The sequence below is a fragment of the Antechinus flavipes genome, chromosome 3 (genome assembly GCF_016432865.1).
Source record: "Antechinus flavipes isolate AdamAnt ecotype Samford, QLD, Australia chromosome 3, AdamAnt_v2, whole genome shotgun sequence".
Lineage (NCBI taxonomy): Eukaryota > Metazoa > Chordata > Mammalia > Dasyuromorphia > Dasyuridae > Antechinus > Antechinus flavipes.
Genome location: NC_067400.1, coordinates 346,225,753 through 346,297,841, shown reverse-complemented (window position 1 = coordinate 346,297,841; position 72,089 = coordinate 346,225,753).

Genomic DNA, 72,089 nt, shown 5'->3' with positions numbered 1-72,089 from the left:
TCAAGAAAACCATTCTCATTGGGGAGAAAAGGGTGTTCCACCCAGTTCAGAAAGACTCTGAGAAAACTGATGAGAGGGTCTTAATAACAACAAATCAGCTACTGACTTCCTCAGTCCTGCCTTATTAGAGCCACAAATCAGTGAGGCAGCTTCCAGTCCCAGCTCAGAAGGCAAACTCTGGTAAACAAGGCTGTTTCCTGAACAGCGCAGGCAAAACTATCCCCTACAAACACAAGCAGCCCCTGTGCTCAAATCCCAGGCTCAGAGCTGCACAGGAAGCTTGTGACAATGTCATCTTTACCCTAAGAGCAGAGTTCCATCTTAAAAGTTAAAAAAAAAAGAAAATAACAAAAGAAAAAGAAAGAAAATGGACAAGAAACAGAAAAGAAAAAAAAAAAAAAACTTTGACCATAGAAAGCAAATATGATGATGGGGCAGACGAAAACATAAACTCACATGAGAACAGAATGTCCACAGAAGAAATCTCAAGGAGAGAGATATATTAGTCTCAAGCTGAGAGAAACTTCTTGGAAATGCACAAAAAAGACTTCAAAATGCAAATAAGAGAGGTAGAAGAAAAAAATGAAAAAAGAAATGAGAAGTATGTAAGAGAGAGTCAACAGTTTGGAAAAGGAAGGAAAAAAATGTCTGAAGAAAACAACTTCTTAAATAGTAGAATAAACCAGATGGAAAAAGAGATACAAAAGATAACTGAAGAAAATCTCACATTAAAAACTAGAACAGGGTGAATGGAAGCTAATGACTTTGTGAGAAGCAAGAATCGGTCAAACAAACTAAAAAGAAAGAAAAAAATAAGAAAATATGAAATACTTCATTGACAAAATAGCCGACCTGGAAAATATATCCAGAACAGACAATTTAAAAATTATTTGCCTACTGAAAGCCATGCCCCCCCCCAAAAAAAACCTGGATAGTATTCTATAAGAAATTATTAAAAGACCTTCCCTAATATTCTAGAAACTGGGGGGGGAGATAATGATTGAGAGAGTCCATACATCATCTCTAGAAAGAGATGTTACAAGGAAAACCCCAAGAAACATTTTGTGAAACTTCAAAATTATAATGTCAAAGAAAAGTACTGCAAACTTCTAGACCAAAAAATTCAAATATCATGGAGCAAGAGTTAAGATTACTCAAGATTTGGCAGGTTCTACAATAAAGGATCCGATGTCCTGGAATACCATGTTCCAGAAGGCAAAGGACCTAGGGTAACAACTAAGAATGAACTACACAATGAGATTTAGCATCATATTTAGGAGGAGAAGATGGAGCTTCAGGGAAGTAAGAGACATTCAATCTTTTCTACTGAAAAAGCTGGAACTGAACAGAAAATTTAATCTACAAATACAGGACTCAAGAGAACCATAGAAAGATAAAAGGGGAAAAAAATCTATATTTAAAAGTTAAACTGTTTACATCCCTAGATGGGAAAACAATATCTGTAACTTTTGAGAACTTTATGTGACACTGGGGCAGATAGAAAGGGCATCACATGGACTGAGGGTGTGGTTGTGCATGGACTCTGATATAATGACATCAAGGAAAAAGTCATTAGGGGTTAGAAAAATCTTTATATGGGGGAAAAAGAGGAAAGCCACAATTAGTTCACACAAAGCAACTCAAAAGACCTATTAAAATCTAGGGGGGAAAGGGAGGGAGATAAGCACTAGTTGAAGCTTGATTTCATCAATTTTGGCTCTAAGAAGGAATAACTTAATCATTTAGTTGGGTAAAGAAATTTATTTAATCCTATAGAAAATAGGAGGGAAAAGAGGAAAAGAAAAGGAGAAACAAGATAGAAGGGAGAGCAGAAACATCTGGGGAAAAAAGTAAGAGAAGGGGGTAGAAATGATAGGAGATAAAGTAGTGGGTGGAGAGGAGAAAACACACACACACACACACACACACACACACACACACACACACCCCATGGACATGATGGAACCAGAGAACTAAAGTGTATACAGGGAAGAAAATAGAATGGAGGGAATTACAGAACTAGTAATCATAACTGTTAATATGAATGGGATGAACTTTCCTATTAAACAGAAACAAATAGCAGAAGGAATTAAAAATAGAATCCTACAATATGTTGTTTACAAGAAACATAGAGAGATACATATAGAGTAAAGTGAAAGGTTGGAACAGGATTTATTATGTTTCAGCTGAAATAAAAAATAAGCAGGTATCAATTCTGATGTCAGGTAAAGCAAAAATGAAACTATATCTTATAAAAAGAGATAAAGAGATAAAGTATATCTTGATAAATGGTACAGTAAATAATGAAATAGTAATGATACTAAATGTATATGCACCAAGTAGTAGAGCAGGCACATTCCTAGAGAAGCGTTTAAGCCAGTCACAGAAAAAGTATACAGCAAAACTATTCTAGTGGGGGACTTCAACTTTCCCCTCTCCAAATCAGATAAATATAATTACAAAATAAACAAGAAAGAAACTAGGGAAACTAATAGGATCCTAGAAAACCTAGAAAACCTGCTGAAGATAATTGAATAGAGACAGAAAAAAATACAATTTCTTCTTGGCAGAACATGGCACCTACACAAAAATTGACCATGTATTAGAGCATAAATATCTAACAATTAAATGCAAATAAAAGGGCAGAAATAGTAAATGCTTTTCAGACTGCAATGTAATAAAAATTATATTCCAATAAATGAACAGCAAAAGATAGACTAAAAACTAATAGGAAATTAAATAATCTAATTCTAAAGAATTAATGGTCAAACAACAAATCACAGAAACAATACATAATTTCATTAAAGAAAAAGACAATAATGAGGCAGCATACCAAAACCTATGGGATGCAGCAACAGCAATCCTTAAGGTAATTTTTTACATCTCTAAATAGCTACATAAATAAAATAGAAAAAAGAGGAGATCAATTAATTAGGCATGCAACTAAAAAAGCTAGAAAAAGGACAAATTAAAACCCCTCAATTAAATGCCAAATTAGAAATTTTGAAACGCAAAGGAGAAATTAATAAAATAGAACCTAGGAAAACTATTAAATCAATAAACAAAAGTAAGATTGATTTCATGAAAAAAATAGATAAATCTTTGCTTAATTTCATCATAAAAAGAAAAAACCCAACAAATTGCCTGCTTCACAAATGAAAGGGGTGAATTCACCACCAAGAAAAAAGAAATTAAAGCAATAATCAGGAGCTATTTTGACTAAGTCTATGGCAGGAATTCTGACAATTTAACTCAAATGGATGAATATTTACCAAAATATAAATTATCCTGATTAACAGAAGAGGAACTAAAATACTTAAATAGTCCCATTTTAGAAAAAAAGAATTGAACATGTCATTAAATGAGCTCTCTAAAAAATCTCCAAGGCCAAATGGATTCATACATGAATTCTTCCAAATACATAAAGAACAATTAATTCCAATAATATGTGAACTATTTGCAAAAATAAGTAAAGAAGGAATATTGCCAAATTACTTCAATGACATAAATGTGACACCGATACTTAAATCAAGAAGGGCCAAAACAGAGAAAGAAAATCATAGACCAATCTCACTAATGAATATTGATGCAAAAATTTTAAATAAAATATTAACAAAGAAATTACAGCAACTTATTAGCAGAATAATATATTATGACCAAGTAGGATTTATACCAAGAATGAGGGACTGGTTCAATATTAGGAAGGCAATTACCTTAAATGACCATATCAATAACAAAATCAATAGAAATCACATGATAATCTCAATAGATACAGAGAAAGCTTTTAACAAAATACAGCAACCATTCCTATTAAAAACACTAGAGAGCATAGGGATAAAGAGAACTCTCCTTAAAATAGTAAGTAGTAGCTACCTAAAACCTACAGCTAGCATTATTTGTAATGGAGAGATGCGGGATACATTCCCAATAAGATTAGGAGTGAAACAAGGATGCCCATTAACACCACTATTATTCAACATTGAACTAGCAATGTTGGTTTTAGCAATAAGAAAATAAAACTATCACTCTTGGCAGATATGATTCTATACTTAGAAAATCCAAGAAAATCATCCAAAAACTACTGGAAACAATTCACAGCTTTATCAAACTATTAGGACATAAAATTAACTCATCAAATCAGCATCAGCATTCCTATGTATTACTGACAAAACCCAACAACAAGAGATGGGATGAGAAATTCTACATAAAATTACTGTTGAAAAATAAAATAGTTGAGGGTCTACCTGCCAAGACAAATCCAAGAACTATATGAATATAATTACAAAATACTTCTCACACAAATAAAATCAAATCTAAACAATTGGAAAATTTCAATTGTTCTTGTCTAGGCTGAGCTAATAGAATAAAATTACAATTCTGCCTAAATTAGTCTATTTATTCAGTGCCATGACAATCAAACTTCCACAACATTATTTTATAAAACTAGAAAAAATAATAAGATCAAGAATATCAAGGGGATTAATGAAAAAAAAAATACTAAGGGTCCTGGCTTAGTAGTATCAAACCTAAAAATATATTATAAAGCTGAAATAATCAAAAATATTTAATGCTAGCTTAGAAATAGAACAGTGGATCAGTGGCATAGGTTAGATACACAAGGCATAATAATCAAAACCTATAGCAATCTATTATTTGATAAATCCCCAAATTCCAGATTCTGGAAAACTGAAAAATAACATGTCAGAAACTGCATCATAGGCATCTTACATGCCATACCAAAATAAGGTCAAAATGGGTACATGATTTGCACATAAAGGATGATATCATAAACAAATTAGGAAAACAAGAGATAATTTACCTATCAGATCTTTGGAGAAGTGAGGAATTTATAGCCAAAGAAGAACTAGAGAACATTATAAAACATAAAATGGATAACCTTGATTACATTAAATTTAAAGGTTTTTGCACAAACAAAATCAATAGAATAAAGATTAAAAAGGAAGTACAAAACTGGGAAAAAATCTTTACAGCCAGTATTTCTTTTTTTCTCTTTTTTTAAATTAAAGCTTTTTATTTACAAAATATATGCATGGGTAATTTTTCAACAATGACCTTTGCAAAACCTTTTGTCCCAAATTTTCCCTTCCTTACCCCCATTAACTCCTCTAGATGGCAGGTAACCCAATACATATTAAATATGTTAAAATATATGTTAAATCCAATATATATATATATATATATATATACAATTATCTTGTTACACAAGAAAAAAATGGATAAAGAAGGGGGAAAAATTGAGAAAGAGAACAAAATGCAAGTAAACAACAACAGAAAGTGAAAATGCTATATTGTGGTCCACAGTTCCCACAGTCCTCTCTCTGGGTATAGATGGCTCTCTTCATCACAAGATTATTGGAACTGATCTGAATCATCTCATTGTTAGAAAAAGCCACTTTCATCAGAATTGATCAACGTATAATTGTTGATTGAATATCATATAATGTTGCCATGTACAATGATCTCCTGGTTCTGACCCGTTCACTTAATATCAGTTCATGTAAGTCTCCCCAGACTTAAAATCCTAAAATCTCTAAAATCCTCCTGTTAATCATTTCCATAATCCATACCAGTCATATCATAATTTATTCAGCCATTTTCCAATTGCTGGACATCCACTCAGTTATAGCCAATATTTCTGAAAAAGGTCTCATATATAAAATATATAAAACTGTCAAATTTGTAAGAATACAAGCCATTCCCCAATTGATAAATGGTCAAAGGATATGCACAGATAATTTTCAGATAATGAAATTAAAGCCATTTATAGTTATATGGGAAAATTCTCTAAATCACTATCGATTTGAGAAATGCAAATTAAAATAACTGAGGTATCACCTTATATCTCTCAGATTAGCTAATATGACAGGATAAATGTTGGAAGGAAGATGGGAAAACTGAGCCACTAATGCATTCTTGGTTGAGTTGTGAAATGATCCAAATCATTCTGGAGAGTGATCTGAAACTATGCCCAAAGGGCTATCAAATGTGAATACCCTTTGATCCAGCAGTGCCATTACAAGGTATGGATCCCAAAGAAATCATAAAGGAAGGAAAAGGACCCACATGTGCAAAAATGCTTATAACAGCTCTTTTTGTGGTAGCAAAGAATTGGAAAAGGAGTAAATGCCCAGCAATTGGGCAATGGCTAAATAAGTTGTGGTATATGAAGGTAATGGGATATTATCATAATTTTTAAAATGATGAATAAACTGATTATAGAAAAGCCTGGAAAGATTTATGTGAACTGATGCTGAGAGAAACAAGCAGAACCACAAATTTGTTGTATATAATACCACCAAGAATGTGCAAAGATCAACTATGAAAGACTTGGTTCTTCTCAGAAGTTCAGTGATCCAAAACAATTCCATGAAACTTTAGACTGAAAATGCCATCTGCATCCAGAAAAAGATTTAAGGAGACTGAATGTAAATCTACAATGCTATGTTCCTTTTTTTTTTTTTTTCTGTTTTTTTTATCTCTTCCATAGCTTTTGCTCTGACTTTTCTCTCCCAAAATGATTCACAAAGTAATGTATTTGTTTTTTTTTTATCTTTAGAAATCTGAAATTTAATAAGAGATAAAATATAGATACAATTTACTTAGAGGGTAAAGTTAGAGATAATTGAAGAGGGATGATTGCAGCCACTAGAGAAAGACCCAGGGAAGCCCCATTGTATAAGGTGGAACTTGAGCTGCACAAAGCTTAAAGACTTAGCAAAACATTTCTTTTTTCTTTTTTTTTTAATTTTTATTTAATAATTACTTTATATTGACAGAATCCATGCCAGGGTAATTTTTTTTTTTACAACATTATCCTTTGCACTCGTTTCTTTCTTTCTTTTTTTTTAATTTTTATTTAATAATTACTTTATATTGACAGAATCCATGCCAGGGTAATTTTTTTTTTTACAACATTATCCTTTGCACTCGTTTCTTTCTTTCTTTTTTTTTAATTTTTATTTAATGATTACTTTATATTGACAACATTATCCCTTGCACTCGTTTCTTTTCCGATTTTTTTCCCTTCCCTCCCTCCACCCCCTCCCCTAGATGGCAAGCAGTCCTTTATATGTTGGATATGTTGCAGTATATCCTAGATACAATATATGTTGGCAGAACCGAACAGTTCTCTTGTTGCATAGGGAGAATTGGATTCAGAAGGTATAAATAACCCGGGAAGAAAAACAAAAATGCAGATAGTTCACATTCGTTTCCCAGTGTTCTTTCTTTGGGTGTAGCTGCTTTTGTCCATCATTTATCAATTGAAACTTAATTAGGTCTCTTTGTCAAAGAAATCCACTTCCATCAAAATATGTCCTCATACAATATCGTTGTCGAAGTGTATAAAGATCTCCTGGTTCTGCTCATTTCACTTAGCATCAGTTCATGTAAGTCTCGCCACTCCTCTCTGTATTCATCCTGCTGGTCATTTCTTACAGAACAATAATATTCCATAACATTCATATACCACAATTTACCCAGCCATTCTCCAATTGATGGGCATCCATTCATTTTCCAGTTTCTAGCCACTACAAATAGGGCTGCTACAAACATTTTGGCACATACAGGTCCCTTTCCCTTCTTTAGTATCTCTTTGGGGTATAAGCCCAATAGAAACACTGCTGGATCAAAGGGTATGCACAGTTTGATAACTTTTTGGGTATAATTCCAGATTGCTCTCCAGAATGGTTGGATTCGTTCACAACTCCACCAACAATGCATTAGTGTCCCCGTTTTCCCGCATCCCCTCCAACATTCACCATTATTTTTTCCTGTCATCTTAGCCAATCTGACAGGTGTGTAGTGGTATCTCAGAGTTGTCTTAATTTGCATTTCTCTGATCAATAATGATTTGGAACACTCTTTCATACGAGTGGTAATAGTTTCAATTTCATCCTCTGAAAATTGTCTGTTCATATCCTTTGACCATTTATCAACTGGAGAATGGCTTGATTACTTATAAATTTGAGTCAGTTCTCTATATATTTTGGAAATGAGGCCTTTATCAGAACCTTTAACTGTGAAGATGTTTTCCCAGTTTGTTGCTTCCCTTCTAATCTTGTTTGCATTAGTTTTGTTTGTACAAAGGCTTTTTAATTTGATATAATCAAAATTTTCTATTTTGTGATCAATAATGGTCTCTAGTTCATCTTTGGTCACAAATTTCTTTCTCCTCCACAAGTCTGAGAGATAAACTATTCTGTGTTCCTCTAATTTATTTATAATCTCGTTCTTTATGCCAAGGTCATGGACCCATTTTGATCTTATCTTGGTATATGGTGTTAAGTGTGGGTCCATGCCTAATTTCTGCCATACTAATTTCCAATTATCCCAGCAGTTTTTATCAAATAATGAATTCTTTTCCCAGAAGTTAGGGGCTTTGGGTTTGTCAAACACTAGATTGCTATAGTTGACTATTCTGTCTTGTGAACCTAACCTTTTCCACTGATCCACTAATCTATTTCTTAGCCAATACCAAATGGTTTTGGTGACTGCTGCTTTATAATATTATTTTAGATCAGGTACAGCTAGGCCACCTTCATTTGATTTTTTTTTCATTAATTCCCTTGAGATTCTTGACTTTTTATTGTTCCATATGAATTTTGTTGTTATTTTTTCTAGGTCATTAAAATATTTTCTTGGAAGTCTGATTGGTATAGCACTAAATAAGTAGATTAGTTTAGGGAGTATTGTCATCTTTATTATGTTCGCTCGGCCGATCCAAGAGCACTTAATATTTTTCCAATTATTTAAGTCTTACTTTATTTGTGTGGAGACTTTTTTATAATTTTGCTCATATAATTCCTGACTTTCCTTTGGTAGATAGATTCCCAAATATTTTATGGTATCAACAGTTATTCTGAATGGAATTTCTCTTTGTATCTCTTGCTGTTGGGTTTTGTTGGTGATGTATAAAAATGCTGAGGATTTATGGGGATTTATTTTGTAGCCAGCTACTTTGCTAAAATTATGAATTAATTCTAATAGCTTTTTAGTAGTATCTCTGGGGTTCTCTAGGTATATCATCATATCATCTGCAAAGAGTGATAGTTTGGTTTCCTCATTGCCTACTCTAATTCCTTTAATATCTTTCTCGACCCTTATTGCCGAGGCTAGTGTTTCTAATACGATATTAAATAATAATGGTGATATTAACTCCATTGCTTCACTCCTTGCTTCACTCCAGATCTTACTGGAAAAGGTTCCAGTTTTTCCCCATTGCATATGATGCTTACTGATGGTTTTAAATATATGCTCCTGACTATTTTAAGGAAAAGTCCATTTATTCTTATCCTCTCAAGTGTTTTTATTAGGAATGGATGTTGGATTTTATCAAATGCTTTTTCTGCATCTATTGAGATGATCATATGGTTTTTGTTTGGTTGGTTATTGATATAGTCAATTATGCTAATAGTTTTCCTAATATTGAACCAGCCCTGCATTCCTGGTATAAATCCTACTTGATCATAATGTATTATCCTGGGGATGATTTTCTGTAATCTTTTTGCTAATATTTTATTTAAGATTTTAGCATCAATATTCATTAGGGAGATTGGTCTATAATTTTCTTTCTCTGTTTTCATCTACCTGGTTTAGGTATCAGTACCATGTCTGTGTCATAAAAGGAGTTTGGTAGGACTCCTTCAATCCCTATTTTTTCAAATAGTTTATATAACATTGGAGTTAATTGTTCTTTAAATGTTTGGTAGAATTCACATGTAAATCCATCTGGTCCTGGGGATTTTTTCTTAGGGAGTTGATTGATAGTTTGTTCTATTTCTTTTTCTGAGATGGGACTGTTTAGGATATTTACTTCTTCCTCTGTTAGTTTGGGCAAGCTATATTTTTGGAGGTATTTTTCTATTTCATTTAAGTTGTCGAATTTATTGGCATAAAGTTGGGCAAAGTAACTCCTAATTATTGCTCTAATTTCCTCTTCATTAGTGGTGAGTTCTCACTTTTCATTTTTAAGACTAACAATTTGATTTTCCTCTTTCCTTTTTTTTTTAAATCAGATTTACTAAGGGTTTGTCTATTTTGTTGGTTTTTTCATAGAACCAACTCTTAGTTTTATTAATTAATTCAATAGTTTTTTTACTTTCAATTTTATTGATCTCTCCTTTTATTTTTAGAATTTCAAGTTTAGTGTTTGACTGGGGGTTTTTAATTTGTTCCTTTTCTAGCATTTTTAGTTGCAAACCCAATTCATTGACCTTCTCTTTCTCTATTTTATGCAAATAGGCCGCTAGAGATATGAAATTTCCCCTTATTACTGCTTTGGCTGCATCCCATACATTTTGGTATGATGTCTCATTATTATCGTTTTCTTGGGTGAAGTTATTAATTATGTCTATGATTTGCTGTTTCACCCAATCATTCTTTAGTATGAGATTATTTAGTTTCCAATTATTTTTTGGTCTACTTCCCCCTGGTTTTTTGTTGAATGTAATTTTCATTGCATCGTGGTCTGAAAAGGATGCATTTACTATTTCTGCCTTATTGCATTTGAGTTTGAGGTTTTTATGTCCTAATATATGGTCAATTTTTGTATAGGTTCCATGAACTGCTGAAAAGAAAGTGTATTCCTTTCTGTCTCCATTACATTTTCTCCAGAGATCTATCATATCTAACTTTTCTAGTATTCTATTTACCTCTTTGACTTCTTTCTTATTTATTTTGTGGTTTGATTTATCTAATTCTGAGAGTGCAAGGTTAAGATCTCCCACTATTATAGTTTTACTGTCTATTTCTTCTTGCAGCTCTCTTAATTTCTCTTTTAAGAATTTAGATGCTACACCGCTTGGTGCATATATGTTTAATATAGATATTGCTTCATTATCCATGCTACCCTTTAGCAAGATATAGTGCCCTTCCTTATCTCTTTTAATTAGATCAATTTTTGCTTTAGCTTGATCTGAGATCAGGATGGCTACCCCTGCTTTTTTGACTTCACCTGAAGCATAGTAGATTTTGCTCCTACCTTTTACCTTTAACCTGCATGTATCTCCCCGCTTCAGGTGTGTTTCCTGTAAACAACATATTGTAGGATTCTGGCTTTTAATCCATTCTGCTAACCGCTTCCTCTTCATGGGGGAGTTTACCCCGTTCACATTTATGGTTAGAATGACCAATTCTGTATTACTTGCCATCTTGTTAACCCCGGTTTATGCTTTTCTCTCTTCTTTCTCCTTTCTCCCTTTCCTAGTATTAAGCTTGTGAGCACCACTTGCTTCTCACAGTTCTCCCTTTTTAGTGTCCCTCCCCCTGCCTTAGAGTTCCTCCCCCTATGTTATCCCTTTCCCTCCCAGTCCGTATTCCCTTCTGCTTAGCTTATTCCTTCCCTTTTCACTTTTCCCTTCTCACTTTTCAATGAGGTGGGAAAAGTTTCACCATAGATTGAATATGTCTTAAGATTTTTCACTTAAAGCCAATTCTGAAGGCAGTAAGATACCCACTATATTCATCCCCCTCCATTCTTTCTCTCAGATATAATAGGTTTCCTTTGCCTCTTCCTGAGATGTACTACCCCCACTTTACCCTTTTTCTGTTACAATGTCCTTTCCACATCTAGTTTCTAGAACAAGGTATACATGTATTCTTTATACATCTTTATAGCCGAAATATAGTTCCCAAGATTAATCTTTACCTTTTTAGATTTCTCTTGAGTTCTATATTTGTAGATCAAACTTTTTGTTAAGTTCTGGCTTTTTCATCAGAAATAGATGAAATTCACTTACTTCGTTGAATGTCCATCTTCTTCCCTGGAAAAAGATGCTCATTCTCGCTGGGTAAGTTATTTTTGGTTGCATACCAAGTTCCTTAGCCTTTCGGAATATCATATTCCAGGCCCTTCGATCTTTTAATGTGGATGCTGCCAGATCCTGGGTGATCCTTATTGTGGCTCCTTGATACTTGAATTGGGTTTTTCTAGCCACTTGCAATATTTTTTCCTTCATCTGAGGGTTCTGGCATTTGGCCACTATATTCCTTGGTGTTTTGATTTTAGGATCCCTTTCAGTGGGTGATTGATGAATCCTTTCAATGTTTATTTTTTCCTCTGTTTCTATGACTTCTGGACAGTTCTCTTTGATAATTTCCGTGTCCAGGCTCTTTTTTTCATCATGTTTTTCTGGAAGTCCAATGATTCTCAGATTGTCTCTCCTGGATCTGCTTTCCAGGTCTGTTGTCTTCCCCAGAAGGTATTTCACATTCTTTTCCATTGTTTGATTTTTTTGGATTTGCTTGACTGATTCTTCTTGTCTCCTCGAGTCATTCAATTCCAATTGTTCAATTCTGATTTTCAGTGAAGTATTTTCTTCACTCACTTTTTAAAAATCTTTTTCTAATTTTCCCATTGAGTTCTTTTGTTCTGTGCAATTTTTTTCCATTTTGCCAATTTTGTTTTCCAGTTCACCAATCCTATTTTTCAAGGATTTTACTTCTTTATCCACTCTCTCTTTAACTGACTTCTCCAGGCTCTTTTGCCAAGCCTCCCTCTCCTTTTCCCATTTTTCTTCTAGCTCCCTTGTGAGAGCCTTTTTAATTACTTCTATGAGGTTCATCTGTGCTGAGGAACAGATGATCTCCTCCTTTGGGGATTGAACTGGGGACTGTCTGTTTTTAGTCTCCTCAGGATTTAGAGTCTGCTCTCTATCTGTGTAGAAGCTGTCAAGGGTTAAAGTCCTCTTCAGTTTCTTGCTCATTCTGTCTAATAATCAAAGACAAACTAGCAAAGAAAAACAGAAAAAACTGGAGTCTTTCTTTGGGGGAGGGGCTGGGTGGTGTTACCGAGCTTCCTCTACAGACTGCGGGGGGGCAGCAGTGAGGCACTAGCCCTACTGTGCTGCTCCTGCGCTCTGAGATCCCAGAGCGTGCTGAGTCACTGGGGGGGGAGGGGGCGGCCAGGTCCCGAGAGACTCCAGCTGTTTGGGGTTGTATTCTTCACCCCCAGTGTTTTTAGCTTCTCTGCTGGGCTGCTGACTTGCTGCCAGAGCAAAGTATGCAAACCTGTAGCGAAGCTCTACCACAGAGACGGCCGCGATCACTCCCCACCCCCTCTCCAGTCTGCTCCCGTGCTCTCACTGCCGCTGCCTGCAACCTGCACCCGATCTAAAACCGTCCCAGCCCTCCAGTAATGACAGACCTTTCTTGGCGAATCTCAAGGATGGCTTCTCTTGGTAACTATTTGTGGGTTTTTTTTCAGTCAAGCATTAATTCAGAGGCTTGTAATGAAATGGATAGTGAGAGAAAGCGTGGAGCTACACAGCTGTGTGCCTCCTCTCTGCCATCTTAACCGGAAGTCTTCCACAAAGTAATGTGTTTAAAAAAATAAATAAATGTACTACAATAAAAAAGAAACCTACTCCTAAATACAATTTTTTAAAAAAAATAGTATGTATCACAGGGCATTCTCCATTATAAGTAATAATTATGCTTATCTTTGCACAGCTTTCAAGATTAGATGGGAACAGGTACTTTCATATTTATTAACGTATTTCTTTGCGCCTCAAAGCATTCTTTCATAATGGATGCTATGGGTACAGTTATCTTCATTTTAAAGAAGAGAAAAATCATGATTGGTGAAATTCAGTATTATTTTTTCCTGTCATCTTAGTCAATCTGAGCAGTGTGTAGTAGTAATTCAAAGTTGGTTTAATTCTCAGTTTTCTGATCAATAGTGATTTATAGCATTTTTTCATATGACTAGAAATCATTTTAATTTTGTCATATTGTTTGTTCATGTCCTTTGACCATTTAGAAATTGGAGAATGGCTTGAATTCTTAAAAATTTGAGGCAATTCTTTATAGATTTTTAGAAATGAGGCCTCTATCAGAAACTTTGAATGTAAAAATATTTTGCCAGTTTATTACTTCTCTTCTAATCTTGTTTGCATTAGTTTGCACAAAACTTTTTAAGTTAATATAATCAAATTTATCAATTTTTTTGTTCAATAATGAATTCCAGTTCTTCTTTTGTCATAAATTCCTTCCTTCTACATAGATCTGAGTGGTGAACTGTCCTTTTTTTCTTTTAATTTGCTTATAAAATCACTCTTTATGTCTAAATCATGAAACCATTTAAACTTTATCTTGGTATACAATGCTAGGTGTGGGTCAGTGTCTAGTTTCTGCCATACTAGATTCCATTTTTTCCAGCAGTTTTTATCAAATATTGAGTTTTTATCCCAAAAGCTGGGGTTTTGGGGTTTATTAAACACCAAATTAATATAGTCATTGACTATGTTTGAATCTAACCAATTACACTGATTGGCCCTCTATTTCTTAGCCAGTACCAAATGTATTGTAATATAGTTTTAGATCTAGTACAGCTAGGCTGGACTTCATTTGCTTTTCTTTTCATTATATCTCTTGAAATTCTGGGGAAGACTTTTGGCAATCTCTTTGGTAGTATTTTATTAATCTTGATCTTTTGTTCTTCCAGATGAACTTTGTATTATTTTTTTTTATAGATCTATAAAATATTTTCTTGGGAGTTTTATTGGTATGGCAATGAATAAGTAGATTAATTTAGGTAGTATTGTCATTTTTATAATATTTGCTTGGTCTACCCATGAGAACTTTATTTTTTTTCCAATTCATTAGATCTGACTTTATTTGTGTGGAAAGCATTTTGCAGTTGTGTTCTGTAGTTCCTGACTTTGTCTTGGCAGGTAAACTCCCAAATATTTCATAAATAATCATGAATAATTTTAAATGGAATTTTTCTGTGTATCTCTTGCTATTAGATTTTATTGGTAATAAAAAGAAATGCTGATGATTTCTGTGGATTTATTTTGTATCCTTCAATTTTGCTGAAGTTGTGAATAGTTTCTAGTAGTTTTATAGTTGATTCTCTAGAGTTGTCTAAGGATACCATCATATCATCTACAATGAGTAATATGGTTTCCTCATTACCTACTCTAATTCCTTTCACCTCCTTTTCTTTTATTATTGCCAAAGCTAACATTTCTAACAATATTGAATAGGAATAGTCATAGTGGGCAACCTTGTTTCATTCCTGATCTTATTGGGAATGGTTTTAGTTTATTCCCATTACATATGATGCTTGCTGATGGTTTTAAATAAATGCTACTGACTACTTTAAGGAAAAGTCTATTTATTCCTATATTCTCTAGTGTTTTTAATAGACATAGGTGTTGGATTTTATCAAATACTTTTTCTGCATCTATTGAGATAATCATATAATTTTTGTTACTTTGGTTATTGATATAGCCTGCTAATAGTTTTCCTAATATTGAACCAGCCCTGCATTCCTGGTATAAATCCTACTTGGTTATAATATATTATTCTGGGGATGACTTTCTATAATGTCTTTGGTAGTATTTTATTAAATATTTTATTTTTTAACTGAATTTAATTTAATATTTAATATTCATTGGGGAAATTGGTCTATCATTTTCTTTCTCTGTTTTTGTCCTACCTGGTTTATGTATCAGCATCACATCTGTGCCATAAAAAAGAATTTGATAGGACTCCTTTTTTCCCTATTTTTTTCAAATAGTTTGCATAATATTGGAATTAATTGTTTTTTTAAATGTTTGGTAGAATTCACAAGTACATCCATCTAACCTTGAAGATTTTTTCTTAATGAATTGATTAATAGCTTGTTCTATTTCTTTTTCTAAAATGGGGCTATTTAAGTAATTTATTTCTTGTTCTGTAACCAGGGAAACATATGTTTTTGTAGCTATTCCTCCCTTTTACTTTGATTATCATATTTATTGACATACAGTTGGGCAAAATAACTCCTAATTATTGTTCTAATTTCCTCTTCATTGATGGAAAGTTCTCCCTTTTAATTTTTGAGACTAAGAATTTAACCTTCTTTCCTTTTTCTAATCAAATTAACTAAAGGTTTATCTATGGTTTATCTATTTTTTAATAAAAGCAACTCTTATTTTTGTTTATTAATTCAATAGTTTTCTTATTTTAAGTTTTATTAATTCCCCCCTTTATATTCAGAATTTCAAATTTGATATTTAAATGGGAGGGTTAATTTCTTATTTTTCTAGCTTTTTTAGTTGCAAACACAATTCATTGATCTCTTTCTCAATTTTATGCAAATAAACACCTAGAGATACAAAATTTCCCCTAATAACTGCCTTGACTGGAACCCACAAAATTTGATGAAATTATTGATTATGTCTATGATTTGTTGTTTCATCCATTCTTGCTTTAGATTAGATTATTTAGTTTCCAATTAAATTTTAGTCTATTTTTACCTGTTTCTTTATTACATACAATTTTATTGCATCATGATCTGAGAAAAATGTATTTTCTTTCTTTCTGCATTTGTTTTTTGAGATCTTTATGCCCTAATAATGGTCAATTTTTGTTCTATGCACTGCCAAGAAAAAAAAAAACATATTTTTTACTCTTTATTCAATTTTCTTCAAAGATCTATCATTCTTAACTTTTATAGGATTCTATTTACCTCCTAAACTTCTTTTTATTTCTTTTGTGATTCAATTTATCTAGTTCTGAGGAAGCAAGATTGAGATCCCCCAGTAGTATAGTTTTACTATCTAATTTTTCTCTCACCTCTCTTAACTTCTTCTCTAGAAATTTGGATGCTATACCACTTGGTGCATATATGTTTAGAATTGATATTATTTCTTTATCTATGGTATCTTTAAGTAAGATGTGATTTACTTCCTTATCTCTTTTAATTAGTATTATTTTTGATTTTGTGATCAAGACATCTATGATCAAGACTGCTACTCCTGCATTTTTACCTCAGCTGAAGAATAATAGATTCTGCTCCAGCCTTTTACCTTTTACTCTAAATATATCACTCTGATTAAAGTGAGTTCATTGTAAACAACAAATTGCAGGATTCTGATTTTTAATTCAGTCTGTTATCTGTTTCCTTTTTTTTTGGGGGGGGGAGAGTTCATGCCATTCACATTCCCAGATAAAATGACTAATTCTGTATTTCCTGCCATTTTGTTTATTCCCAGTTATATTTTTCTCTTCTCTTTCCCCCTTTCTCTCCTCCCAAGTATTTTGTCATTGATATCTCCCTCCCTCAAACAGCTCTCCCCTTTTGCATGCCCACCCTTTTCTTATAGCTTTCCCCTTCCCCTTCCATTCTCTCTTCTATTAACTTTCTGCCTTTTCCCCTTTCCCCTTCTACTTCCCTGTAGAGTAAAACAAGCTTCTCTGTAAAGCTAAATATGTTTGATAATCTATCTTTGAGCCAAATCTGATGAGAGTAAGATTCACACAATGCTCATCCCACTTCTCTCTTTCTCTCAATTGCAATAGGTCTTTTTTTTGCCTCCCCAAGAAGTATAATTTATCCCATTTTAATTCTATTTTCTTCTTCTTCCAGTAGAATCACCATTCCTCCTCTAATTTATTTTTTAAGTCACCACTATAAAATCAAATTACACCTGCACCCTCTAGGTAAACCAATAACAGAGATACAGATCTCATGAGTTAAACATATCATCTTCCCATCTAGGGATGCATGCTTTTTAACTTTTAAAAAAAAGTTATTTTTTTCTTTCTTTTTTTATCTTTTTATGCTACTTTAGTTCTGTATTTGAAAATCAAATCTTCTATTCAGCTCTGTTTTTTTTTTTTTTTTCATCAGAAATAGATGAAATTGGCCTGTTTCATTCATTGTCTATCTTTTTTTTTTTTCTGGATAATTGATTCATGGCTACAATTCACGTTCTTTTGCTTTTCAGAATATCAGATTCCATGCCCTTTCATCCTTTAAAATGGAAACTGCTTGGTCATGGGTCATCCTGATTGTAACTCCTCATTTTTTGAATTATTTTCTTCTGACTGCTTGCAATATTTTATCCTTGATTTGATAATTCTGAAATTTAGCTATGATGTTCCTTGGAGTTTTTCATTTTGGGGTCTCTGTCAGGAGGTGATTGGTGAATTCTTTCAATGGCTATGTTATCCTCTCGTTTTAGGACATCTGGGTCATTTTCCTCGATGATTTCTTGAAAGATGATGTCTAGGTTCTTTGTTTCACCTTGCTTTTCAGGAAGGCCAATAATTCTTAGAATGTCTCACTTAGATCTATTTTCCAGTTAAGTTGTTTTTCCCATGGGGTATTTTACATTTTCTTCTATTTTTTTCAGTTTTTTTTTTGTTGTTTTGATTGACTGATTCTTGATATCCCATTGAGTTAATAATACCTATTTATTCAATTCTAATTTTTAGTGAATAATTTTCTTCAGTCAGCTTTTTATCTCCTTTTGCATTTGTCCAACTGAAATTTTAAATGAAGTATGCTGTTTATTGAATTTCTTTTCCATTTCAATGATTTTGTTTTTCAATAAATTTGTTTCTTTTTCATATCTAGTTTATTGGTAGTTATATGCTTTTCCCATTTCATCAAGTCTATTTTTTTATGGAGTTTTCTTCAGATAATTTCTGGTTTTCCTCTTTTATGCTCTTTTGCAAAGATCTCATCTCCTTTTCCCATTTTTCTTCTAACTTTCTTTTAAGATCTTTTTTGAATTCTTTCAAGAGAGCCTTGTGAAATGGGGACCAACTCATTACCCTTTGGAGCTTTCTCTGGAGTTGATTTGCCTTTAAGATGCTCAGGGTTTGAGGTCTGTTCTTTTTTTTTTCATAAAAGTTGTTAATGTTCAGATTTCTTTTTGCTTTTAGTGCTTATTTTTTTAAAGTTTGAGATTTATTGTTAAGACAAAGGGATGTCAGTTGCTTTAGTTTGCCCTGGGCAGTTCTGCTGACTGACTCCGGTGCTGGGTAAGTGTGGTCCCTTGTTCTTCCTGGATGAGTGGCTTACAAGTTCCCATTTGTATCTGTTTTTGGATGTCTTACAATAAATATGTTTAACCAGCAGCTTGAACCACAACAAAATAGCCTAAGAGCCTCACAGTAGATTCCTTGGTGGGTAGATGGCAGCAACTCCTTGGCTCCCTGTCCCTGTTCTCTGCCCTGGAATCCTTGTGCTGTATGTAGTCTGAGCTTCTCAACTTCTCCCCTTGCCTGATTGAAACAGAACTTTTATGAAGTTCTTCCAAAGTATTTTCTTTTGTAATTTTGTTGTACTACAAATATTTGTGAATTCTGTCACTCCAATACCTGTTCAGAGGCTTAATCTGCTGTTAATGTGAGGGAAGCTTGGAGAAGATCACATAGAGAAGTGCTTGCTCTCCTTGCTCTGCCCTTTGTCTCTCTTCTTCCCTTATAGAATCTTTAAGTGAAAATCCTTAGTAAAAGCTGATGGAAACTGCAGTGATTAATGCTAAATATTAAATTTGGGAGTCATCTGCATAGAGGGAAGAATTAAGTGAAATTGCTAAGCATGGTAGTTGAGAGGGAGAAAAGAAGAAGACACAGAATAATCTTGTAAAATTCCCACACCCAGGGAACAGGATATAAATGATGATTTAGTAAAGGCCAATGAAAAAATGACCTGACAGGTAGGAGGAGAAAGAGGAAAAAGCAGTATCCTAGAAATCAAGAAGGACTAGAAAATATAAGAGGAGATGATTAAAGGTGTCCAAAGCTATTAAAGGGTGAAGGAAGATGGAGACTGAGAACAAATCATTTTATTTACCATGGTATTCCTGAAGAGTAAAGTTTGATTTGAAGGGGGAAAGTCAAAAAACAGATTGTAAATGGTTCAGGAGTTGATAATTGATGAATGAATTCCATATCATAGATTACATAGGACTTGGAGGTCAAATCAAAGTAGAAGGCTATAGATAAACTGAACAGAAGAACTGTCACATGTGATAAGGAGACTTGAAAGTGAGACAGTTACTTTCACATAGCTAATAGGAATAGAACTCATCCCAAAATGTGACTTGGGTAGATCAGTGATACACAATGATCAGTAATAATAATAGTGAGACGTAAAGTATTCAAAGAAGAGGCAAATTATTTTTGATGAATCAGCCAGATAATACAGCAACATCTGATTTCTTAAGTATTAATTTCAGAAGTGAAGATGTTTAAATTGAGGAAAGCTGGCAATGTAACATTGTTTTTACAATCTCTTATGAAATAAATATTTACTCTGTGAAAGATGTAGGTGATGGAAATTAAAATGCAACCAAAAGCCACTATGTTTTGGGTATAGTTTGAGAATATAAAGGGGAAAAAACACAAGATTCATTACCCTCAAGGAGTTTTCATTCTTTTAAATGAAAGAATACATAATTCTATTAATCTCAAGAAACTGGATGAAAGCCTATATATCAAAAATAATAGAAAAAGGAAAAAAGTTAACAATTCCAGTTGATTCCTCTATTATCATGATACATCTGGATGAGAGATAAAGCAGATCAGTCTGGTACTTATAGGTTAGGTTTACAATCATCTGTCTAATTGCCTAAAATTTCCCCTTTTCTTCTCGGTATTTGGTTATTGGTTTATGGATTAGTTGAATGTGGCATGAAGCAAAATCTTAAAGATAGTATATGCCCTTAAGATTAATAAAAAATGTCCCTTCTTTAAAGATATTAAGCCCCATTTCATTTTCTATTGAAAGAAAAAGGAGGGGAAAAAGGGAGATATTAGACCAAAAAAGGAGCATCACAAACACTCCCTGGAAAGTTCTTCAGAAATGCTGTGCTTTCTTTTTAAGGGTGAAGTAGAACAGTCTTGCTAGGGGCACTTGTACTGGTGTTTTTGACAAATGGGAGCCTGACAACATATGGACTCGGCTGACAAGTACAAAATAGCATTCAGTGGGCAGGAGTGGAGAGGAGGGAAGCAATCTTTATGTGTTACTGTCTGTGTTGTGCCAGAACTTAAACAACTTAAAAAATGTATACAGGAATTAAGAATGTGGTAATCCTTTAGAAGAATCTGCTGCTATTCCAAAGACAGACTATTTTTGAAAGTCTTTTTTTTGGTCCACAGTATGGGTTTGTGTTGGAGAAGTCTCCCCAGAAAGCATAACTCAGCACATTTTGACAGGAAACACTTTCCTTCCGTTATAAACATCTAAATAATCCTTTGTGAATGTCTGAAGTTATTGAAATCTCCTATGTGGCAGTAACATATTCCTTCTTGGAGCATATAGGCATGTTTTCTGAAGGTTTATTGAAAAATGAAACTCTCAAATAAAATGTATTTCAGATCATTTAACTTTTCTATCTTCCTTTATGATCCAATGAATTTTATTCATTTTAGCAACTCTTTCTGAACCTAAGTACTTTAGGACAAAGATTAAAATATTGAATATATGAATCAGGGTTAATAAAAAATAAATTCTGCTCTCCTTTTTGCTTATTGCAGCTACCATCACTTAAATGAAATGATACAGTTGTGAAGCAGTATGTGGGCAAACTAGCTACTAACTGATTTTTATTTTTTTAGTGTCTACACAAATCAGACCCAGATGGTTCAGTTGTTATCTAAATTAAGGTTGATCAAACTGACATTTCTCTACAGGGAATCCTTTCTTGAGACATTAAACCTGGAGCCTGTAACAGTATTTCTGTAGCTGTATCCCACAGCGTAATCAACGGGAAAGATTAGTGGTAAGCTCTGGACAATAGCAATATCTCCCAGATAGATTTCAACTTAGATTGGTTGGGTTAGCAGCTAGACTGTAAATATAAAGAAGAAATACCTCTAAAATGCACTACAGACAATTTAATTTCCTGAGCCATGGTGAAAAAGTGGACTGGAAACTGTGCAGACAGAAGCTATAAAAACCAAAAAGAAAAAAAAAAAAGCAAAGCAAAACAGTGCTTGCTCATTAGACTGATGATAGAGTATAAGGGAGGCTGCTTAGCATTTTTTTTTGGGGGGGTCTTTGAAGCACTCAGGAGCATTTATGTCTTTTGTTTTTTTAAAATAATAGTAGGTAGCTATAATCTATTTCCTTGATTTTATCCTATTCTAATTTAATGTTTAGAGAAGTTTTTTTTTTTCTTTCTTAATCCTCTAAAACTCCTGTTTTCTCACTAGTGGCTATTTAATCTTTTTTCCTTTTCAATATTGATTCTAACATTTTTCTAATAATGTTAAAAAGTGATCAGCAGTAATTTCTGGATCCAATCCTGGAACCACTGAAATGTCATCTTGATTATGGTTCTTGGGACAACAACAACCATATATTTTACAGACAGATACTTTAACTCAGTGGAAGAAAAATTGCATCTAGGAAACAAAACATCGACTTTTACTAATTTTCTTTGATTTTTGTCTTTTTGCCATCTACTTCTTTCTTTGTGATAGAAAATGTTATCAGGTTCTTGTTACTATCACATTTTGTCTTATGAGATATATCTTGAGTTTTTTCTTTGTTATCATGAGAGTAGTTTGTTCTAAGGCTGTGGTAAACTGTGATCAGTCTGACACAGGTTGCAAGGAAGGATCAGGGCATCAGAAACAGGACTTCAGGGGACAGCATCCTTAAAAAAAAGGTTCTTAACATGGAATTTGTGAACTTTAAAATGTATTTTAATAATTATATGTCTATATAATTGATTTATTTATAATGCTATTTTGTTTTATGCATTTCTGTAGAGTCCATAACACATGAACATTGTCCTAAACTATAGAATACATTGAACTATAAGCCACTGGGAATTAGGGGATGCCTACTCTGTCAAGTAGGCAACTAGATCATAAAGTTTCCTATCTTTCCTGCATACCATTTTTTTTTTTTTTGCTGGAGATATGGTTTCTAGCATTCCATCCTAATGATCCCTTAGAAAACACCTCTACTCTCTGACTTTTCAGGTCTGGTGGATTTTTCAGTATATTTTGTTCATATTTGCCACCACTCAAGCATCATTTCTGTAAATTATAAAAAGGAGACAAGAGACAGTCTTTGATGCTCATTAAACCTGAAGCTGAGGCGGAACAGCAACACTACCATGAATCTTTGTCCTGAGCTTGACAACTGTATTTTTACAAGTTAAGTAAAACTACTTCTTTACAATCATCTTGCTTCATTGGGATCATTGATTTACTTCATTTCAATACCATTAGGACACAGATTTACCTAATAATTGTCAACCTTCAGCTCACTTGTGGTATGTTGAACTGATCTGTTTCCTCTGAGGTCTGAAGAAATTATTTGCCTAGAAATTATATTCTTTGGCATGTTATGCTGATGTTGCATAAAAATATTGTTCTTTTAGCCCAGAAGTTTACATTTTGCACCTGGTATGTTAAGTGCCATGAAGAACATTAAGAAATATAAGATTTGCTTCCTGCCCTCATGGACTTTGAAACTTAAATGATAGACAAATTATGCATGCCTGTAATAAATAGAGAGCAATATAATGCTTAAACTTATCATTAACTACAAAAATATAATTGATAAATTACAAATTGATAAGTGATAATCATCTATCAAAATGCATGATACAAATAATGATCACCATGCCAACATAAAATAGAGAATTCAGTATAAATTGTAATAGTTGAGGAGGGTTTCATCAAGAAAGATCCCGTTGCTCTGTGTCTTTAATGATGCAGGAAGAAAGTAGGGGGCAGATGAGGATAAGGTAGGGGAAAAAAAGAATTACACAATGGAAAGAGCCCTGGACTGAGAATTTAAAGTCAGTGGATAGAATTCTGACATTTTATAGCTTCTGATTTTGTGAAAGTCATTCAATCAGTCAAAAAATATATTGAGCACCAGGTCTGTAATCTTAGTATTATCTTCAGCTTTTCATTTTCCTCCCTATTTGTTCAAACAGTTGCCAAATCTTATTGTTTCTGTTTCTATGATATCTTCCCTTTTTGTTCTTTCTTTCTACCACCCCAATTAAGGCTTTTATCATCAACTGCTTAGATCATTGTAATAACTTTCTAATTAGTTTCTGGGCTCTCTTCCTTGTATCCTGCATGTAACTGCCAATTTGATTTTCCTAAAGCATTGGTCTAACTATGTCATCTCCTTATTCAATAAACTATAGTGGTCCTTTGCTATGTCTATATAGAGTATAAACTTGGTGTCTGACATTTAAAGCTCTTTACAAATTATTCCCAATACCACTCCAGAATTTGTATATATTACTTTTTTCCCCCAGAAATACTGATGCCTAGTATTTTAAATTCCCCTCCTTTTCCTTCCCTTCTTCTCTTGTTTTATCTATAAAACAGAGATCATAATAGCATCTATTTTCCAGAGTTTTTTTTTTAATGAAAATAAAATGGATTAATATTTGCTTAGTGTAATGCCTGGACATACTAGGACCTTAAATATTTATTAACTAACTCAGTCTCCTTTAAGACAGCTTGTGTCATTTTCTGTATCACACTTTTGCAGATTCTTTTAAGTGCTAGTGTTACCATACACGGTTCTCCTTTATTTGTTTTATGTATTTTGTATATTTCCATAAATGTACTTCCATTAAATTGTAAACTTTTTCAGAGCAAGGACTGTTTTGTTTTTGTCTTTGCTTATCCAATGCCTAGTACAATGCCTAGTACACCATAGTAATTGCTTAACAGGCTTTTAAAAATTAATAAATATCTTTTCAACTTAATACAATTTTAAGGTACCTCATTATAATAATTCTTATAATTAATAATAAGTAATAATAAGTAATGGTAAATACTTTTATTTAGAAAAGGCAAGCTGTTATTTTATTTGTTAACCCAGTCTTAGAGATCATTGGTATAAGGCTCTCTTCATTGGTGGAGATGAATGTCCTGCCCTATGTGAGTGGTGAGGGGAGCTTGGAAATTCAGGGATTTCCAATCTCTTCTTTTTAGTCTTCATGGAGCTTTTTCCTGAATTTCTTACTCTCTTAGCTATAGGTGCTTCTGGCTTCCAGATTCAAGAGAAAAGATGGTAGAGGTCAAATCCACTTCTGAATTCTGAAGGAAAAGACTCCTCCCAAAAGCCAGCATGATAAAATTTGGTAATCTCTATCATATCCCTTTCGCCAGCTTACTACATTAACAACTTTAGAGAAGTTCTTCATGGGAGAGATCTCTTACTCACTCCAAATAGACAAATATTTTCACTCTGTGTCATCTGGTATATTGGGTAAATTATTATATTTTATTATATTGGGTAAATTACAAAAATGTATTTGGGTAATATATATGGTAATATAATGTATATATATATATATATATATATATATATATTATATATATATATGTGTGTGTGTGTGTGTATATATATGGGTAATTTACTTGATAATTGATGTTTCATAAGTTCATTCATTGTATAATTGGTATTTGATGGGAAAGGAGTGAAGTCCTTGATATAAAGCTTGAAGTCCTGCCCCCCCATTAAGAAGCAGCTATATTAAAAAAAAACCTGAACATTATATTTCATAAATAAATAATATTTCAGGGAGCAGATAGAATTATTTAACCCAGAACCCTTTTCTCCTTTAGGAGGGTAAAGAGGCTAAGTTTTTGTTGGCCCTAATCTAATCATCTGCTTCAACTTCTGGCAGGAATTAAGTCTCTCTTGGAGAAGGGTGAAAGAGAAAAAGCTAGAGATGTCTATTCTGCTTCCTTTTTAACGATACATTGATAATCCTATGCTATACATAGAGAACAACTGCTACAACCTGTACAAGCCTTACTATAGATTGGCTTATGATGACTACTTGAATTTTTTAAGTCATGGAAGAGATCTGAGAAGTATACAAGTTCCATGAATACATAGATAAAGATAATAATGGTGCCTCTGTGCTGGCATCATTTCTTTCTAGCTGTTCTGTGATTTATTCCTCAAATTCTCCAATTTTCTTAATTCCCTAGAAAATTCAGCAGTGATTTTCCCAGCTATAATTTAACATTTGAAACAATATTTTCCTTTTATCTCTCACTTGATCTAAAAAAGTGTCCATATGTCATTGATACGGAAAAGGCTCCTTGTCTTTGGGTCATAGAATCGAAAAATGAATGTTGGTTCATCAGAATAGTATACAAAATACCCAAATCAAAAACTGTGATACTTGTGACTTCTCAATGAAATAATGAACGATTTCTTGACTTCCCATTAAGTGGAGCTCATTCAGGATTAGCTACCCTCAGTAGATTATACATTAGAGAGAAAAATGTCAAACATCAGAGTAAAAAAAGATGCAAAGCCCTCCCACACAAGCATCCACAATGCTCTAATGAGGCAGCTTCTCTGTCACATTTGCAACTAGCAGATGACCTAAGAATAAGTCAGAAAAACCTTATATCCTAGGGACTTATCTTAATTCTAAATAGAGAAAAAAGTAGGTCATTTTGTAGTAACAAAAACTATTTTAGTTCTACTGAAGAAAATTAGTTATATTCCAGAAGCAAATGGTTTATGGAAAAATTGGCCTGCTTCATCTAGCATGTAAATCATTAAAATTACTTTGAATTAGAGCTCATAGAACCACAGACTATTAAGGGTGAAAGGAACCTTAGGAATAATCTAATTTAATATTCTCATTTTAGAAATGAGAAAATAAAGCCTAGCAAAGTAAAAATGGTTTATTATGATGTAGCTAATAATTGGAGAGAGACAGGACTAGAACTCAAATCTCCTGACTCAATGTCTAATTCATTTTACATGCTGTTTTTGAGTTGTTTTGGTCATCTCTAACTCTTCATGACCCTGTTTGGAGTTCCTTGGTAAAATACTAGAGTGATCTGTCATTTCCTTCAGCTGATTTTGATGAGGAAACAGGTAAACAGTATTAGGTGATTTACTAGGGTCACACAACCCATAAGTGTTTGAGGCCAGATTTGAACTTGAAGCCAGATTTGAAGTCATGAAGACATTTTATTGAATATAAGCCCAGTGCTTTTGGTCCATTAGTTGTACAATTCATTCTAACATGCAACCTTAAATTTCTAAATGAAGATGTAATTATATTTTATTAATGCAATATCTTTGTCTTTCATAAATCTTGTACTTCACAACAGAAAGGATGACTCTACAAATAATTATGTTTATTAAAGGAAGTATCAAGATTCTATTCAAAACAAACAATTACATTTTGTACAAATTACAATTTATTTATTTGCTGATTGCTAATTCTACCTTTGAGTGTTTTTTGGGATTTATTTTAATAAATTATATATCAGTAAGTTGGATAAAGGGAAGTTTAAAAGTATAGGACAAGAGATATGAATATTGATATACCTTCCAATCTTGTTTTCATTGCTATAAATATTAATATATTTCAAATAAAAAAAAAGATATAGAAAAAGTACTTTTTGGTATGCCAGCTTGTAAGTGCTGATTATAGGTATTCACTTTCCTGACCTCCTACCACCCTCTAGATTTATGGAACAGAATTACAAATTACCAGATGTTTCAGGGTCATATTTCACAGTGTGATATCATGGAAATATTGTTAGAGGAGATGTTACACATGAAAGTTTAAATGACTAAAAAGATATCCTTACTGAGGCAAGAAAGTTATTTTCAGAATTTCATAGATCTATTTTTTTCAAATTTTTCTAATTTTTTCAAAATTAGACTCACAAGTAGAGATCAAAGAATTCTAGTCATCTGGGAACTAATTTTAAAGTTGTTCATATCCAATACATATACATTTTCAGATACTAAGAATTGTTAATATCAGGTTTTACTTTTTTATCCCTTATAAAAGGAAAGCTAACATCACTTTCATTTCAATGGATACCTCATGTAATATATCATGTAGCACAAGGCTCATAAAATATCCAGTTCAAATCCTGTTAGTTTTTAAGTTAGATTTCACTATTGTATTAACAAATTGTAATGAAGCAATTGTGACATGTTAGATTCTATATTTGAGGATCTATTCATTGTGGATGAAACAAAGTAATTCTAAAGCAGTGAAGTCTTTTTTTTTCATATATGTTGGTAGATATTCACTCTCATGGCTAATAAAATTATATTTCTCTATGAGTATCCCAAAAGGAGTATTTCCCTCAAAGAGAAAAACAATTGGAAAATTTGCAAGCTCCCTCTTTGTACTTATATTATGAAGAATAATTATTTTCCACCAATTTGTTTTTTTCAATTTTATTTCCCATCTTAAATGTTTTACTTTAGCTGAGTGGTATATTTAATATGAGTAAATTCAGCCTGTCAACTACTAAATGCCTATAATAGACCAGTCCCTGAACTGATCAATCAACTATACTACATTAATTTGTATCTCTTAGGTACTTTTTTTTTACATAATATTTTACCTATCTTGAATGTTTACCTTTGTTTATCCTCTTTACTTAATTTCTGCTACTCTTAAGGTCCAATTCAAATTTCACATTCTCAAAACATTTTTTTGGTCATTCTAGTCAATGTCAATATTTTCCTCTTCTGAGTATCAACTTTACTTGTTCTATTACTCTTCTGGGCCCATCTCACAGAATATATTGCTACATTAATGACTTTTTGTTTATTTGTTTCCCCCATAAGAATTTAACTTCTTTGTGGAATACTTTGATCCTCACTGTCTAAAGACCAGATATATTACATTTGCCTCTCTTTCAGAGTATTCTAGCATCTTTAAGGTCATTTAGAGTAGGCTTTCTGCTAATGGTTTCAGCCCCCCTTGATTTTGCTTTCCAGATTGTAGGGGATACTAACTTGTACTCTATTTCCATTCAAACATTTAACAATTGTATTAGCTTTTACACAGAAATGTGTACTTCAAATTTATGATCATAAATATATAACCATACTGCTCACTATATGGTGCTAAATTCATCCTCATTCTTCCCCTCCCATATGACCGTAATCTCTGGGGAAGGGAAAAGGACTAAGTTTATAGTTCTTTCAGTACTTATAAATCACAATCCCAAATTTTATTTTGAGCCTGGGATAGGCTCAAGCCCCAGATACAACATGTTATCAGGAATCCCTATAAGACTAACTGTAAAATCCAAACTGGAATCCTGCCTCCAAAGTTGCCACGGCTCATACTTCATCTACTGGGAATTTCCATCAGTACCTAAGAAACACAGAATAGAAAAAACACACCAGGAAACTGCCCAGTTTTTTCTCAGGGCTATTTCTCAAAGCCAATGGTAAAAGAGATAAAGGAACCTTCTGGTTTCATGGGACAATTTCACAGAAACATTGCTGTATGTGAACTGTGTTTGGCTACTGCCCTTTGGAGGAATCAGGAAAGAATATGCAAGAAAGAGAGATATGATTGTTTTTTGACAGTTTTTAAAGGTTATCTTATTCCAGGGGAAATAAAGGTTTCTATTTGTACCCCAATGGCAGGGGAATAGAGAGAAACAAGGTGTCTCTATATTAGGCAACCTGGGAATTCTCCAAATACCTGAGGTCTAAATTCCTAAGCACTTATATAATTTAAAGCAGAAAACTGTAGTTCAAGCAAAAAAAAAAAGTTACTTTAGATAAAAGAAATTGAAACCGGTAGCTAGACAATTCATTTACCAATTATATTTTCCTCCTTCTTCATTCCTTATTTCTGTGTTCCCTAGCTTTTGCTAAGTTTTAGCTAAAATCTCACATTCTATAAGAACTCTTTTCTGATCCCGATTAATTCTGTGTTCTCTCTGTTGATTATCTATAATTTATCCTACATATAGGTTGTTTAGACATGGTTGCTTTTATATTTTCTCCTTTATTAAATTGTAAGGTCCTTGAGAACAACAACTGTTTTTTTTACCTCCCTTAGTTCTTAGCACGGTGCCTGACATGCAGTATATGATTAAAAAGTGTTTATTGACAAACTGACAAAGAAATAATGTAGCTTTGATTTGTTACCTTTTAGCCATGACATTTATGATGGGCACATTTTTATAGTATTTTGACCCTTTGGAATAATGATTATATAACTGAAAATCTACCATCATCATTACTATTTATTTCTAAAATAAACCTCAATTTCAAATAGCTAGAGAAATGGTTTTTGAACATTATCTTTTTTTTTAGAAGTGATATGAAATAGAAACCCATACATATGTTACTTCTATTGCAATTAGAATAATCTCTTCCTTTATGATAATCACTTAATGTCTCTTGATGGCAGGTCACAAATTAAAAAAAAAAAATAAAGATGGCTGAACCAATTGGTCTCCATTTTCTTCAGGGGAGGAGAAAACAGAGAGGGACAATCAAATGAAATACTGTAAGTCATAATTTATGGAGTAATAAATGACCGAATTGTGAAATAAGCATCAGGAATGAATATAAAGATGTCATGAAGCATAATGTCCCAAATAGCTAAAATCCCTTTTCATGGACAAATCCACACAGACACATTTCCTTTTTGTCTTAAAAAATTCATCTGAGGAAAGGGAAAGAAAGAGATTAAAAACAAAAGAATTTTTAGGTTGCCCACATTATGTCTTTCAATGATGCTATTAGGAAAATTAATGAAACCCATTTTCTTTACTCTAGGGCTCTAGGAAAGCCATTAGATTTAAATGAACATATAACATTACATCAATCTAATTTCAAGGAAAAGATTCAGCAAGCCAATGAGAGTTCATAGTTTCAAACTACTTGGAAGAATTTCACCTTAATGGAAGTAATGGAAGTTTCATGAGTTATAGTGTGAGGCAAATTATAATGATAAAGAAACAATAACTAGAGAGAGGCAACTTCAACAATTTGTAGCACCTCTCAGCTCAGAACAATGTAGACAATCAACAATACAATTTGCCTGTCTTTCGTATTCCTTCTATTGCTTATCTTCATGTTTCTCTGAAGCTTAATGAGATACTCACTTAGAAGAGTCTTTTGAAGTGTCTTGAAATACTTAGACTTGGCTCAGTATTCTGAGGTTTCAAGATCAAAATTATACTCTGTGTTTCCCACTAGAAACATTTTCAAATTTAATTGGATTTGGAAAGATCCTGGACAAAAATTGGAATCTGATAAATTTTGCTGTCCTCTATCCACCCACCCTCTTCCGCACATAAATGGTCAGACATTTATTTGAAAGCTTATCATCAAATTGCCTTGTGGTTGAGATGACACCATGTGGGTTTTGCCAAAGTTTTTTTTTTTTTGACAATTATGTCTTTCTTTGCTTGGATATGATGAGCTGTGAATAGATACAGCGTATATAGTACAAGATAAATCAGTATACACAATGAAACACATGAGGTCCCATATTGTATTTTGGATAAAGGAAGGAAAACAGTTCTTTTTTAACCAAAAATTTTTTTCTCAGACATTACCTTGCATTTAAGAATTTAAGATAATGCTTAAGGGATCAGAACTAAAGTTACTTTCTTTTTGTTCCTCACTCACTATCTTCTATTTTCCATCTCTGTGACTTTCATTAAGTATCCTCCTGCCTGGAATGAACTCTCTTTTTTTACCTCTGTTCCTAGATTATATTTCTTCTTTTAAAATGCACTATCTTCTTCATGAACTCTTTTCTGATTTCACCATCAGTGAATATTTTCCCTCTGAAAGACCTGAAATTTAACTTGGATGTATATGTAAAATTTATTATGACCTAAATTTATACATACACATGTACATCTATTTATTCCTTTTTTCTTTTTTTTCCTGATGAGGTATTTGGGGTTAATTGATACCCAAGGCCACACAGCTATTAAGTATCAAGTGTCTGAAGCCAGATTCAAACTTAGATACTCCTGTCTCCAGGGCTGGTGTGCTATCTCCTGCAACACTTAGCTGCCCCTGTGTATCTGTTTCTCATCTCCCCTTACATTAGAATGTAAACTCATTGTAAATAGATATTATTTCATTCTTTAAATCTGTTACATTAGCACTTAACCCAATTCCTGGCACACATAAGACATTTAGTAATTACCCTTCAACTGATTGATTGACTTACCCCCCCCCTCATTTTAGCAAGGCAGAAACTGAAATCCAGAGAGATGGAATGATTTATTCAAAGTCACATGGGTAATGGAAGTAGAGAAACTGAGATGTATTTTAACTTTAAACATATGCTCTTTTTACCAAACCACATCACCTATAAAAATTCCTTCTATTTTATTTGTTTATTTATTCACCATATACAATAACCTTCCTTCTCTAGCTGTTTTACTTGGGTCAGATTTTTGAATAGCCAATATGATTTGGCTGTGTATTAAAAGGGGAAGGAAAGAGAGTAAGCATTTATGTTACACTTACTCTGTGCCAGGTGCTGTGCTAAGTATGTATATTAGAGAAGTTAAAATAAAAGGTTGATATTTGCTGGGAGAGGTGTTAGCTTCTGGAAATTATGGCACTAAATACCATTGCATAAAAATGAAGATAGCAAAATTAGGGGTCCTTCAATCCAGGAATTTTCCTTATACTGCCATGTCTCAAATTTACTTTTAGAATATTTGGGTTGTCACAACCCATTGACGCTCTGATCATCATTTTAAAAAAAATGTCTACATAAAGATAACACTTTAAGCTCTTAGTTATTAAGACAACAAGATTATTGACACCGAAACACACAATGTTATAGAAATAAGGGACTTTAGAGATCAGATATTTTACAAATGGCGAACTGTTCTCTATGACAGATAGTTGAGGGTATAAAGGTAAAGATGACAGCATCTGAGATTCTTAGAGTTAGAAGAAATCTAAGAGGCCATCTTACACAATAAAAATTATTTCTAAAAATCCCTGGACAAATGGTTATTCAGCCTTCACTTATAAGTGGTATTGAGGGAGGGAACATTTTTACATATCTGACATGTCTTTTATGTTCTAATTGCTGACAAGTCAGGCAGTGCAGTGGGTAGAGTGCTGCACCTAAATTCAGGGGAAAAAAGATCTTAGTTCAAAACTAGATTGAGACACCAACTAATTGTGGATTAGGCAATCCACTTAAACTCTATACACCTCGGTTGGGAACAGGGTGGTGAAATGGATTTAAACATTGGACTTGGAATTAGATGGAAGACCATCTTTCTGAGACCATCTCTTGCCAAAGAGATTTACTAGCTATGTGACTCTGAGTGAATCATACCATCTTGTTTGTTTCTTTCATCTTCTTTAAAATGAGCTAGAAAAGGAAATGACAAATCACTCCATTATTTTTTGCCAAGAAAACTCTTGGCTTATAGAGTACAACTTGACTAAAAATGACTGAAGAACAACAACTGCTTGTAAGTTTTTCCTTACATCCTAATAAAACCTACTTCTTTGAAATTTTCTCCCAAGAATGACTTCTAATTCTGCCCTATAGGGCAAAATTGAGTGAGGCAAATTCTTTATCTACAATATAGCCTTTCACATATTTGAAGATAGCTAATATATCCACCATTCCTTCACACAGTCTTTACATTCTAAGAAAAAGAGTTCCTAATCCTTTGACCAATGCTAACATAGCATGTTTTCTGCTCCTTTTGTCTGTTTATTCAGCCTTCTCTAGAACTATGGTCCCTTTTCAATGAGCATTCAAAGATATATCTCCTAGTCTGACAGTGAAAGACTACAATAAAATTATCTCCTTCATTCTGGACATTATCCTTTTCTTAAAGAAATATCACATTAATTTTTTTTTTTGGCTATCAAATGATAATGTTGACTTAAAAGGAGTTTGAAGTCTTCTCTAACTTCTAATTTTTTTTTTTTGATGTAGAATAACAGATCTGTGAAGTTCATGTTTTGAACTAATGTAGAACTTTATATTTCTTCCTTTAAAAATCTTACTATATCTGTGCTTTCATATTAGCTTACAGAGATATTTTAAAATATTCATTCTGTCATTTTTTGTAGTAAGTATCTCATTCAGTTTAATATCATTTGTATATTTGGTAATGATGTTTTCTATGCATTTATTCTAATAATTTACAAAAATCTTAATACATAAGTCAAGCACAGATAACTCCACCAAAATAGATGCTGAAAAGTGTGATATTTGTAAGAGGAAGAAGGAGATATATAATTTTGGGATCTTGCATAGAAATTCAGTTAAATATTAAAATGTTCAAGGCACAGTTCTAAGTTCATTCAAGATATACACAGAAAAAATAAATATTGTAATATTTTAAAGGGGGTAGAGCATTGTGGGGTAATCCAAGAAGTCTTCATGGAGGAAGAGGCACCCAAATTGAAATAATTTCCATAGTTTCCAAAGAGAAAAATGAGGAGAAAGCATATTGCAAACATGGGCAAGAATAGGACATAGGATTTCATAAAGTAGGGCTAAGAATATTAATTCTAGGGAACAGCTAGTAACTCACTTTGACTGGATTAAGAACATGTGAAGGAAATAATATAAAATAAAATTGGAAAGGTAGATTGGTGCCAGATTGTGTAGGAACTAAATCCTAAACTAATGCAATGAAAAGGGACAAAACAGTAGTTTTTGAGTAGGAGATGACATATTCCAACTTGTAGAAGATTAAGATGATTATTTTGGAAACTGTATGGAAGAATGATAGGAGAGGGAAAGGGCTGGAACCCCAATAAACAGGCTATTATAATTGTTTAGACAAAAGAATATAAGTGTGTGAACTTGGATAATGGCTGTATAAGTGGAAAAAAATTAGTACATATTATGAACTACAGTGGGCAGCATGAGGGTACTGAATACACAAAGTGCAAAAAGCCACAAAAGAGTTGCTTAAAGACTTCTTAAGACAAAATTCACCTATTTTATAATTTTATCATGGGAAGGTACTGCTTTGCAGTCTTTAATGTTCTGATCTGGGATATTTTAAAAATAATCTCACCAAATGAGTTAAATTCTAGTTGTTCTCTTTCATAGAGGTTTCAATTAGGGAGCTATTTTCAGCATAGCTCAGCTGCTACTGTGTAGATTTCCTGTACGTATTTGGGGCTTTTTTGCGTGTGTGAATATCATCCCTAACATCAAAGTTTTTTCTTAGGAAATCTGTCCTGAAATTATTCAAGCAACCATTCTATCTCATACTCTTTTTTTTTTTTTCACTTAAGTTTCCAGTTCTCAGGAAAGTAGTTTGTCTTTATCCTAATTAATGGAAAACTTACTGAGATTTTGACACTGTTGATTTAGAGTTGATAATATACCACTGCCACCTGTCTTAATTTTCTGTGTCAAACAAGGGCATTAAATGGTATGATATAAAAGGGGACACAATGATTACAAAGAGTCATCAGGGGTTCATCAAAAACAGTTCCTGTCAAAAGAGCCTTATTTCTTCTGTTAAAAGGTTTATACTCTATTAGAAAAGACAATGTCTTATACTTAGTTCAGTCAATATTAGTCAGCATTGTGATCTGACAATCAGAAAAATTAATGTGATCTTTTTTTAATTTATATTTTTAAATAATTATAACTTTTTATTGACAGAGCCCATGCCAGGATAATTTTTTACAACATTATCCCTTGCACTCACTTTTGTTCTAACTTTTTCCCTCCCTCTCTCCACTCCTCCCCCAGATGGCAAGCAGTCCTGTATATGTTAAATATGTCACAATATATCCTAGATACAATATATGTGTGCAGAACTGAACAGTTCTCTTGTTGCACAGGAAGAATTGGATTCAGAAGGTAAAAACTTGGGAAGAAAAATCAAAATGCAAACAGTTTACATTCATTTCCCAGTGTTCTTTCTTTGGGTGTAGCTGCTTCTGTAGATTGTTGATCAATTGAAACTGAGTTAGATCCTCTCTTTGTCAAAAAAAAAAAAATTCACTTCCATCAGAATACATCCTCATACAGTATCGTTGTTGAAGTGTATAATGATTTCCTGGTTCTGTTCATTTCACATAGCATCAGTTCATGTAAGTCATTCCGAGCTTCTCTGTATTTATGCTGCTGGTCATTTCTTACAGAACAATAATATTCCATAATATTCATATACCACAATTTACCCAACCATTCTCCAATTGATGGACATAAATTCATTTTCCAGTTTCTAGCCACTACAAACAGGGCTGCCACAAACATTTTGGCACATACGGGGCCCTTTCCATTCTTAAGTATCTCTTTGGGGTATAAGCCCAGTAGTAACACTGCTGAATCAAAGGGTATGCACAGTTTGATAACTTTTGGGGCAAAGTTCCAGATTGCTCTCCAGAATGTTTGGATTCATTCACAACTTCACCAACAATGCATCAGTGTCCCAGTTTTTCTGCATCCCCTCCAATATTTATCATTATTTTTTCCTGTCATGTTAGCCAATTTGATAGGTGTGTAGTGGTATCTCAGAATTGTCTTAATTTGCATTTCTCTGATTAATAATGACTTGGAGCATCTTTTCATTTGACTATAAATAATTTCAATTTCTCATCTGAAAATTGTCTGTTCATATCCTTTGACCATTTATCAATTGGAGAATGGCTTGGTTTCTTATAAATTAGAGTCAATTCTCTATATATTTTGGAAATGAGGCCTTTATCACAATCTTTGACTGTGAAAATGTTTTCCCATTTTGTTGCTTCTTTTCTAATCTTGTTTGCATTTGTTTTGTTTGTACAAAGGCTTTTAAATTTGATGTAACCAAAATTTTATATTTTGCGATCAATAATGATCTCTAGTTCATCTTTGGTCACAAATTTCTTCCTCTTCCACAACTTTGAGAGATAAACTATCCTATGAACCTTTAATTTATTTATAATCTCAATCTTTATACCTAAATCATGGACCCATTTTGATCTTATCTTGGTATGTAGTGTTAAGTGTGGGTCCATGCCTAATTTCTGCCATACTAAGTTCCAGTTATCCCAGCAGTTTTTGTCAAATAATGAATTCCTATCCCAAAAGTTAGGATCTTTGGGTTTGTTAAACACTAGATTGTTATAGTAGACTATTTTGTCTTGTGAACTTAACCTATTCCACTCATCAACTAATCTATTTCTTAGCCAATACCAAATGGTTTTGGTGACAGTTGCTTTATAATATAGTTTTAGATCAGGTACAGCTAGGCCACCTTCATTTGATTTTTTTCATTAATTTCCTTGGAATTCTCGAGCTTTTGTTCTTCCACATGAATTTTGTTATTTTTTCTAGATTATTAAAATATTTTCTTGGGATTCTGATTTGTATAGCACTACATAAATAGATTAGTTTAGGGAGTATTGTCATCTTTATTATATTCGCTTGGCCTATCCAAGAGCACTTAATATTTTTCCAATATTTAAGTCTGATTTTATTTGTGTGGAAAGTTTTTTGTAATTTTGCTCATATAATTCCTGACTTTCTTTTGGTAGATATATTTCCAAATATTTTATGCCATCGAGAGTTATTTTGAATGGAATTTCTCTTTGTATCTCTTGCTGTTGGATTTTGTTGGTGATGTATAAAAATGCTGAGGATTTATGTGGATTTGTTTTGTATCCTGCAACTTTGTTAAAGTTATGAATTATTTCTAATAGCTTTTTAGTAGAATCCTTGGGTTCTCTAAGTATACCATTGTAGCATCTGCAATGAGTGATAGTTTGGTTTCCTCATTACCTACTCTAATTCCTTTAATCTCTTTCTCGACTCTTATTGCTGAGGCTAGCATTTCAAATACAATACTGAATAATAATGGTGATAGTGGGCAAACTTGTTTCACTCCTGGTCTTACTGGGAAAGGTTCCAGTTTTTCCCCATTGCATATGATGCTTATTGACGGTTTTAAATATATGCTCCTGACTATTTTAAGTAAAAGTCCATTTATTCCTATCCTCTCAAGTATTTTTTATTAGGAATGGATGTTGGATTTTATCAAATCCTTTTTCTGCATCTATTGAGATGATCACATGGTTTTTGTCAGTTTGCTTATTGATATAGTCAATTATGTTAATAGTTTTCCTAATATTGAACCAGCCTTGCATTCCTGGCATAAATAATACTTGGTCATAGTGTATAATCCTGGGAATGATTTTCTGTAATCTTTTTGCTAATATTTTATTTAAGATTTTAGCATCTATATTCATTAGGGAGATTGGTCTATAATTTTCTTTCTCTGTTTTCCATCTACCTGGTTTAGGTATCAGTAGCATGTCTGTGTCTTAAAAGGAATTTGGTAGGACTCCTTCAATCCATATTTTTCCAAATAGTTTATATAGCTTTAGAGTTAATATAGCATTAGAGTTAATTGTTCTTTAAATGTTTGGTAGAATTCACATGTAAATCCATCTGGTCCTGGGGATTTTTTCTTAGGGAGTTGGTTAACTCCCTAACTCTTTTTCTGAGATGGGACTGTTTAGTCTATTTACTTCTTTCTCTGTTAATCTGGGCAAGCTATATTTTTGAAGGTATTCCTCCACTTCATTTAAGTTGTCGAATTTATTGGCATAAAATTAGGCAAAGCAACTCCTCATTATTGCTCTAATTTCCCCTTCATTAGTGGGGAGTTCTCCCTTTTCATTTTTAAGACTAACAATTTGGTTTTTCTCATTCCTTTTTTAAATCATATTTACTAAAGGTTTGTCTATTTTGTTGTTTTTTTCATAGAACCAATTCTTAGTTTTATTAATTAATTCAATAGTTTTTTTTTTACTTTCAATTTTTTTGATCTCTCCTTTTATTTTTACAATTTCAAGTTTAGTGTTTGACTGGGGGTTTTTAATTCGTTCCTTTTCTAGCATTTTTAGTTGCAAGCCCAATTCATTGACCTTCTCTTTCTCTATTTTATGCAAGCAGGCCTCTAGAGATATGAAATTCCCACTTTGGTTGCATCCCACACATTTTGGTATGACATCTCATTATTGTTGTTTTCTTGGCTGAACTTATTAATTATGTCTACAATTTGTTGTTTCACCCAATTATTCTTTAGTATGAGATTATTTAGCTTCCAATATTTTTTGGTCTATTTTCCCCTGGCTTTTTGTTAAATGCAATTTTCATTGCATTGTGGTCTGAAAAGCATGCATTTACTATTTCTGCCTTTCTGCATTTGAGTTTGAGGTTTTTATGTCCTAATATATGATTAATTTTTGTATAGGCTCCATAAATTGCTGAGAAGAAAATATACTCCTTTCTGTCTTTATTTAGTTTTCTCCAGAGATCTATCATATCTAACTTTTCTAGTATTCTATTTACCTCTTTGAATTCTTTCCTATTTCTTTTGTGGTTTGATTTATCTAATTCTGAGAGTGCAAGTTGAGATCTCCCACTATTATAGTTTTGCTATCTATTGTAATGGGCTGAAGCTTTAGTTGATGCACTGAGGTCCCAAGCACGTAAGGCTAAATAGTAATTGGACCATACTCTATTAATATATATGCTTGGAGAAAGAATGGCTCCTGCCCACTCTTTGTGCAAGTCCTGATATGTTTTATAGGAAATGATGTTTTTAGTGGGTGGAGACAAGGGAGTGGAAAGGGAAGCGGAAGGAGAGACTGCTGGCTGGCGTCTTGACACAGCTGCTTGCATTGTCATTGCGACGGCCCTTCAGTTCCGATCTCCCTCTGCTAGCTGCCTTCCTGTAGCAGCTGTCCACATTGCTATCACAATCCTTCCTGCCCATATTGCTATTGCAATCCTTCTTGCCCATATTGCTATCACAATCCCCCCTCACCTCTACTGAGAATAAAGATTGAAGATTTTTCCCTTAACCTAAATTCCTGACTCTGGCTGATTTTAAATACGTGGTCATCACAGTCTATTTCTTCTTGCAGCTCTCTTAATTTCTCTTTTAAGAATTTAGATGCTACACCACTTGGTGCATATATGTTTAATATTGACATTGCTTCATTATCTATGCTACCCTTTAGCAAGATATAGTGCCCTTCCTTATCTCTTTTAATTAGATCAATTTTTGCCTTTGCTTGATCTGAGATCAGGATGGCTACCCCTGCTTTTTTGACTTCACCTGAAGCATAGTAGATTCTGCTCCAACCATTTACCTTTACTCTGTATGTATATCCCTGCTTCAGGTGTGTTTCTTGTAAAGAACATATCATAGAATTTTGTCTTTTAATCCATTCTGCTAACTGCTTCCTCTTTATAGGGGAGTTTACCTCATTCACATTTATGGTTAAAATTACCAATTCTGTCATCTTGTTAACCCCTGTTTATGCTTTTATCCCTTCTTTCTCCCTTACCCCCCTTCCCAGTATTAAGCTTGTGAGCACCACTTGCTTCTCACAGCCCTCCCTTTTTAGTATCTCTCACCTGCCTTAGAGTTCCTCCCCCTACCTTACTCCTTTCCCTCACAGTTTCCGTATTCCCTGCCACTTAGCTTATTCCTTCCATTTTCACTTTGCCCTTCCCACATTTCAATGAGTTGGGAGAAGTTTCACCATAAATAGAATATGTCTAAAATTTTTCTCTTTAAGCTAATTCTGATGGCAGTAAGATACACACTATATTCATCTCCCTCCATTCTTTCTATCAAATATAATAGGTTTCCTTTGCCTCTTCATGAGATGTAGTACTCCCACTTTACCCTTTTTCTGGTCCAATTTCCTTTCCACCTCTAGTTTCTAGAACAATGAATACACACATTCTTTATGCATCTTTATAGCAGAAATATAGTTCCCAAGATTACTTTTTACCTTTTTATATATGTAGATCTTGAGTTCTATACATGTAGATCAAACTTTTTGTTAAGTTCTGTTTTTTTAATCAAAAATAGGTGAAATTTACTTATTTTGTTGAATGTCCATCTTCTTCCCTGGAAATAGATGCTCATTTTGGCTGGGTAAGTTATTTTTGGTTGCATACTGAATTCCTTAGCCTTTTGGAATATCATATTCCAGGCCCTTAGATCCTTTAATGTGGATGCTGCTAGGTCTTGAGTAATCCTTATTGTGGCTCCTCTATATTTTAATTGTTTTTTTCTAGATGCTTGTAGTATTTTTTCCTTCGTCTGATAGTTCTAGCATTTGGCCACTATATTTCTTGGTGTTTTGACTTTAGGATCCCTTTCAGTTGGTGATTAATGAATTATTTCAATGTCTATTTTACCCTCTGTTTCTATGACTTCTGGGCAATTCTCTTTGGCAATTTCCTGGAAAATAGTGTCCAGGCTCTTTTTTCATTATATTTTTCCAGGAATCCAATAATTCTCAGATTGTCTCTCTTGGATCTATTTTCCAGGTCTATTGTTTTTACAAGAAGATATTTGGCATCTTTTTCCATTGTTTGATGTTTTTGGTGTTGCTTGACTGATTCTTGTTGTCTTCTTGAGTCATTCAATTCCATTTTTTCGATTCTGATTTTCAATGAAGCATTTTCTTCACTCACTTTTTTACATCTTTTTCTAATTGTCCAATTGAGTTTTTAAGAGTTGTTTTGTTCTATGGAATTTTTTTCCATTTTGCCAATTTTATTTTTTAGAGAGCTATTTTCTGTTTCCAGTTCACTAATTCTATTTTTCAAGGATTTGACTTCTTTATCCACTTTGTCTTTAAATGAGTGGGATGTCTTCTCTAGACTCTCTTGCCAAGCCTCCCTTTCCTTTTCCTATATGTCTTCTAGCTCTCTTGAGAGCCTTTTTAATTTCTTTTATGAGATTCATCTGTGCTGAGAACCAGGTGATATCCTCCTTTGGGGACTCATCTGGAAACAGTCTGTTTTTAATCTCCACAGGGTGCAGAGCCTGCTCTCTATCCATATAGAAGCTATCAATGGTTAAGGTCTGTTTAAATTTTTTGCTCATTTGTCAGAGAAGAATCAAAGACAAACTAGCAAGTAAAGAAAAAATGGAATCTGTTTTTTTTTTTTTTTGGGGGGGGAGGATGCTGGGTGGTGTTACTGAGCTTTCATTACAGATTGCAGGGAGTAGCAGCAAGACACTAGCAGGACAGCAATGGCTGTGCTGCACCTGTGCTCAGTGACTCCGAGAGTTTGCTGAGATGCTGTGGGAGAGGGTTGGCCAGGTCACAAGAGACTCTACCTGTTAGGGTTTTATTCTTCACCTCTTGTGTTTTTAGCTTCTCTGCTTGTCTACTGGCTTGCTATCAGGTCAAAGTATCCAATATTGTAGAAAGCTCTCCCCACAGAAATGGCTAAGATCACACCCCACCCCACTTGGGTCTGCTCAGCTGTGATCTGTTTGCTCTACTCTCGCTGCTGCTGCCTGCCCTCAGCCTGTGCCTGATCGATCTAAAACCTTCCCTGCCCTCGAGCAAAAACAGACCTTTCCTGGTGAATTTCAAGGTTGTCTTCTCTTGGTAATTATTTTTGTGTTTTTTTTTTTTCAGTCAAGCATTAATTCAGAGGCTTGTCATGAAATGAATTCTGAGAGAAAATGTGGAGCTTACACAGATGTGTGCCTCCTCTCTGCTTGGCTGGAAGTTTAAAATTAATGTAATCTTAAACTGCATTAAGGAAGATAACTTCTAGGAATATGGACGCAAAAACCTCACTATATTCTGACATAACTGGATCTCATCTGGAATATTCTGTTTATTTCTAGGCATCATGGTTTGAGAAAGTTAACTGAAAAAATTAGAGAGTATATAGAGGGAAGCAACCAGAATGGTGAAGTACCTGAAGTACCTGTAACACATGTCATATGACAATAAGTGGAAGGAAATGATGTTGTTAAATTAGAAAAGAAAAATCCCAACAGGACATGATAGGCCATGTGAAAGAGAGATTAATTGTTTATTCAGTCCCAAAGGGCAGAACAAGTAGCAGTGACTAGAACCTGCAAAGCAGGTCAATTTAGGGTGAATGTCAGAAAAAAATAAAATAGGAAAACAAAACTTACTATAATTAAGAAGGCCATTTGAAGGAATTGCCTGCCTGAAATGATGATGCATTCTTCCACGTTAAATATATTCAAGCAAAGGATAGATGACCATTTTGATTAACATTCCTTTCATCTATGGGTTGTACTATATGAGTGCTAAGGTTCTTTCCAACTCTAAAATTCTGTGATTCTGAGACAACTGTTCTCTTTAAATTAGAGCTCAGAAATTAAGTATGTACTGAAAATGTTTTAATTTTCTTTACCAAATGAATGTTGGACAGTATATCATTAAGTACAATTCTATACTTCTGTATTTTGGGCCATCAAGTTTTATTTATTGGAGTAGAGATGCCATAACAATGGTATGTATAATACCTGAAAACTGAATTAATATCATTTGTCCCTTTTTGAATACTCTCCCACTTAAGTCTTTCCTAAATTGTAACAGCCAGAATTGATTGATCCCCAAGATCTCAGGGCAAATCTGACCATAGGAATACTTATTGCTATAGGTGAGCTAAAGCAATTAAATCTGTTAAGCATTTGCATTGTGAAATAATGAAGACAATTCTGAGTTTGAACTTTGTAAAGGTAATAATTCATTGTAAAGTATTTAGAAGAAAAAAAATCAAGGTGGTAAAGGGCCTCAGATTCATCAATGAGAATCATTGGGTAATGTTTAGTTTGGAGATGAAAATTGAGACAGAGGAGTGGCATTATGATAGATGTTTTCAAGTATTTGGAGGGTTACAATATGGAATCGGCATTAGACTAACTCCTCTTGGAGTCTCTAGAAGGTAGAATAAGAAGTAATGGATAGAAATAGAAAAAAAAAAGATCTTCCTAATAATTAGACCTACACAAAACTAAAATGAGCTACAATGGTAGGCAGTGAAAAGTACTAGTTTTCACTTCATTGGAGGTCTATAGGCAAGGGGTAGCTGATTACTTTTTGGGTTAATATATAAATTGAAATGTTTTTCATACATATGTTGGACAGGTTGACCTCTGAAGGCCCTCTCTTTCCAAGAGATTCTTTGAGGGACCAGAAAAATGTTCCATAGAATAAGACAGCTAGTAACATAAAAAAAAAAAAAACAATAAAAAATAAACATTGCAGAATATATGAAGTACGCAATATATTTTTTAGGTCCAGAACTACGATTTGATTGGTATAAGAAGCCTGTAGAGTAGAAGCTCTCCTCTCCTATTAGATTGTCACTTATTTTGCAATTTATAATCTTAGAATACTAATGGAAGTATTAAGAAATTAAACTAATTACCCAGGGTGAAATAGATAGTTCATCCATATCAGACATAGAACTTCCACCAAGGACTTCTTGGCTCTGACATTAGCCTTCTCATTCATTATGCCTTGTTACTTCTCTTTCCCTATGTTTGCTAAGAGAGTAGTGCTGAAATTACTGACCAATCATAGAAATAAAAAATTATTCCAGTAATAAATGAGTATTTCTTGGGAAATAGAGTAGTTGGAGGGAAAATTAAGGGATCTGTTATAGAAGGAGTTGAGGTAATTGTATAAAGGATAAATTCACTGCTGAGTGAATGCTTCTATATAATAAAGTAAAGGAATTCAGGAATAAGAAAGGGCTTTAAAAAAAAAGAAAGCTCTCGTGGTGTGATTAGTCAGTTATTGATGATTATGCAAGGCATTTATCACTTAGAGAAAAACTGAGAGTAATGCATCATAGATAGAAAACTGGACTCAATCCAGAAAATCTGTGTTCAGGACCTGACTCTGTGATTCTGGGTAAAATCATTTAACCTCTCTCTGCTCACTGCTCCCTAAACTGCAGATCTGTTGCCAATATGCATTGATAGAGGGAGTTTCCTCCCAAGTGCAAAAATCCTCTGCACTCATGAAATCACGAGCTAGACAAAATCTATAGTAACAGGATTTTGGAAAAGTCACTGTGTGGGATGGAACTAGGGGTTCTTAGAGTAGATGAAAGTACTAGATAAATACAAAGGATGTCATCTAAAGTTTCCAAAGAAATAGGCAGAGTTGTGAACATGGGCCAGAAAAACAATATATAGTAACTAAATTCAAAACCTGTCCTTTATTTTATCTTTGCAAATGATTTAAGTGTTAGAGGGAAATCCTCAATTTACCTCACCACAAATGAAAACTTAGTGAAAAAGCCATAAGGAACATGAATTTTAAAATGGAGGAGAGGCAGAAAAGAAAAATAGACTGCCTGTAGGCTTTGTAAGGAAAGCTATCATGGAGTTATGTCAAAGGCTCTCAATCTCAAGTCTTTTGGGTTTTTGTGGCTAGATTCAGGGAGTTCTGTGTATTTAGATAGGAAAATGTGTGTGTGTGTGTGTGTGTGTGTGTGTGTGTGTGTGTGTGTGTGCCTATCTCTTTTATTTCACTCACTTTTAGTTAAAGTTTACCACTTTTTTCAATTATAAATGCATGCCATGGGTTTTGTTTTTTATTTTTCCCTTGGGGAGTTCACTAACAAACTGCCACAGGGTAACTATAACATACAATTCTCTGGTTTATATAGATGATAGGAAATGATGGTATTTTCTATGGTAACTAGCCACCTGACTCTATGAAGAAATCTGGATCAAATATCATCTTAAAATTTATGGCAAAAAAGGCAAAATTCACTTAAAAAGATAGAAAATCAGTGAATTTAATTCTGGGAAACTGGGGAAAAAGAAGAATTAGGTTAAGGGTGAGAGTAGGCTTTAATACAGATGGTCATCAAGATATCCAAGGAGATCTGATGGAAGTGGATCTCTTCGATAAAGAGAGCTAATTCAGTTTCAATTGATCAAAGATGGCCAGAAGCAGCTACACCCAAAGAAAGAACACTGGGAGATGAATATAAACTGCTTGCATCTTGTTTTTCTTCCCGGATTATTTATACCTTCTGAATTAAATTCTCCCTGTGCAACAAGAAAACTGTTCGGTTCTCCACATGTATATTGTATCCAGGATATACTGTAACCTATTCAACATGTAAAGGATTGCTTCCCATCTGGGGGAGAGGGTGGAGGGAGGGAGGGGAAAAATCGTAACAGAAGTGAATGCAAGGGATAATGTTGTAAAAAATTACCCTGGCATGAGTTCTATCAATAAAAAGTAATTAAAAAAAAGATATCCAAGGAGAGCAAAAGGTTAGGACTTTAAGGTCATTGCATAAAGTTTTAAAACTTATGGGAAAACTCTGGGGACTAAAGAAAAATGTCTTTCTAAAGCTAAGAATTTAATATCCAGAGAAGACTTGAAAGTAATTTCTGAAAAGACCAAGAATCTTATCAATCATACTACCAAAATTCTATTTTGGGCAAAGACCCTGAGTTTTTAATCTATATCCAAACTGAACAAGCAGGCCAGGTTTTGAGTCTTTTTTTACATTTTTGATTTATTGAAAAATAAATACCCCCATGTTATAAAATATAGAACTTAATAGCAATAGAAATGTGTAAATATGTTAAAAAAAAAAAGCATGTCTTATTGTGCTTTAAGTAGGTGTCTATCTTGTTCCTAGTTCTGGCTTTGCAAAAGTAAATTTAGGTTAAGTTTTCTCTAGAGAGAAAAGCTAAAAGAGGAATCATTGAAGGAAGATGATACTAAAGAAGTCAGAGTCTAGATCTGTTTTCATTAAGATCAACTCTGGTCTTAGGAATTTTTAAGAAAAAAAAATTGTAGCTTACATAACTTTCTTTTTAATGAAGAAAATCCTTATTTTCTATAGGATCCTGACACTTAAATAATTTTTTAATGATTCTAAATAACTCTACATTTGAGCCTAATTTGAAGCTCGCTATAACCCCATGGGCTTGATATTATGGGTATTATTATTGTTATGTTAGAGCTGAGGAAATAGAGGGTAAGAATTAAATGATTTTTTTAAGGTCATATAGATAGTAAATTACAGAACAGGGATTTGAGCTCAGGTCCTGACTGCAAGTGCAGAGATTTTGCTCTGTTGTGCTTCTTCTCTTTTTGGTTTATCTTTAGTCAACAAATCCTAGAGTTTTGTAGAGAAAGATATAAGTTGGAAACTGCTACTCTTTTACATAGAGAAATTAGGATGAGTAAAATTCCTGCTAAAAGAGGATGGTGTAACCAGTTATAAGAGAATTGTGAGCAGACTTGTAGATAGAAAGAAAGGGGAAAAAGAGAAGTGGGCCCAAGTTCATTAATTGTCATCACTGTTGTGTTTTTGTTTTTTGCTGAGGCAATTGGGGTTAAGTGACTTGCCCAGGATTACATAGGTAGGAAGTATTAAGTGTCTGAGACCAGATTTGAACTCAGGTCCTCCTGACTTCAGGACTGGTGTTCTATCCACCTCCCCACCTAACTACCCCATTCACTGGGGTTTTAACACTACAAATGTTAGAGGTTGTGGCCCTCCTCACTGAATGGCCAGAATTTGGTTAAATAAACTCTATATTCAATCTAGCTTATTCTATAATAAAAATCCATCATTAAAAAGTCTCTTGTGAAAGAGATTAATGGAATAGGAAGGGTTGAAAGATTGTTTAAAAGCAGATCTCTGGTTTCATTGCTATGGAAACTACTTTTACTAGAGCTGATCTGCACCTGCTCTACAATATGATGATGATAATGATGATGATGATGATGATGATGATGATGATGGTAAATAGTAGTATTTATATTGTACTTAAATGTTTTCTAGTCAGTACATAAATATTATCTCATTTAATTTTCACAACAATCTTGGGAAACAGGTTGTTTATTATCCTCAATTTTCAGATAAAAAAAATGAGACAGAAAATTTAAGTGATTTGTCTAGAGTCATATAACTAATAAGCTTCTCAAACTATATTGAATTCAGATCTCCCTTATTTCAGATGTTCTCTCCCCTGCACCAATTAGGTGCCTTGCAGTCTTTAAGAGTTATCTAAGCAACCAAGAGATTAGGTGATTTGTTGAGTATTACACAGGGAAGCAAAGAGAATAAGCACCTCTTAAATACCTTCTATGTGCCAGATACTATATCAAGCACTTTAACAGTTATTATATCATTTGAACCTCACTAACCCTTGGGAGTTAAGTGATATTATTCTTTCTAGTTTACCATTGAGGAAGCAGAGAGAAGTGAAGTGATTTGCCTTAAATTATACAGCTAATGAATGTCTGAGGTCAAATTTGAACTCAGGTCTTCTTGACTCCAGTTCTTGCATTCAACCACCTACAACTAGGAAATATTAAGAATTGGGACTCCAACCCAGGTCATTTGGGGTGAACTCTTTCTCTGTTACATAATAGTGTGTCTCAACACCAATTATAGATTTTTTAACTAGGAATTAAACATTCAAGAAGTAAGGCTTTTTTTTCTGTGTATGTGTGCTTAGACCAGAAATGGCTTATGGATTGCTCATATATATTTCCTCCAATCAGAATTTCATTAGAACATTTGGTTGCTGGTTCATTTCAAAGCAATGCACATTTACTTTATTAAGTATCTACTGTATACAAAACTAAATGTTCTTCTCTTGATTTCATTAACTTGGAAATTATGTTGTTCAAATCATTGGCTTTATGAAAAAAGTCAGAATGTGAAGATGTGAGTAGACTTGACCAAAAAGTCAGGGATAAAAAATACTAAGGCTATATGACTTGATTACCTGATTTTTAAAATGTACTATTGATCTATTCGGTGAATTAATTATCTGTTTTAAAACAGCCTGCCTTAAAACTTTCTTGTCTTCTATTCAGTGTTTCCAATGTTAGGTGATCTTTTTATTTTCCTGTTTTGGTATCACATTCTTTTTATTTTTTTTTTTTACACAAGGTAGGGTTTTATTTATTTAGTTTTTTATTGAATTAAATACAAAATAAGAAAAAACAAATTAAAAAAAGAAATGGAAAATTAAAAAAAAACATTTTTATGTGCCCAGAAAAACATAAGGAAGTATTCAAAATATTTAACAACAAATTTCCATTTCAAGAAAGCATATTTAATAATAGAAGAGATTCTATTCTTGACTGTCCATCTTTTCTTTACTTCTTTCTAGGTTATTCTTTTGTTCTCTTCTGTGCACTTTTAAATTTATTCCCCCTCCCCTTTCATTCCCTACCTTTTCCCTAAACAAACTACAATTAAGCAGGAATACATTTATATATCTACATAAATGTATATATATATATATATATATATATGTATATATATATATATATACACACACACATATATATATATATACATATACATATATCTGTATATACAAATTACCTATACCTACATGTATATATATATATATATATATATATATATATATATATATATATATATATATATATATATATGTATATATTGTTGTGCCACAGTTCCCTTTTATTGTCCTGATTCAGTTTCCCTAAATTGTTCTGCCTCAGTTCCTTGAATTGTTGTGCCTCAATCCCTTTGGTTGCAACCCCCCCCCCCACTCCTGACCATCAAGACTGATATAACTTAGGGCTGGCTACTCTGAGGTTATAAATTGTAAATGTGTAATTTCACGATAAGGGGAGTTCAGACATTCTGGCTCCTAAGTCCTAAGTTACCAAGAATTTATGGTCCTCACCCCCTACCCTGTCAGAACTGGATTGATGGTCTGTCCTTCAAAATTCACACATTTTACCAGTGCTTGGACTCTACCCCTTTCTCCCTGATCTATGGAAACATATATAATTCATTGGAACCACTCATTTAATGCTGAATGCTTTGAGACATCAGCCATGGGACCAAAATGGATTCTTTTGTCCCAGAAAATCTCTCCCTCTCAGAAATCCAAATAAAATATTAAAAACTCTCTAATCTCTATCTTGCCTCAGTTTCTCCAGCATTACAGTACAATTCAGACACACATACATAGAAATATTTATACTTATGTACATGTGCATCTAAAACAATATTAATATGGTTGACATAATGTAACATAGATTGAATCTTGAAGTTTGACTTTGTCTAAGATAAGTGATTACCAGGCCTACTTTTTAAATTTTTTTTCTAATAAATTCTACTCCTGAATATTGTGGTAGTGTTCACTTATTTCCTATCCCGTCCTTCCTTCTTTATCCTATTACCATTAATCTACACATCTTGTCCCACTGCTATAATTTTATACACAATTATATATCCCACATTATCCTTTATTCCTCACTTATTAAGGTATACACCATGTCCTAATGCCATAAATCTACACGTTCTTCTATATTTCATCTTATCCTATCCCCCTTTTTTTTTTTTTTTATAGATTTTAGAGAATGTTGTACCCTTCATGGTAGATATTAATATATCTATATAGATATAAACAAATAGATATATCTGAATATATACACATATATACATATCTTGATTAATCTATGTCTATCTGTCTATCTATCTATCTATGTATGTATCTATATGCAGTGTTTCCTATATAACCCATTCCTAATGTAGGTTGGTTTTAAGAATTATAAGCCCTTCTTTCCCTTCTAATTCTTCTGTGCCAGTTATTCATCTGTACCTTATTTGTATAACATAATTATTGCTTTTTTTCTAGAAAGTTTTGCTTTTCAATAAATTGGGAAAATATTGATACATTCAAGGGTTCTGATGAAGGCCTCATTTCTAAAATATATAGAGAATTGATTCAAATTTTAAAGAATTCAAGCCATTCTCCAATTGATAAATGGTCAAAGGATATAAACAGAAAATTTTCAGATGAAGAAATTAAGACCATTTCCAATCATATGAGAAGGTACTCTAAATCATTATTGATCAGAGAAATGCAAATTAAGAGAAATCTGAGATACCACTATACACCTCTAAGATTGCCTAAGATGCCAGGAAAAGAGAAGGATGAATGTTGGAGGAGATGTGAAAAAAAACTGGGACACTGAAAGATTGTTGGTGGAACTGTGAACAGATTCAACAATTCTGGAAAGCAATTTGGAATTATGTTCAAAAAGTTAGCAAACTGTACATACTGTTTAACCCAGCAGTGTTTCTACTGGGCGTATATTCCAAAGAGATCTTAAAGGAGGGAAAGGGACCCACATGCGCAAAAATGTTTGTGGCAGTCCTTTTTAGAGTGGCAAGAAACTGGAAACTGAGTAGATGCCCATCAGTTAGAGAATGGCTGAATAAGTTATGGTATATGAATGTTATGGAATATTATTGTTCTATAAGAAACTATCAGCAGGATGATTTTATGGAGGCCTGGAGAGACTTTCATGAATTGATGCAAAGTGAAATGAACAGAACCAGGAGATCATTGTACATGGCAACAACAATATTATTTGAAGATCAAGTTTGATGGACATGACTCTTTCCAATGATGAGATTGGAACTGATGCTAGTTCCAATGATCTTGTGATAGAAGGAGCCATCTACACCCAGAGAAAGGACTGTGGGAACTGAGTGTGGATCACAACATAACATTCTCACTTTTTTAAAAAACTTTTTAATTTTTATTTATTTATTTATTTTATAATAACTTTTTATTGACAGAACCCATGCCAGGGCAATTTTTTACAACATTATCCCTTGCACTCACTTCTGTTTCGATTTTTCCTCTCCCTCCCTCCACCCCCTCCCCTAGATGGCAAGCAGTCCTATATATGTTAAATATGTTGCAGTATATTCTAGATACAATATATGTATGCAGAACTGAACAGTTATCTTGTTGCACAGGGAGAATTGGATTCAGAAGGTAAAAATATCCCGGGAAGAAAAACAAAAATGCAAATAGTTTACATTCATTTCCCAGTGTTCTTTCTTTGAGTGTAGCTGCTTCTGTCCATCATTAATCAATTGAAACTGAGTTAGGTCTCTTTGTCAAAGAAATCCACTCCCATCAGAATACATCTTCATACAATATCGTTGTTGAAGTGTATAATGATCTCCTGGTTCTGCTCATTTCACTTAGCATCAGTTCATGTAAGTCTCTCCAAGCCTCTCCGTATTCATCCTGCTGGCCATTTCTTATAGAACAATAATATTCCATAACATTCATATACCACAATTTACCCAACCATTCTCCAATTGATGGGCATCCATTCAATTTCCTAGTTTCTAGCCACAAACATTTTGGCACATACAGGTCCCTTTCCTTTCTTTAGTATTTCTTAGGGATATAACCCTAGAAGTAACACTGCTAGATCAAAGGGTATGCACAGTTTGATAACATTTTGGGCATAATTCCAGATTGCTCTCCAGAATGGTTGGATTCGTTCACAATTCCACCAAAAATGCATCAGTGTCCCAGTTTTCCTGCATCCCCTACAACATTCATCATTATTGTTTCCTGTTATCTTAGCCAATCTGACAAGTGTGTAGTGGTATCTCAGAGTTGTCTTAATTTGTATTTCTCTGATCAATAATGATTTAGAACACTCTTTCAAATGACTGGTAATAGTTTCAATTTCATCATCTGGAAATTGTCTGTTCATATCCTTTGACCATTTATCAATTGGAGAATGACTTGATTTCTTATAAATTTGAATCAATTCTCTATATATTTTGGAAATGAGGCCTTTATCAGAACCTTTAATTGTAAAGATGTTTTCCCATTTTGTTGTTTCCCTTCTAATCTTGTTTGCATTTGTTTTGTTTGTACAAAGGCTTTTTAATTTGATACAATCAAAATTTTGTATTTTGTGATCAGTAATGGTTTCTTGTTCATCTTTGGTCACAAATTTCTTTCTCCTCCACAAGTCTGAGAGATAAACTATCCTATGTTCCTCTAATTTATTTATAATCTTGTTCTTTATAACTAAACCATGGACCCATTTTGATCTTATCTTGATATATGGTGTGGGTCCATGCCTAATTTCTGCCATATTGATTTCCAGTTATCCCGGCATTTTTTTTTAATCAAATAATGAATTCTTATCCCAAAAGTTAGGATCTCTGGATTTGTCAAACATTAGATTGCTATAGTTGACTATTCTGTCTTGTGAACCTAACCTATTCCACTGATCAACTAATCTATTTCTTAGCCAATCCCAAATGGTTTTGGTGACTGCTGCTTTATAATATAGTTTTAGATCACAGCTAGGTGACTTTCATTTATTTTTTTTTCATTAATTCCCTTGTGATTCTCGAACTTTTATTGTTCCATATGAATTTTGTTGTTATTTTTTCTAGATCATTAAAATATTTTCTTGGAAGTCTGATTGGTATAGCACTAAATAAATAGATTACTTTAGGGAGTATTGTCATCTTATATTCGCTTGGCCTATCCAAGAGCACTTAATATTTTTCCAATTATTTAAGTCTGACTTTATTTATTTGGAAAGTTTTTTGTGTTTTTGCTCATATAATTCCGGAATTTCCTTTGGTAGATAGATTCCCAAATATTTTATGCTGTCAACAATTATTTTGAGTGGAATTTCTCTTTCTATCTCTTGCTGTTGGATTTTGTTGGTGATGTATAAAAATGCTGAGGAGTTATGGGGATTTATTTTGTATCCTGCTACTTTGCTAAAGTTATGAATTATTTCTAATAGATTTTTAGTAGAATCTCTGGGGTTCTCTAGGTATACCATCATATCATATGCAAAGAGTGATAGTTTGGTTTCCTCATTGTCTACTCTAATTCCTTTAATCTCTTTCTCAATTCTTATTGTAGAAGATAGTGTTTCTAATACAATATTGAATAATAATGGTGATAGTGGGCAACCTTGTTGCACTCCACATCTTACTGGGAACGGTTCCAGTTTTTCCCCATGGCATATGATGCTTACTGACGGTTTTAAATATGTGCTCCTGACTATTTTAAGGAAAAGTCCATTTATTCTTATACTCTCAAGTGTTTTTATTAGGAATGTATGTTGGATTTTATCAAATGCTTTTTCTGCATCTATTGAGATGGTCATATAATTTTTGTTTGTTTGGTTACTGATATAGTTGATTATGTTAATAGTTATCCTAATATTGAACCAGCCCTGCATTCCTGGCATAAATAATACTTGGTCATAGTGTATTATCCTGGGGATAATTTTCTGTAATCTTTTTGCTAATATTTTATTTAAGATTTTAGCATCAATATTAATTAGGGAGATTGGTCTATAATTTTCTTTCTCTGTTTTCAGCCTATCTCATTTAGGTATCAGTACCATGTCTATGTCATAAAAGGAGTTTGGTACGACTCCTTCCATCCCTATTTTTCCAAGTAGTTTATATAGTATTGGAGTTAATTGTTCTTTAAATGTTTGGTAGAATTCACATGTAAATCCATTTGGTCCTGGGGATTTTTTTCTTAGGGAGTTATTTAATGGCTTGTTCTATTTCTTTTTCTGAGATGGGACTGTTTAGGATATTTACTTCTTCTTCTGTTAGTTTGGGCAAGTTATATTTTCGAAGGTATTCTTCCATTTCATTGAAGTTGTCAAATTTATTGTCATAAAGTTGGGCAAAGTAACTCCTAATTATTGCTCTAATTTCCTCTTTGTTAGTGGCGAGTTCTCCCTTTTCATTTTTAAGACTAACAATTTGCTTTTCCTTTTTTCTTTTTTAAATCAGATTTACTAAGGTTTGTCTATTTTGTTGGTTTTTTCATAGAACCAACTCTTAGTTTTATTAATTAATTCAATAGTTTTTTACTTTCAATTTTATTGATCTCTCCTTTTATTTTTAGAATTTCAAGTTTAGTGTTTGACTGGGGGTTTTTAATTTGTTCCTTTTCTAGCATTTTTAGTTGCAAGCCCAAGTCATTGACCTTATCTTTCTCTATTTTATGCAAGTAGGCCTCTAGATATATATGAAATTTCCCCTTATGACTGCTTTGGCTGCATCCCATGTATTTTGGTATGATGTCTCATTATTGTCGTTTTCTTGGGTGAAATTATTAATTATGTCTATGATTTGTTGTTTCAGCCAATCATTCTTTAGTATGAAATTATTTAGTTTCCAGTTTTTTTTTTTTTTTTGGTCCATTTTCCCTTGGCTTTTTATTGAATGTAATTTTCATTGCATCGTGGTCTGAAAAGGATTCATTTACTGTTTCTGCCTTACTGCATTTGAATTTGAGGTTTTTATGTCCTAATATATGGTCAGTTTTTGTATAGGTTCCATGAACTGCTGAAAAGAAAGTATACTCCTTTCTGTCTCCATTTCGTTTTCTCCAAAGCTATCATATCTAACTTTTCTAGTATTCTATTTACCTCTTTGACTTCTTTCTTATTTATTTTGTGGTTTGATTTATCTAAGTTTGAGAGTGCAAGGTTGAGATCTCCCACTATTATAATTTTGCTGTCTTTTTATTCTTGCAGCTCTCTTAATTTCTCTTTTAAGAATTTAGATGCCACACCACTTGTTGTATATATGTTTAATATTGATATTGCTTTATTATCTATGCTACCCTTTAGCAAGATATAGTGCCCTTCCTTATCTCTTTTAATTAGATCAGTTTTTGCTTTTGCTTGATCTGAGATCAGGATGGCTACCCCTGTTTTTTTGACTTCACCTGAAGCATAGTAGATTTTGCTCCAACCTTTTACCTTTCCTCTGCATGTATCTCCCTGCTTCAGGTGTGTTTCTTGCAAACAACATATCCTAGAATTCTGGCTTTTAATCCATTCTGCTAACCACTTCCTCTTTATGGGGGAGTTTAACCTGTTCACATTTGTGGTTAAAATGCCAATTCTCTATTACTTGCCATCTTGTTAACCCCTGCTTTTCTGCTTTTCTCCCTTCTTTCCCCCTTCCCCCTCTTCCCAGTATTAAGCTTGTGAGCACCACTTGCTTCTCACAGCCCTCCCTTTTTAGTATCTCTCCCCTGCCTTAGAGTTCCTCCTCCTACCTTACCCCTTTCCCTCACAGTTTCCATGTTCCCTTTTACTTAGCTTATTCCTTCCATTTTCACTTTGCCTTTCCCACTTTTCATTGAGTTGGGAGAAGTTTCCCCATAAATTGAATATGTCTAAAATTTTCCTCTTTAATCTAATTCTGATGGCAGTAAGTTACATACTATATTCATCACCTCCATTCTTTCTCTCAGATATAATAGGTTTCTTTTGCCTCTTCATGAGATGTAGTACCCCCACTTTACCCTTTTTCTGGTATAATGTCCTTTCCACCTCTAGTTTCTAGAACAAGGTATACATGTATTCTTTATACATATTTATTACAGATATATGTTACCATGATTTCTTTTTACCTTTTTAGATTTCTCTTGAGTTCTATATTTGTAGATCAAACTTTTTATTAAGTTTTGTTTTTTTCATCAAAAATAGGTGAAATTTGCTTATTTCATTTATGACCATCTTTTTTCCTCGAAAAAGATGCTCATTCTGGCTGGGTAAGTTATTTTTGGTTGCATAATGAGTTCCTTAGAGTTTCAGGATACCATATTCCAGGCCCTTCAATCTTTTAATGTGGATGCTGCTAGATCCTGGGTAATCCTTATTGTGGTTTCTCTATATTTGAATTGGATTTTTCTAACCACTTTTAGTATTTTTTCCTTCGTCTGAGGGTTCTGGCATTTGGCCCCTATATTTCTTAGTGTTTTGATTTTAGGATCCTTTTCAGTAGGTGATCGATGAGTTCTTTCAATGTCTATTTTACCCTCTGTTTCTATGACTTCTGGGCAGTTCTCTTTGATAATTTCCTGGAAAATAGAGTCCATGCTCTTTTTTTCATCATATTTTTCTGGGAGTCCAATAATTTTCAGATTTTCTCTCCTGGATCTATTTTCCATATCTGTTGTTTTCCCAAGAAGGTATTTGACATTTTTTTTCCATTTTTTGATCTTTTTAGTTTTGCTTGACTGATTCTTGTTGTCTTCTTGAGTCATTCAATTCCATGTGTTCAATTCTGTTTTTCAATGAAGTATTTTCTTCATTCACTTTTTTAATATCTTTTTCTAATTGTCCAATTGAGTTATTTTGTTCTATAGAATGTTTTTCCATTTCGCCAATTTTATTTTTTAGAGAGCTATTTTCTGTTTCCATTTCACTAATCCTATTTTTCTAGGATTTGATTTCTTTATCTATTCTCTTTAAATAAGTGGGATTTCTTCTCCAGACTCTCTTGCCAAGCCTCCCTCTCCTTTTCCCATTTTTCTTCTAGTTCTCTTGTGAGAGTCTTTTTAATTTCTTCTATGAGATTCATTTGTGTTGAGAACCAGATGATATCCTCCTTTGGGGATTCATCTGGAGACAGTCTGTTTTTAGTCTCCTCAGGGCTTAGAGTCTGCTCTCTATCCATATAGAAGCTGTCAATGGTTAAGGTCTTTTTCAATTTTTTGCTTATTTTGTCAGAGAAGAATCAAAGACAAACTAGCAAAGAAAGTAAAAATGGAATCTGCTTTTTTTTTTGGGAGGGTGCTGGGTGGTGTTACCAAGCTTCCTCTACAGACTGCAGGAGGGCAGCAGTGAGGCACTAGCAGGACAGTGATGGCTGTGCTGTGCCTGTGCTCTGAGACTCTGAGAGTGTGCTGAGACACTGTGGGGGAGGGATGGCCAGGTCCCAAGAGACTCCAGCTGTTCCAGGTTGTATTCTTCACCCCCACTGTTTTTAGCTTCTCTGCTTGTCTGCTGACTTGCTGCCAGGGCAAAGTATCCAATCTTGTAGCAAAGCTCTCCCTGCAGAGATGGCTGAGATCACACCCCAGCCCCCTCCAGTCTGCTCAGCTGTGAGCTGCCTGCTAGGCTCTTGCTGCCACTGCCTGCCAACAGTTTCCACCTGATCTAAAACCATCCCCACCCTCGAGCAAAAACAGACTTTACTGGTGAATTTCAAGGATGTCTTCTCTTTGTAACTATCTATGGGTTTTATTTTTTCAGTCAAGCATTAATTTAGAGGCTTGTAATGAAATGGATTCTGAGAGAAAACATGGAGCTTATGCAGCTGTGTGCCTCCTCTTCGCCATCTCAACTTCCTCACTCTTTTTGTTGTTCCCTTGCATTTTGTTTTTTGGCTCTACTTTACTTTTTGATATGATTTTTCTTGTGCAGCAAGAGAACTAGCATAAATATGTTTATACATATTGGATTTAACATATATTTTAATATGTATAACATATATTGGATTGCTTTCCACCTAGGGGAGGAAATAGGGGAAGGAGGAAAAAAACAAGGCTATGCAAAGGTCAATGTTGAAAAATTATCCTTGCATATGTTTTGAAAACATGAAATTTTAAAATAATAAAGAAGAAAGTTTTGCTTTTTAGAGTTGGCATATATTCAACTCTGCCCCAATCTTTTTTTTTTTTTAACTATACAATTATTGATGGAAATCTTAAACATAATGGTATATATTTCCATGTAAAACACATAAACAATTTGTCCATGTTGAATTCCTTGAAATTAATCTTTGATATTGAATTTTTATATATGAAATTTTCTGTTAAGTTTGGGTTTCATTAAAATAAAGTCCAAAAATCTGCAAATTCCTTGAATGTCTATTTTTTATTCAATTTTATGTATAATATTACTGAATATGACATTTTTAGCCACAGGCCTACTAATTTTTATTGCCAATATATAGTATTCTAGGACTTGTGGTCTTTTATTGTGGCTGCTGATAAGTCCTGTACAATTTTAATAGTAGCTCAAGTATATTTGAATTTATTTTTTGTTTCTTGCAAAATTTTTTCTTTGCTCTGGGGCTTCCTAAATTTGGCAACATTCCCATATGTTTTCCACAAAGGATCTCTTTTAGGTGGTCATCGATGGATTTTTTTCCATTTCTATTTTCCCTCATGTTCTATCACTCCAGAATATTTTTCTTGGATTATTTCTTTCAAGGTTCTTTTTTTTTTGTCACAAATTTTAGTTAGTTTAATTATTCTTATATTTCTTTTTTTTATGTGTTCTCCAGATCTGTTGTTTTTCTTAGGTTTCACATTCTGTTCTTTTTTTTTTTCATTCTTTATATTTTGCTTTTTTATTTCTTTTTTTTTTTATAGCTTCACTAGCCTTTCCTAGCCAAATTATAATTTTCAAAGAATTATTTTCCTCTTTAATATTTTACCTCCTTTTTCTAATTGTTTTTTCACAATCTTCTTGTTTTTCTTGGTTGATTTTTAATTTTTTTTCTCAATCTCTCTTTTTATTTTTTTATTTTATTTATTTTTTAATTTAATTTTATTTAATAATAACTTTATATTGACAGAATCCATGCCAGGGTAATTTTTTTTTACAACATTATCCCTTGCACTCATTTCTGTTCCAATTTTCCCCCTCCCTCCCTCCACTTCCTCCCTTAGATGGTAAGCAGTCCTATATATGTTAGATATGTTGCAGTATATCCTAGATACAATATATGTATGCAGAACCGGACAGTTCTCTTGTTGCACAGAGAGAATTGGATTCAGAAGGTAAAAATAACCCGGGAAGAAAAACAAAAATGCAAATAGTTCACATTCGGTTCCCAGTGTTCTTTCTTTGGGTGTAGCTGCTTCTGTCCATCCATTTAGTGTTTGACCCCCAGTCAAACACTAAACTTGAAATTCTAAAAATAAAAGGAGAGATCAATAAAATTGAAAGTAAAAAAAAAACTATTGAATTAATTAATAAAACTAAGAGTTGGTTCTATGAAAAAACCAACAAAATAGACAAACCCTTAGTAAATCTGATTAAAAAAAGGAAAAAGAAAAATCAAATTGTTAGTCTTAAAAATGAAAAGGAAGAACTCTCCACTAACGAAGAGGAAATTAGAGCAATAATTAGGAGTTACTTTGCCCAACTTTATGCCAATAAATTCGACAACTTAAATGAAGTAGAAGAATACCTCCAAAAATATAGCTTGCCCAAACTAACAGAGGAAGAAGTAAATATCAATCTCTCTTTTTAAAAGTTTCTTTTGAGTTCCTCTATAAATTCTTTTTTGGGTAGCCATTTAATGTTACTCTTTGGGGTAGAAAAAGCTTAGGCTTTTTGTTTTGTTTTATTTTGCTTTGTTTTTAACTTTACTGTGCAAGGGGCCAGAATTCTGGAGAAATATACTTGAAACAAAGATTCTTTCAAGGTGTTAACTCAGTGGAATTGATAAGACAATGGTTATCTAGTTTACCATGTAAGTTCTCTAGTTCAGCATGGCTGATTTAATCTTACAACAAATACTGGTTCCCTAGTGATATAATGATTGGCTTATACTCAGTATACTGTAATGATGTAATTGTGGAGAAGACAGATGATTGGAGGCTGGAGCTCAAGCTCTCAGACTCAGGGAGAAAGACATTCCATCTTCATCAGCCTCATGGTGGCTCTCCTGCTTTCCCTACTGAGACTAAAGACCTCCAGAAAACTAGCCGAACCTTAGGCAAGGAGACAGACTGTGAAGGAGACAATAAAGACATTTGGACTTAATCCCTGCCTATTCTTGTGGTGATTACTCACTGAAATGAAGGCTGGTCCCAAGATATCCAGAAAGCTAACCAGATCATTACATTACTGTCCTCCTCTGAAGATGAACCCTATTTTTCCCTACTTTCATAGTAAGATTCTGGATCAATTCTTTCTTTTTTGCTTGTTCATTTGAAAAATGAGAAGCATTATTATAAGTACTTTTAGTCCTGGCTTGGGAGGGATGTAGCCTCTAGTTTTTCTTCAGTTCTCTCCTCTGGTCTGGAATGTCAAATCAAAAGCTAGCCCCTCCTGCAAGAGCCCACAACCAGTAGATATTCTATTCCACTCCTGCACTCACAAGTTGTGCTGGCTCCTTCTTACCTAAGACTATATCTCAGCAGAACAGTTGGTCTTTATAAGTAGCAGAGTTTCTCTCAGTCTTTTCAGACTCAGATCCCTGATTCTCTACAATGTTAAGTAGGCAAAAGTTCCTGTAGTTCTAGCTGAGACTCCAGTCAAACCTAGCTTCCCTACTTTCTGGAGGTGTTTACACTTCATACTGATTCACACTGGAATCTTTTTTTCAGATCTTCTCAGGTTATTCCAGGAGGACCCCTGTCCTGCTCCAAGTCTTTTTTTTTATTTTTATTTTTTAACCATTTTATATTTGCCCTGAGGGGCAAATTTCCTCTGTTTGTGGGGAAAATCTGGAGAGCTTGAATTTTTCTGATCTATTCTGCCATCTTCCCATAATACTCCCCCACAAACTTTTTAAGAATAATAAAACACAAATAAAAAATTCAATAAAAGTTGATAACTAGAAATATAATTTTGAATAAGAGATTCAATTATTCATTCAACAAATACTTATTAAAAAACTACTATGTGTCAATTACCCTACCAAGTATTGTGGAAGGTACAAGGATAACTATGACATGGTCTCAACTCTTATGGGTAGTGGGTAATGGTGGGAGGTAAGAAAATATTTATTAATCATCTAGTATGAGCCAGACATTATGCTAAACTCTTTAAAAATATTATCTCCTTTGCTCCTTATAACAATTGTATTACTAGAAACTATCATCATACTCATTTTATGGTTAAAGTAACTATACTAATTGATCTATAAAGTTCTATTCTGACTAGAAAATTTGAGAGCATGCCCATCCCAGAATGATACTTTTGATAAGGTAAAGTAGGACATCTTTTATCTCAATTCTTACCTAAACCTTAGTCACTGAATGGATATTGACTCTGGGACTTGGGAAAGAAATTGATTTAAAAAGGTCAAAGTTGTCTAGAGTGACCTGAATCATTGCCTTGCCACTAAACTCTGATGACTCTGGAGGACAGATTGAGGCTGCCTTCCTTAAATTCAACTCACTTGAAAGTTAAAACATCATCCTTATGAGGTTATTGATCTCATTGATCTTCTTAGAAAAGGAAGGACAAAAAACATCACTAAAAGAAATATTTTTGAAGTAGACATGGAAGGCATAGAAGTTATTCAAGTGACAGAGAAGGGATCGAAGTTATTTCTGTATAGGTGAGTGGGGAAATCAAGGGGAGAGATTGCAGGTTTAGAGAATGTAGTATGAAAAGGCAAAGTCCATTCATCTTTCAAGTATATATTTTGGACAACGCAAAAATGACATTAATGCCTTTTACAATATACTGTTTTGTCAAAGACATAACTTGACCAAAACAAAACAAAACAAAACAAAACAAACAAACAAAAAAAAACAAACAAACAAACAAAAAAAAAAAAACCCAACAACAACAAAACATCAGTGTAGTTCATTGACTGCCAATGGCTATTTTGTTCATATCAAGAAAGTGATTCACTAAAGTCAATAATAGTGATAATGTGCTTTTTTTTTTTAACCAAAGCAATGATGTTGAAATCACTCATTATTGTTGTTTGATAAGTAAATAGAACAGAAAGAGAGTGGCATAGTAGATAGAGAGCTAGTTCATGTCAGGAAGACCAGAGTTCAAATGTTATATCTATTACCACCCGTTATATGATCCTGGGTAAATTATTTAATTTTTCTTCCTCTAAACTAGGAATGAAAATTTTGCATTACCCCCATAAGACATCATTTTATGTTTTGTATTCTAATTATTGTCTTCCTACTAGATTGTAAGCTGTTGAAGGGCACAAATTACAGGCTTCTATTGCTTTATATGCCCTGCAGTGCCCCACAAAACTAGAAGTATGTAGAAATGGGTTAATTAGTCATTGTTAAATGAATGAATTAAATTATTTGATAACTGTATTCCTTCACTAAGGTACTAGGTCAACTAGGTCAACCATTGTTAGTTTAGAAAGCCTATATATTTTATCATTTTGCTCCCATTTCTACTTCTGTCTTTATTTTGGCTAAGAGACAATATGAATTAAAGTACACACACTAGAAATAATTTTTACTGAATCCAATGATGTGTGCAAGCTAGCTAATTCTAGACACAGATTTGCTGGAGGACTAAGGTTCCTCTTGTTTCCTTTGCTTTATTTTATCATTAATCTTGCTCTATGAATCCTCAGTCTTAAGTCAAACCTACCAATTGATCTCTTCTTTTTTACTCATACTGTGCTCAACAAAACAAGAAAAGAATTTTAAAAATTATGAAAAAGTTCCACTCTTTTTACGTTACATATTGTCACCTGAGTCTCCAGTGTAACATTCACCTAATCAAGTCATTATCTTACTCATCAGGATACCTTCCACAAATCTTTTCATTCATCCTCAAAACCCCAAGATTCCTCTTCCCTTGTGTGCCTCTCAAATGACTCACATTTGATCTATATAATTAAGAGAAAGGAGGCAAAGTGGCAGATCACTGCTTGAGCTTTCCTAGTTTCCCTTAAAAACCACATGAGACCAAGCCTCTACAGAGTGTGTGATGAAACAAAATCATTCTCCAGTTCAAAACACAGTAGAAGGACTTCAAGAAAGGTCAGTGTCACTAGGAGATGAAATTAGTGCTCAGCCCAGCTCAGATAGTATCTGGGTAAGCCAGTGAGAGGTTTTTAATCACAACAGATCAGAACTGAAACCCTGAGTCCTAGATCAGTAGCAGAGTAGATCAGTGGGGCAGTCTCCAGTCTCACCTCAATAGGCAAATTGCCTGGAGAAAGTAGATAGGGCTATCCCATTATGGGAGCAAGACACTAAACACACCTGTGCTAAAGACACAACTCAGCGTTACACAAGAATCTTGGGAGATAACTCTCTGTTCTCTAGAAGCAGAATTCGACCTTAAAAGTCACAAAATAGGAAAGAAGAAAAAAAGAGAGAGAGAGATGCAAAAAAGAAAGCAAGAAAGAAAGAAAGAAAAAGAAAAAAGAAAGATAAAAAGAAAGGGAAGAAGAGAGGGAGAGAGGGAGGAAAGAAGGGAAGGAAGGAAGGAAAAAGGGAAGGAGGGAGGGAGGGAGGGAGAAAGGAAAAAAGTAAAAATAACCAAGAAACAGAAAAGATACTTAACCACAGAAAGCTATTGTTGTGACAAGGAAGACCAAAATACCAAATTAGAAAAGGACAAAATGGCCTCATGAGAAATCTTAAAGGGTGAAATGAATTGGTCTCAATCCCAAAGAAGCTTCTTGGAAGCTCTCATAAAGAATTTTAAAGGGCATATCAGAGAGGTAGAAAAAATTGGAAAAAGAAAATGAGAAGTATACAAAAGAGAGTCAACAGCTTGGAACAGAAAGGGCAAAAGTTGACTGAAGAAAACAATTCTTTAAAAATAAAATTGGCCTTCCCAATTGATAAATGGGGAATATGAACAGACAATTTTCAAATGATGAAATTAAAGCCATTTATAATTATTTTAAAAATGCTTTAAATGACTATTGATTAGAGAAATGCAAATTAAAACAATTCTGAAGTACCATCTTACAACGCTCAGATTGGCTAAGATGACAGGAAAAGTTAATGACAAATATTGGAGGGAATGTGGGAAAACTGGAACACTAATGCATTGTAGGTAGAATGTGAAATGATCTAACCATTCTGGAGAACAATCTAGAACTATGCCCAAAGGGCTATAAAACAGTACATAACCTTTGACCCGGCAATGTCATTAGTGGGTCTGTATCCCAAAGAATTCTTAAAGGAAGGAAAAAAGACTCATATGTGCAAAAATGTTTGTAGAAGCTCTTTTTGTGGTAGCAAAAAATTGGAAAATGAGTAGATGCCCATCAACTGAAGAATGGCTAATCAAGTTGTGATATATGAAGATAATGGAATATTATTGTTCTATAAAAATGATGTTCTGATTTTAGAAAGGTCAGGAAATATTTATATAAATTGGTGCTGAGGGAAACAATAAGAACCAGAAATAGATTGTACACCTTGACAACTAAACTGTGCAGTGATCAGCTATGAAAGATTTGGTTCTCTTCAGTGGTTCAGTGATCCAAAGCAATCCAATTGGACTGTGGACAGAAAATTCCATCTGCATCCAGAAAAAAAAAAAACTAAGAAGATTGAATGTAAATCAACACTTACTGTGCTCACTTGTTTACTCTTTTTAAACTCTCTTCTATGGTTTTTTCCTTTTGCTCCAATTTTTCTTTCCCAACATGATTCACAAAGTAATGAGTATTAAAAATAAGTAAACTTACTAGGAAAAACAATACAATTACCAAATGCAAAAAAATGCTTTGAAGAAAACAACAGCTTTAAAAGTAGAATTAATAATCAAATTAAAAATAGAAGAGGGCTAATGGAAACTAATGACTCTCTGAGACATCAAGAATCAGTCAAACAAAAAAAGAATGAGAAACGGAAGAAAATGTAAAGTACCTCATTGAAAAAAAATAGTGTACCTGGAAAATAAATCCAGGAGAGACCATTTAAAAATTATTGGCTTATCTGAATACCATGACCAAAAAAAAATAAAAGAAAGCCTGGATAGTATTCTTCAAAAGATCATCAAGGAAAAATGCCCTGATATAATAGAACCATAGGGCTAAATAATCATTGAAAGAAGGCATTGATTATCTTTGGAAAGAGATCCCATAAGAAAAACCTTAAGGATCATTGTTGCAAAATTCTCAAGGGAAAAATACAGCAAGCTGCTACAGAAAAGCAATTCAAGTATCAGATGCCAAAGCCAAGATTATTCAGGATCTTGCAGCTTGTACAATAAAGGATCAGAGCATCTGGATGGTAGTATTCCAGAAGGCAAAGGACCTGGGATTAGAATCAAGAATCAAATACTCAGTGACACTGAGCATCATCTTTCAGGGGAGGAGATGGATTATCAGTGAAGTAAGAGACTTTCAGTAATTTCTACTGAAAAGACTATAACTAAATAGAAAATTGGTTCTGCAAAAACAGAACTCAAGAGAAACAGAAAAATAAACAGGAAAGAAAAAAATATTACTTGAAGGTTAAACTGTTTTCATTCCTATAATTCTTGAGAACTCTATCCTTTATTGGGACAGTTAGAGAGAAGACATATAGACATATAAAGAATACAAATATAAATTGACTCTGATGAGATGATATTAAAGAAAAGGACATTAAGGTGTGGAAAAAATAACTCTGGGAGAAAAGGAAAGGGGAGGTAAAGTGGAATTAAAATAGATTACAGGAAGAGGCACAAAAAGACCTGTTACAATAAAAGGAAAGAAGGGAGGATGAGCATGATCTGAAGCTTAATTTCATCAGTTTTGGCTTGAAGAGGGAATAACATATTCACTTAGTTGAGTATATAAATTTATCTTACCCTATAAGGAAATAGGAGGTTAAAGATAAAAAAAAAAAGGGGGGAAGGACTAAAGGGAAAGGAGAAACACTAGAAGAAAGGAGTAAGAGAAGAGGGGAGGGCTCATAAAAGATAGGGCAGGTAGTAGATTTGATGGGTTAAAAATAAAATACTACTAAGCAGGGATAGGTTGGGAACAGATAACAAAAGTATTTACAGAGGAAGAAACATGATGAAGGGAAATACAGAGCTAGTAATCATAATTGTGAATGTGAACAAAATGAACTCTCCCACTAAAAGGAAGGCAACAGCAGAGTGGATTAAAAACCAGAATGCTACAATATGTTATTTACAAGAAATACATTTGAAACAGAGAGATATATTAAGAATAAGGATAAAAGGCTGAAGCAGAATTTATTATGCTTCAGCAAAAGCAAAAAAAAAAAAAGCAGGACTTACAATTCTCATCTTAAATAAAACAAAAGCAAAAATAAAACTAATTACAAGAGTTAAGGAAGGAAGCTACATCTTATTAAAGGGTATCATAGAAAATGAAGTGGTATTGATACCAAATGTATACTCACCTGGTGGTACAGCATATCAGTTCTTAGAGAAATTATGCCAGTTATAGGAAGAAATTGACAACAAACTATACTAGTTGAGGACCTCATGCTCTTTCTCTCAGAATTGGATAAATCTAACCACAAAATAAACAAGAAAGAAACTAGGGATGTTAATATAATCTTAGAAACAACTTAAATATGATAGACATCTGCCAAAAATGAATAGGGAAGGAAAGGAATATACCTTTTTCTTAGTAATACATGACAAATTGTCTATGTATTAGAGTATAAAAACCTCACATTCAAAAGCAGAAAGGCAGAAATAATTTTTTTTCAGATGTTGATGCAACAAAATTGCATTCAACAAAGGGAAATATAGATTAAAGAAATATAGAGTAAAAACCACTTTTCTGGAGTTTTTTATATGATATGCAGCATTTATCTAAAACTATCAGCAAGCATTATTTACAATGCAGAGATGCTAGATGGATTCTCAATAAGATCAGTAGTGAACAGATTGACTAAGATGATAGAAAAAGATAAAGAGAAATGTTGGGGGAATATAAGGAAACTTGGACACTAATGCATTTTTAGTGGAGTTGTGAAATAATCTAACCATTCTAGGGAACATTTTGGAATTATGTCCAAAGGGTTAAAAGACTGCATACTCTTTGATTGAGCAGTCCACTATTGGATCTATATCTAAAAGAAATCATAAAAGAGGAAAAAACATTCACATGTACAAAAATATTTGAAGCAGTTCTTTTTGTGATGGCAAGGAGCTGGAAAATGAGTAGATGCTCATCACTATGGGAATGGCTGAATAAGTTATGACATGAAAGAAATGGGATATTATTATTCTATAAAAAAGATGATGAACAGACTAATTCAAGAATAGCCTGGAAAATTTTACACAAACTGATGCCGAAAGAAATAAACTGTACTTATTGTACACAGCAATAGCAAGATTGCAGAATGATCAACTTTGACAGACTTGTTTCTTCCCAGTGGTTCAGTAATCCAAGGCAATTCTAATAAACTTTTGATGGAAAACAGCATCCTCATCCAGAGAGAGAACTATGGAGACTGAATGTAAATCAAGACATGCTATGTTCACTTTTCCCTTCCTTTTTTCTTCTTATTTTTCCTTTCTTGTTTTTTTTTCCTTTTCTTCTGATTTTTCTCTCCCAGTATAATTCATAAGGAAACATAAAAAAAAAATACGTGTATAAGCAAAAAAGAAAAAAAAACTAGATAAAATTTTAAAAAAAGAATTATCTGGCCAAAATATAAATAAACAAATTGAGAAAACTGAGATGAACAGGGAAAAAATAAAATTAGAAGAAGTGAAGTCATTCATCACTTCTACTATTTCTTCTTGCCAAGGCAATATGATCTACAAGCACAAACACCTCGTTCCATCCCATCTTTGGTGGAAAAGTATTTTCTCTGTTATCTATACACTCTTATTTGTCATCAACCTCTCTTGTTCTACTGGACACTTACCTCCTGTGTACAAACATACCCACTTGTTCCTCATCCTCATAAACCCTGTCTGGAACTGTCCATTTCCTCTAACTATTGTCTTATATCTCTCTTTTTCATGGTCAGTCTCTTTGAGAAGGTCATCAATAATCAGTGTTTTTACTTCCTTTTCTCTCAATTCATTTTTAACACTCTGAAATCAGGCTTTCAATTTCATCTTTCAATATCACCTGTAGATTCTACTTTTAAAAATTTTTATCATCTCTTATATATTGCCTCATTTTCTCCTCTGACTCTGACAGCAACCTAGTAATACCTTCATCATCTCAGGACTGTACTTGTGGGTTTCCTTGACATAAGTCTTTCCCTAGTCTCTTTAGCTGTCAAAGTAGTCTTTTTGAAGTACAGCTTTGACAGATTTGATATCTTACAACTCTTCTCCCATCCTCCATCCATCAATTGCTCCCTGTTATCTCTAGAATCAAATATAATGTCATCTATCTGCTTTTAAAATCTTTCTCTGACTTCTCCTACCTTTCTAATTTTCTTCCATTTTATTTTCTTCCCTATATTCTTTGATCTATTGATCCCATTGTCATTCTTTCCATAAAACACTTTATTTACTAACTATGGGAATTTGAAATGTTTATTCCTTTATGCTTCTTCCCACTTATCACCCCCAATTTCTCTGGCTTTCTTTAAGTCTCACTTAAAGTCCCAGCTTCTACAAAATGCTTTACCAGGTCATTTTTAACCTTAATTCTCTATTGATTTTCTTTAATTTACTCTGTTAATTTTGTTTGTACATAGTTGTTTGCATGTTCTTTCCATTATTAGGCTGAGTTCTTTGACAAGAGACTCATTTAGTTTGTATGCTTATGTTTCCTTTCTTTGTATTTCTAAGCTTTAACACAGTATCCTATACATAGCTGGTAGTAGGTGCTTAATAAATGCTTTTAGGCTTGACTTTATAATCATCTATATGTTTCTGTGCTCTCCTGTTCCTTCTCTGACCTGCCTGATCACTTAGCTTTGTTTTTTTTTCACTTTTTTGCACTTCCAAAGGTATCAGCATTGAAAAAGATCAGTTCATTGACTTTCATTGTTTTCTTGGACTGACCTTTGGTGTAAAGCTTTGATTTCTATAAAATGAGATATTATAAATCCTTTTGGAGGAATGACACTTCAGACTGATAAAGAAAAATGATAATCTCATTCTCCTCAGGCTTCAAATCATACAATTTTTCAATCCACAGTAATTTCTCTCACTTCTGAACTTGTTAGGCTTTATTACACCATTAAGTGCTTTATTTATCTGGTTTTTGCCTGTTTACAAATTGATTTATTTATTGTAAATCTGTAAAGAAATAGTAAACGCTATGCTATTTTCTTCATTCTACAGATGAAGAGTTCAGTAGTTCATTGAAAAGATGAGGCTCCAACTCATCTTATACCAGTTGCAGTGTTGTTTCTTTATATCTCTTATTAATTTGAAACTTGTGAGGACACTTCCAACTTTAGCTCTATGATTTTATGATTCCATAAAGTCCCACTGTTAGTCTTTTTTTTTAAATTAGAACTGTGATTTTCTTTATAGAATGCATAATTAATAAGAAAGCTACCCTTAGCAATGTAGGTAACCATCTCTTCTGCATTTGTACTTATATAGAATTGCCTGGCAAACTGAGAGGTTAACTGACCTGTCTGAGAACACAAAATAGATAGTTCTTATGATTGATATACTTCTCTATCTTTCTATCCATGTGTCAATTTATCTATCATACTTCTATTATATTTATCTATCTATCATCACTGTCATCTTCATCATCTTCATCATCATTATCATTAACATCACCACCATCCAGCTTTCTATCATCAAGAAAAAAGGGAGGGGGGCAGAGCCAAGATGGCAGAGAAGGCACACATGACTCTCTAAGCTCCTCTCACTCCCCTCATAACCAACTATTTAATTCAGCCTCAAAAACAGCTCTTCACTGCTTAAATTCAGAAAGATTAGAAGCACTACAACTTACCAGCTGAAGTCAATCTGGAAGATTGCCAGGAAAGGTTTGTCCTGAGGGGCCAGGAACAGACTAGCACAGGCAGGGAGAGACTAGCGTCGTGAGCAGACCAGGGGCAGGGGTGATCTCTGTGGCTAGAGAAGTTATAGAGATGACTCTGCTATAGGTTAACTGCTCTGCCTTGACTACAAAGCAGCAAACTGCAGAGAAATTAAAGCCTAAAACAGAGGGAACTCTAAAAAATGCCAGAACCTAATGAGATCTGGCTGTAACCCCTCAAACCCGGAAGTGACTCAGGCAGACTTTAACGCAGCCCTGCAGCCACATCCTGCAGTTCAGGGCTTTTGCGGGGGCAGGTACAAATCTGCTCAGCAGGGGGGCACAGCCTGGGCAGCCTCTAATCGGCAGAGTGGGGGGCTCGGCTTGGGGCAATAGAACTACCCCAGAAAAGACAGTGCTTCCTGGACAGACACTTCCGGTCCCTGCAGGGCCATTCACTGCTCAACTGCTAAAACTCACAGCCCCAGGGCAGGATTTGGCTTGGGAAGTGAAACTCTCACTGCTCAGTGTCTAGCCCCAGGGCAGTCATTATCTCACACAGCTGGGGTTCTTTGCAGGGCACTTTCCCAGCTGTGCCCTGCAGGCCTGAGTTACTCCTGGGTGGGAACTCTTTCCCAGAGCACTCCAGTACCTCACTGCTTTTTGTAGCTGGCTGTCAGGACAGCTAATTGTCCATACACCTTTCACTTCTCTGCAGAGGAAGCCTGTACCTCCTGGCTATGAAGGCAGACCCTACAGGCTTTAACAAAATGAGTAAAAAAATCAAAAGAACGATTGATAGTTTCTATACAGAAAGAGAACAGCTTTTCAATCCTGAAGAAACTAATAGCAGACAGTCTCCAGACAATTATTGGTCCCCAATACAAAAGGCTCTCCTAGAGGAGACTATTAAAAACCTTAAAAGAGAGCTAGAAGAGAAATGGGGAAAGGAAAGAGAAGCTATGCAAGAGGGTACAGAAAAGGCCCATAACTCACTGAAAAAAAAAATTGATAAAGTGGAAAAAGAAAACAACTTCCTGAAATGTGAATTGGAAAAGGTAAAAAACTCCCAAGAAGTGCAGGGAAACAGAATTTATGAACTGGAAAAAGAAAATAACTCACTAAAAAAAAGTAGTGAAATGGAAAAAAATTCCATAGAGCAAAACAACTCAATTGGAGATATACAAAAAGAAGTAAAAAAAAAAAGCTAATGAAGAAAATAACTCATTAAAAATCAGAACTGAACAAATAGAAATGACTGATTCATTGAGACATCAAGAATCAGTCAAGCAAAACTAAAAAAATGAAAGATGGAAAAAAAAATGTCAACTATTTACTTGTAAAAACAACAGACGTGGAAAGTAGATCTAGGAGAGATAACCTGAGGATCATTGGACTACCCGAAAATTATGATGAAAAAAAAAGCCTAGATACTATTTTACAGGAAACCATCAAAGAGAACTCCCAGAAGTAATGGAAAGAGAAGGTAAAATAGGCGTTGAAAGAATTCATCGAACACCTTCCAAAAAAGACCCTAAAATAAAGACTCCGAAGAATATTGTGGCCAAACTTCAGAATTTTCAGACTAAAGAAAAAATTTTACAAGTAGCCAGGAAAAAAATAGTTCAAATACCGAGATGCCACAATAAGGGTCACACAAGATCTGGCTGCCTCAACATTAAAGGATTGAAGGGCCTGGAATCAGATATTCCAAAAGGCAAAAGAGCTTGGAATGCAGCCAAGAATAAACTACCCAGCTAAGCTGAGTATATTTTTCCATGGAAGAAGATGGACATTTAATGAAACAGAGGAATCCCATTTGTTTTTAAGGAAAAAAACAGATTTAAACAAAAAATTTGATCTCCAATAACAGGATTCAAGAGAAGTAGAAAAAGGTAAAAGGAACTCTTGAGAACTGTATTTCTGTTGTGGATATACATAAAAACCATATGTATAATTTGATTTTACCGATATAATATAAAAAAGGAAGTAGAAATGGAAAGGGGATGTGTCAGAAAAAGGGAAAAGGGGAGATAAAAAGAGGGAAATATATGCGACAATGAGGCAAAGGAAATCTATCATATCTGAGGGAACTTAGAGAGGGGGAGGAACATTGTGTGAATCCTACTCTCATCAGAGTTAGCTCAAAGAGGAAATAATTGACATAATTATTTTACGGAGATTCTTCTTTCACTTCATTAAAAAGTGGGAGAGGAAAAGGGAAAAGGAAAAAGAGTAATAAGGGAGGGTACAAGAAAGGGGAAGGGATTCAAAGGGAGGAGGGACGGATACTGAAGAGGGAGAGCTGTGTAACACAAGTAGGACCAAAAAGTTTAATACTAAGGAAGAAGGGAAGGAGGGCAAGAAAAAGAAAAGTATAATTTGGGGATATTATGATGGCAGAAAATACAGAATTAGTAATTTTAACTGTAAATGTGAATGGGATGAACTCTCCCATAAAGAGGAGATGGATAGCAGACTAGATCAAAAGTCAGAACCCTACAATATGTTTTCTACAGGAAACACATT